The sequence below is a fragment of the Gymnoscopelus braueri genome, assembly GCF_963280865.1.
Source record: "Gymnoscopelus braueri genome assembly, contig: SCAFFOLD_92, whole genome shotgun sequence".
NCBI classification, from domain to species: Eukaryota; Metazoa; Chordata; class Actinopteri; order Myctophiformes; family Myctophidae; genus Gymnoscopelus; species Gymnoscopelus braueri.
Window position 1 is genome coordinate 204,803 of NW_027660415.1, and position 63,268 is coordinate 268,070.

General features: G+C 41.0%; 4 protein-coding genes across 10 annotated transcripts in view; 1 reads left to right on the forward strand and 3 right to left on the reverse strand.

The window, feature by feature from the left end:
* Window positions 1-4,802, reverse strand: part of LOC308081579 (NACHT, LRR and PYD domains-containing protein 3-like) — a 176,156-nt gene extending 171,354 nt beyond the window's left edge. For all 7 annotated transcript variants that reach the window (XM_080457941.1, XM_080457942.1, XM_080457943.1 and 4 more), the window contains exon 1: window positions 4,679-4,802. The gene's annotated coding sequence lies outside the window, so the exon portion shown is untranslated. The remainder of the gene's footprint in view (window positions 1-4,678) is intronic.
* A 16,546-nt stretch (window positions 4,803-21,348) lies between these two features.
* Window positions 21,349-25,311, reverse strand: LOC308081576 (thioredoxin-like). Its single transcript, XM_080457938.1, has 5 exons — window positions 25,233-25,311; window positions 23,937-24,041; window positions 23,247-23,312; window positions 22,755-22,820; window positions 21,349-21,669 (listed from the first exon to the last, which is right to left on the reverse strand). The coding sequence occupies exons 1-5, from the start codon at window positions 25,254-25,256 to the stop codon at window positions 21,604-21,606; spliced, it is 327 nt and encodes a 108-aa protein (XP_080314064.1). The 5' UTR covers window positions 25,257-25,311; the 3' UTR covers window positions 21,349-21,603.
* A 7,981-nt stretch (window positions 25,312-33,292) lies between these two features.
* Window positions 33,293-38,016, reverse strand: LOC308081577 (thioredoxin-like). Its single transcript, XM_080457939.1, has 5 exons — window positions 37,948-38,016; window positions 36,633-36,737; window positions 34,993-35,058; window positions 34,500-34,565; window positions 33,293-33,401 (listed from the first exon to the last, which is right to left on the reverse strand). The coding sequence occupies exons 1-5, from the start codon at window positions 37,969-37,971 to the stop codon at window positions 33,336-33,338; spliced, it is 327 nt and encodes a 108-aa protein (XP_080314065.1). The 5' UTR covers window positions 37,972-38,016; the 3' UTR covers window positions 33,293-33,335.
* Window positions 38,017-52,276: 14,260 nt separating this feature from the next.
* LOC308081580 (thioredoxin-like) lies at window positions 52,277-56,148 on the forward strand. Its single transcript, XM_080457947.1, has 5 exons — window positions 52,277-52,308; window positions 53,473-53,577; window positions 54,202-54,267; window positions 54,683-54,748; window positions 55,834-56,148. Exons 1-5 carry the CDS (start codon window positions 52,285-52,287, stop codon window positions 55,897-55,899), a joined length of 327 nt encoding a protein of 108 aa, XP_080314073.1. The 5' UTR covers window positions 52,277-52,284; the 3' UTR covers window positions 55,900-56,148.
* The last annotated feature ends 7,120 nt before the right edge of the window (window positions 56,149-63,268 follow it).

A 63,268-nucleotide genomic window follows, 5' to 3' on the forward strand; every position in this document is an offset into this window, starting at 1 on the left:
TTTTTACTTTGAAATGTAGTGACATTTAGTGAAATATGTTCATTTACTAACATAAAAGTATGTAATCCCAGACAAAAAATCTGCTTGCATTGAAAACACATCGTTACAATTGACCCCGGTCACTGTGTTACAATTGCCCCCGATGGGGCAACCATGATAAAATCCCATATTCTATCTAGAAACACCTATACTAGCATAGGCTGCTGATGTTAATTTGTGACCAATAACAAAGAGATACAATTGATCTAAGTTTAAATTAGCTGACATCTTATCTTTAGACAGCAGAAGGAAAATACCGTACACTCAAAAATCTAAGTTTACACCTCAAAATCAGTTTTTTATTGAAAACTTCTGCTGAGATGAAATGATCATTCGATCCTTCCATAGGCAGAGAGAGGACCCTACTGAGCATGTGCACAAGAAGTCTCACTCCTCTAGCTTGTTTCTAATTAGAATTATTGAGTGTGTTACTTTTGCCCCTTGTTACTTTTGTCCCCGTTCTCCCCTATATTTAAAAGCAATTACTTTTTTTACTCTTACTTGATTAACCTTTTGACTGAGCTACTTTTACTAGTGGAGTAAATTTGACCAGGATCTGTACTCTTACTCAAGTACTGGGGTTGAGTACTTCGTCCACCTCTGCTTATAGGGAGTGAGAAATACCAAAAACACAGAACAGCAATTGGCAATTAAATGAACTCATAACAAGCTAGCAACAGGCCTATGAGTTAACTACACAATTACTGAAGGTTTTACCGTCAACTTGACATTAATTTCCGGGCGGCAATTCTTTCACAAACTCTTTTAAAATAAGCTTGCATGAAACAAACACCCCTCCCCCTCTACAGCAAGGGTTCCCAAACATTTCAGGCTGTGACCCCCCAAAATAATCATATTTTAACTGGGGACCCCCCATCCTGACAAGCATTTGGAATTGTAGGAGTTGAGGCATTACATTTTGTTTGACTCAGTTCCACAGTCAGATAAATGTAAAAATAGACGAACAATCAATTCAACTTAAATTCAACTTAATTCAACTTAAATTCAATAAAAATACATGTTTAAAAGGATCTCTGGCTAATATAAGCTGTATATGACATTATACATTATAATTGCACCCTATGACTAATATTTAAAATTAAAAACACCTTAACTATTATAATTGGGGGTCGTCACTTCATGCCGCTCTGCGAGATTCTACATTTTTAAACATTTTTGAAAAATATCGAAAATGTTTGGACATTTCAGATGTTCTCATCTGGGGATCCCTGTCACAAAACATTTTCAGATGGGGGTCCATGGCCATATAAATTGGGCTGTCCTTGACATGAAAATAAATTGAGAACTACTAATTTAGAAGGCATTTGTAGAATCAGCCTCAGGTTCTGATGGGTTAAAAGGATCCCTGGCTAATAAGCCTTATATCCCTTAATACATTATAACTGCCCCATGTAACTAGATTTTTTTATTAAAAACACCTTAAATATTGTATTTATTTTAGAGTGTCCCGTCACAAGTTGATGATGTCATTTGTCCATGTGTGGTCCAGCCCTATGGAATTAAGGAATGCATGTGCTAATAAAAAACAACTTTATTCTTCATACGGTTAATATGAGCATCAAAGCAATATTTTAAATAGTTTTTATTAACACATGCATTCCATAAATTCCATATTGGATACTGCTACTCCAATCCTGCTGATTGCAAGGTGTCAAAAGTTCTGTAGAGCAGTGGTTTCCAAACTGGGGGTCGGGATCCCCAGAGGGATCCCCAAATTATTTTGGAAATATTGTACAAATGGCCGATCTACAAGCTCATAACGCCTTGCAAGGTGTTGCAGTTCAGCTAAATGTAATGCCCAGGTTAGCTAAATGTAATGCCTCAACTCCTACAATTCTGTAGAGGAGGAGGGGTGTTTGTTTCATGCAAGCTTATTTTAAAAGAGTTTGTGTATGAATTGTCACCCGGGAATCCATGTCAAGTTCATGGTAAAACCTTCAGTAATTGTGTAGTTAACTCATACATGTAGGCCTGGTGTTAGCTTGTTATGAGTTAATTTAATTGCCAAATTACTGTTCTGTGTTTTTGGTATGTCTCACTCCCTATAAGAAGGAGCCTGCAGGTGACGAGTGTCAGTTAGACTTGGGTTGACGCCAAGGTATTGTAACAGCCTGAGGGAGAGCTGCCAGGTCCCTTTACAGTAAGGGTATATATAGCCTGCTACAGCTTCTCGTCAGTTTAGGTGTTGTTAGTGTTGCCTTCAAGTGTGTTCATATCTAGTAAACGGTTATTTTGGCCCAGTCTTATCTTTAATTTTTGTTGTCTTTGCTGAGGCCTTGTACTGTATTATAAACTGCACTGGACTGCTGCTGTTTCGGAAGGTGAGTAAAACCCCAAAAAGTGAATTATTGGATTCTCTAAGTCTATTTTGTGCAGCCTTGACCATCCGGCCAACCTTTACATTCTTCCTTGGCCTACTGGGAGATCTTGTGTGTATTGTGTTTCTCTGTAAGGACAGATCTACTGATGGGCCAACACTGATCCTCTGTATGGTTCATTAGAGGTTGTCCACTGGTTTGTCAGCTTAGTTCAGGCACCTGTAATAGTTCTATAGCACTATTTGACAACGGTGCTATATGGCACCTTTAAGATAGGTGCTATAGCAAAAAAAGAGCTTCACTTATGAATGCAAGCCAAATAACGACTTTTAATGCTATTTAGCAGTAGCACCACTTTTCTGTAGTGTGTAGAGGCTGACCTCACATTCTATCACATCTTGAGTGTTCTCCTATAGACCCAGCACCAGTCACATGGCACCACATCTGAGCTAATGAATATTGATGATAGCAGTGACTCACACACACACACACAAACACACGCACGCACGCACGCGCACGCGCACGCGCACACACACACACACACACACACACACACACACACACACACACACACACACACACACACACACACACACACACACACACACACACACACACACACACACACACACACACTCCACCCTGTCAGGAGAAACACAGCGACCCATATTTTTTACAATTATGACCAAAGAAAAGTGAAAAGAAGTCTATCACTCATCTAGAAAGTCAATATAGTCACACAGCTGATAATGAAAAATTATTGGTCATTTAAGGTTTTTATACACAACAAAACAACGATATGTCTATACCAGCCGGGAAAATGAAAAATTACTCCAATGACCACCATTGATTTTTTTTCTCAGCGTACATGATTTACAACAATATTATCCTAACACCCAATAATGTACTTACATAATAACTTAAATAATATTATAAATCAAAACATCACCAGCCACGTTGGCCGGCTGCCTTGCTCCACGATATTATTATAATTATTGGTAGCCCATATTATTTTATATTAAATAAAGTAAACACCAAATTACAATACAAACATTTTCAACCATTAAAATATTTAAAAAAATGTATGAGCATACACTGACTGGCGATTGTGGTGAAACAATTCAGTGTTTTTTTGACAGCCAGGCCAGCTGCCTTCCTGCGCTGCACCTCTCAATAAATACAAACACACACACACACACACACACACACACACACACACACACACACACACACACACACACACACACACACACACACACACACACACACACACACACACACACACACACACACACACACACACACAGGGTCTGTTTCCTGATATGCGCTTCGTTAAACTTAAACATTAAACTGCCCCGTTGTAACTACCATCGTCAATGTAGTAGGTGCAGTGGATGCATTTGCAATTTCTGTGGACTATGTAGCTCGCATACAAGAAGGCACTTCTCACCGGTGGAATCTACCAACAGCCGACGCTACCTGACGGCCCCTCCTTCCCGTGAACAGCTACCGGGAAGAGAGGCAATAGACCCGGCGGCCTTCCAGCGGTATGTCCGTCCGCTGTCGGAATAGCAACGGGTGGACCTCCAGGCCCATGAGAACAACTACAGAGGGCGCTTTAACACCAAGCAGCAGTGCAAGACTAAGCAGTTTGTTTCCTCTGGTGATTCAGCCAAGGACATTAAACCCACGGACTGGTTGTTGGAGGGTTTCGAACAACTTGGGATGCCCAAAGACGATGCAGATAGGCTGGCAAAGTATTGTGCCGTCTCTGCTGCCATATGTGACGGAGCCGCCGCTATACTTGGAGTGCTGAGTGACATGCATGTTGTATCATGAGGACGTGTCCATGAGTTTGTGAATGTAACCTTTACTGCACCTAAAATATTTGTGTCCCTGTATGCTTTCCCTGTGTGTGGACATAAATACATTGTTAAACTGTGTGTGTGTGTGTGTGTGTGTGTGTGTGTTGTGTGTGTGTGTGTGTGTGTGTGTGTGTGTGTGTGTGTGTGTGTGTGTGTGCGTGTGTGCGTGCGTGCGTGTGTGTATGTGTGTGTGTTACTTTTTAGCGTCCCAGATACATACATTTTAATATGTTCTGTTATATTGTGTTGCACAGCTGTGCAGGGCAACGACACTCTCTTCGTGTCGTGTCTCACAGCCATGTCAATAACCACCATATCACTTCCTCTCATGTCTTATTGCTTAAAGGTACATTACATGTATATTACATTATCACAGTGTCTGACTGTACAAAACATGTATAAAGATAGAAGCATTTAGAATGAATGATGTATTACCTGATCTGTGGGTTGTCTCTTATATTTCAAAGATACTGTCCAGGTCCATCTTCTATAAACTGTCCAGGCTGATGTCTGATCAAACAAATAATAATAATACAAATATTTTAGCTCAAAGGTTCAATCTGTACTCTAGAACAAAGAGACACTGAAGAGGAAAATTACTACTGTTCTTACGAACGACGATCAAACAGGAACTAAAACTTTCAGATCACATGATCTTAGCTTCTAGCGTAGTAGTAGTAGTGTGTGTGTGTGTGTGTGTGTGTGTGTGTGTGTGTGTGTGTGTGTGTGTGTGTGTGTGTGTGTGTGTGTGTGTGTGTGTGTGTGTGTGTGTGTGTGTGTGTGTGCCCGCTGCCTAGTTTGGGAGGACAAAAGCTTAGGGGAGCACACCCTGAGAGAAAAGCAACGTGGCAGCACGCACAGGCGGACCTCGACAGACTGAGGAACTGTCAGCTGCCTGCAGCTGGGGAGGGTGCTGGTCGTCTTGGGCTTCCTGTGCCACTGGAATCCACCCTTCTACAGCCAAGAAGTGTTATTGAGGACTGTGCACCCCCGTGGCAATTTAAAAAATGTTTTGTGCAGGTCTCCACTTTGACCTCGGTGACAGAACACATGGAACCAACACAAAGTCTGGCGGCGCTGGGGTGTTCGGTGACAGGGGCAGGTTTGAATTAACTGGAAGCCTCTAGTTGGACCCCTTGATGTGGCTGTCAGGGCCTACAGCAGGATGGGTCTGTCTGTCAACACCACCAAGACAGAAGTGGTCTGCCAGTGGAGCTCCAGTACCCCACACACCCTGCCTGTCTTCAACATCGACAACAAGCCACTATCAATAACCCTATATTTCAAATACCTGGGCAGTATCCTTTCTGAGGACTGCAGCATCGACTGCGAAATTCAAAACCGGGTCAAGCAGGCGTCGGCTTCCTTTGGGAGACTACGGCGCCGGGTCTTCCAGAACAACAACCTCCACTTGCACACCAAGGTTGCAGTCTACAATGCTGTCTGCATCACCACCCTCCTCTACAGCTGTGAAGCATGGACTACATACAGCCGTCACATCAAGACCCTGGAGCGCTTCCATATTGGATGCCTGCAGCGCATCCTGGGCCTCACCTGGCGTGATCGTGTGCTACATACTGAGATACTGGCGAAAACAAACTGCTGGAGTATCGAGGCTCTGGGCTGGCTTGGACATGTGATCCCGATGCCTCAAGACCGACTGCCCCGCAGAGTGCTGTATGGCCAGATACACCATGGCCGGCGCTTGGCAGGGGGGCGGAAGAAAAGGTATAAAGGTGACTCTCCACCAAAGAGACTACAACAGACTACAACAGACTGGTAGTCTGTTGGCAAAAGTTGGCATTTAGCTCAGCAAAAGCAGGCAATGTGCATATTGTTGTGCTAATGCCTTAAGAGCTGGCAGGCTGGCCTGCAAGATCTGGCCAGTGTTGCCAGGTCTGCTTATTATAAGCGAGTTTGGGCTTTTTTTCCTCTAAGTCGCTTGTAAATGTTCATAGTTGCAGGTTGCTTTTGTTTGAGCTTGTTTCTGAAGTGTAGTTGCTTATTTGGGCTTGCTTTCAATATTGTTTTTGAAAATAGATAATTGATTAGGGCTCAAGTGGTGAAACTGGTCGCCTCTTTTGGGCTTGTTTTCATAGACCTCGTCGCTTGTTTCACTCACAGAATATGGCAACACTGTCGGCTCCGACAAAAACATAAACACAGAGCATTTTTGTGCTGTCGTAACCTACTACTTTGCTTTGGAGTTGATCTATTGGTATAGGAATTGAGAGTTGATATTGAGAATAGGTTAGCTTATCTAGTTCAAATGTGCGACGGGCAAATGTCTCTGGATTATTTAGGCTTGCTTCTGCACCGGTAATAGCAGACGAGAGGTCACTCTACGGAGCCTGTCTGACCAAGTTTAGTTTAGTTTATTTCGATCCACATCAACAGTATCACAAAACATAACACACTGTAATCCAATAATTCGTTCTGGTTGATAGAAAAGGCATAGGCTGAAGCTCAAAGCTTATTTATGCCTAACCTTCATACGTGTTGATTTAAGTTAGTTACAGCATTTATAAAGTTCTTATTGAATGAACACTCAAAATATTTTGTAATTACATTCAAGACTACTTACGTTGTTCGTAATGATCACTCAAAAATATTCAATATTGACACTGTCTCCATACTTAAACACACTATTACACCCAGATATACACCCAAATGTGTGCATATAGCATATACACACATTCTTATATGCATACCGTTATATACAAATGCCAAAACTACCACATCACGACACCATACCCCTCAATCCATCAATTCCCCTGTTAACATGTTATACCGAGGAGGCAACACTCCCTAATACTTACATATTATCAAATATATACAACTGTATTCTTCCTATGGTTAATATGAGTATCAATGCAATATTTTAAATATAGTTTTTAATAGCACATGCATTCCATAAATTCCATAGGGCTGGATCACAGATGGCCAAAATGACATCATCAACTTGCGACAGGAGTTGTCCCTATTGAGTGAAAAGATGAACTATTTAGAAAAAAAATAGTTATAGAGGGCAATTAAAATGCATTAAGCCATATAAGGCTTATTAGCCAGGGATCCTTTTAAACATGTTTATTTATTGAATTGAAGTTGAATAGATGGTGGGTCACCTCTTCCCTCTGTAGTGCTGGCAATCCTGCTGATTGGAAGGTGCCAAGTTCTGCAGAGCCTTCTGTTTGGATCCCCAAATTATTTTGGAAATATTGTGAAAATGGCCGATCTACGAGCTCACAACGTCTTGCAGTGCTGAACTGCAAGGTGTTGCAGTTTAGCTGAATGTAATGCGTAAATGTAATGCCCAGTTTAGCTAAATGTAATGCCTCAACTCCTACAATTACAAGTGTTGGTCAGGGTGGGGGGGGGGGGGGCACAGTTCAAATATGATGATTTTGGGGGGTCACAGCCTGAAAGGTTTGGGAACCCTGGCTGAGGAGGGGTGTTTGTTTCACGCAAGCTTATTTTAAAAGAGTTTGTGTATGAATTGCCACCCATGAATCCATGTCAAGTTGATGGTAAAACCTTCAGTAATTATGTAGTTAACGCATAGGCCTGGTGTTAGCTTGATATGAGTTAGTTTTTAATTGCCAATCGCTGTTCTGTGTTTTTAGTATGTCTCACTCCCTATAAGAAGGAGCCTGCAGGTGACGAGTGTCAGTTAGACTTGGGTTGACCCACAGGTAACAGCCTGAGTGAGAGCTGCCAGGTCCCTTTACAGTAAGGGTATATATAGCCTGCTACAGCTTCTCCTCAGTTTAGGTGTTGTTCCTTAGTGTTGCCTTCAAGTGTGTTTATATTTAGTAAAACAGGTATTTTGGCCCAGTCTTATTTTTCGTTTCTTGTGTTTGCTGAGGCCTTATACTGTATTATAAACTGCACTGGACTGCTGGTGTTTCAGGAGGTGAATAAAACCCCCAAAAGGCAATTATTGGACTCTCTAAGTTTATCTTTTGCAGCCTTGACCATCTGGCCAACCTTTACATTCTTCCGTGGCCTACTAAGAGATGTGTGTATTGTGATTTAGATTGTCTCTGTAAGGACAGATCTACTGATGGGCCAACACTGATCCTCTGTATGGTTCATTAGAGGTTTACACTGGTTTGTCAGCTTAGTTTAGGCACCTAGTTCTATAGCACTATTTGATAACAGTGCTATATGGCACCTTTAACACATTGACTGCCAAGGGGTTTTCTAGAACAGTTTTTCCCACTGCCAAGGTTTTTGACCATTCTGACTTATTTTTGAGGGCCCACAGAAGATTTTGTATTAGGACTATGAAAACATAGAATATCTCAAAAAAAAGCTTAGAATCTCTTCTTTCATCTGAAAAAAAAAGTGAGTTGATACCATGCTTTTTTAGCTAGAGGAGTTTGAATACAGCTTGGTTTTCACCAAAAATAGGCCTTTTTCTTCAGAAGCTGAGATATGAGCGTTTTACTAAATGACACACATTTAGAGGCATAACTTGATTTCAAAAGTGTTTCAAATTTATTTTGCGCCTTCATTGACATCAGTCATGTAAACAATACTTGTTTATAAAAAGAAATAAAATAAAACTGCTTTTGATTGTACATTTATTGCCCTGTTTCGCTCCAAAGTGCTCAATTCAAACAACATTTTTCACATTTTTTTTTTCTCAAAAAAAAAAAAAGAAAAAATCAAAGTTGATGTGCAACATCAATATATTCATCAAGAGCGTCATTTTCCAAACGTTTTGCCCACACAATTCAAAATCTCAATACTACATTCATAGCAGATCTACAAGCTTGCCTTTTTTTCTCTTATGCCATTTATGACATGTTGTGAATCTCTAGGGAGTTCAACATCAATAAATTGGTGCTATTAGAGCAAAATAAATAAATAAAAGTAAAATCTCTGCCTGGCTATAAATCACATGAAGCAGTATGAATAGGCAGGTTGAGGTTGGTAGGTTGAACAAAAAATAGTAGCAGCCGCTTCACAAAGTGCAAGTCATTTCAAACTAAATGTAACATCAAATAATAAATACTAATCATTCAAATCAATAAATTGAGTGCAATTAGTGCAAATAAATAAACAAAAATAAAGTTCTTTTTTTTTGCAGCACCCTGAGCGGATCAGCGTGCGTCTACCCTGAGTTCAACATCAACAAATTGGTGCTATTAGAGCAAAATAAATAAATAAAAGTAAAATCTCTGCCTGGCTATAAATCACATGAAGCAGTATGAATAGGCAGGTTGAGGTTGGTAGGTTGAACAAAATAGTAGCAGCCGCTTCACAAAGTGCAAGTCATTTCAAACTAAATGTAACATCAAATAATAAATACTAATCATTCAAATCAATAAATTGAGTGCAATTAGTGCAAATAAATAAACAAAAATAAAGTTCTTTTTTTTTGCATTACCCTGAGCTGCAGGAGGTGCTGGAGGAGGGAGCAGTGGAGGTGCTGGAGGAGGGAGCAGTGGAGGTGCTGGAGGAGGGAGCAGTTGGTGGAGCGGTTCGTGGAGCTGGTCGTGGAGGTGTGGTACACTACTCTAGTAGTGTACCACAGTGTGGTAACGATGTGTACATTCGTAGTGCAAGGGCACACGACAGGACTTACACTCATAGCTCGTTTCGCTCCGGATGTTTTTCCCGTCCTTGTCCTTCTTCGTCGGTAGCTTCGATCGGGCACAAACCCTACAACGCCTTGTTGGGTACTGCTTAGAAGAACATGCTTTTGGGAAATGGATCAGTTCGTGATCTAGTCTGTCATTCATCCTGGACTCTGGGTCAATGTTTGGTGGCAATGGGTGTCTAACACGTCGGGCATCCCCAGGAGGCGGGGCCTCATTCCTACCCTCCTGAGGACGGGCGGCTCCGGGGCGATCCCCAGGAGGCGGGGCCTCATTCCTACCCTCCTGAGGACGGGCGGCTCCGGGGCGATCCTCAGGAGGCGGGGCCTCATTCCTACCCTCCTGAGGACGGGCGGCGCCCTCTTCCTGCTCAGGGAGTGGGGCCTCAATCCCATCCCCCTGAGGAAGGTCTTCATCCTCTTCCTCGGACCACTCCTCAGGAGGCGGGGCCTCATTCCTACCCTCCTGAGGACGGGCGGCGCCCTCTTCCTGCTCAGGGAGTGGGGCCTCAATCCCATCCCCCTGAGGAAGGTCTTCATCCTCTTCCTCGGACCCCTCCTCAGGAGACGGGGCCTCATTCCTACCCTCCTGAGGAGGGGCCACTCCCCCAAGGTTCCCGAGGGTGGTCCAGGACTTCACTACTGCCAGGATGAACGAGTAGAAGTTCTGAATTTTGCCAGCTGGGTGCCTGGCCTTGTAGAGGATATAGGCGTTGAACTGGGCAATCTGGAGCATATAAAAGAAGAACTTTTTTGTCCACTTCCTGGTTTTCCTGGTGCACATGTAGTAGCTGAGGTTCTGGTCCAGCTTGTCGACCCCGTTCATGTGTTTGTTGTACTCTATAACACACACAGGCTTCTCTTCGATCACCCTCTTCCTCTTCCGTTTCTCCCTCCTGGACACGGGCAGCGTGACATCGGGGTGCAAGGTGGAGATCATCGTGACGATTTTTGTTTTCTTGGCTCGCCATGCCAGTACCATCACGTCCCTGGAGTGGCGAGAGATGGTGGACCCCAGTGGCAGCTTTGCAGGGGTAACATCTGCGATGGCTGCTGGCTGTCCTCGGCGCTTACGAAGGGTCCCGCAGACGTATGTCTTTTTCTCATCCAGGAGCATAATGGCCGTGTCCACCGAGTTGTACAGGTTGTCCATGTAGAGCCTATACCCAAATCCGCCTAACCTGCCTAAGAGTTGCTTTATGGTGGCAGGTAGTGTCTGCTTCATCTTGCAGTATGGCAGCATGTTGTGGAGGTAGCCTGTTGCTGAATCACACAAAATGTACGACCTGATGCCGTACTTGACCGGCTTCTGTGGGGCATAGACCTTGAACTCCAGGCGTCCCCGCCACAACAGCATTCCCTCATCAATACTGATGTCCACGCTCGGCAGGTACATTTCCTGGAAATTGGCCAGCAAGGACTGCAGCACTGGGCGGACTCTCCAGAGTTTGTCCTCGTCTTCGGGCTTTGTTGGTTTAGGGCGGGGGATGGTGTTGTCCACGAAGTGCAGGTTGCTCAAAATGGCCTGGAACCTGTTCCTCGGCATGACTTTACGGAAGACGGTGGCCTCGATGTACTCATCAGTGGACCAGTACATTCCGAGCTCAGGCTTCTGGTTGATTCCGGTGAGCAGAAAGAGCCCCAGGAAGCGCTTGAGCTCGTTTAAATCCACCGGTTCCCACTTATTGGATCTGGCGTACTTCTTGTCACTGCGCGGCTGCTGTAAGGCATAGCGGTTGGTTTGAGTGCAGACTTCCTCCAACACCTCATCCGACACCAGCAGCTCAAAGAAGTCCACGGGCTTATCAGACTGCAGAGCAGCAGCGGCATTCTGAGGACCCGGAGTCCCAGCTGTGAAGGGGATGTCCCGAGGACACCAGCCTGTGGACAACCACACAGGAGGAGGACCCTTGTCCTTCTTGCCCTTGCCACCACCTGTGAATTATAGAAATAGATCATTACCATAAAATACAATCTCTCTCACACACACACACACACACACACACACACACACACACACACACACACACACACACACACACACACACACACACACACACACACACACACACACACACACAATTCTTACCTCCACGACCAGCTCCACGAACCGCTCCACCAACTGCTCCCTCCTCCAGCACCTCCTGCAGCACCTCCTCACCACCACTAGCATGCAACCCTGTGATAACATAAAATATACTTTTATTTAGATATTATGTCCATCTTTAGCAAAGCATTTATCATCCACAGACCACATGCATATATACACTGAATATATAAATATGAGAGAGTACATTTACCATTACCCTGGTTTTAGCATTTTTTCATTCCTGTGCTATAATTGACAATTCACTCACCCCTACTACCGTCATCATCATCATCTACATCCATGGCACCCACCAGTACCTCCTCCTCAGCATCAGAATCTAGAATACAATTTCAAATACTCTGGTGAATATTATGCATTTAGCAAACATTATCCAGACAGAGCGACTGACAAAAGGCACATATGAGATCAAATAGACATGCCTGGTCGACATCAAAGGCTTCAGTTCAGGTCAGAAAAACAACATACAGATCTACAAGTTCAAAGAGCTTGTAGATCTGCTATTTTTATGTGTTATTTTTACACAATAAAAAAAAATCAATAGAGCCTAAACATTGTAATCATCTCATAAGATATATATATATATATATATATATATATCGCGTTTTGAGGCGTTGTGCGAGGCTCGCTCCGTTGTGGTCGCGAACCACAGGTTGAGAACCGCAGACACATACTTTAGACGGGCCTGTCGGGCACTTATGTTGCCAGATTGTGGGAAAGTAATAAGCAACAATATTATGCATTTAGCAAACATCCAGACAGAGCGACTGACAAAAGGCACATATGAGATCAAATAGACATGCCTGATCGACATCAAAGGCTTCAGTTCAGGTCAGAAAAACAACATACAGATCTACAAGTTCAAAGAGCTTGTAGATCTGCTATTTTTATGTGTTATTTTTACACAATAAAAAAAAATCAATAGAGCCTAAAAATTGTAATCATCTCATAAGATAGATGCATATATATATATATATATATATATATATATATATATAGGCAGGCCTATATCGCGTTTTGAGGCGTTGTGCGAGGCTCGCTCCGTTGTGGTCGCGAACCACAGGTTGAGAACCGCAGACACATAGGCTACTCTAAACGGGCCTGTCGTGCACGCGCACTTATGTTGCCAGATTGTGGGAAAGTAATAAGCAACCAGGTCTATGAAAACGAGCCCATAAGAAGCGAATAGCCAGTATAGGCCACATGAGCACTTATAGTGTATAACACACACAGGCTTCTCTTCGATCACCCTCTTCCTCTTCCGTTTCTCCCTCCTGGACACGGGCAGCGTGACATCGGGGTGCAAGGTGGAGATCATCGTGACGATTTTTGTTTTCTTGGCTCGCCATGCCAGTACCATCACGTCCCTGGAGTGGCGAGAGATGGTGGACCCCAGTGGCAGCTTTGCAGGGGTAACATCTGCGATGGCTGCTGGCTGTCCTCGGCGCTTACGAAGGGTCCCGCAGACGTATGTCTTTTTCTCATCCAGGAGCATAATGGCCGTGTCCACCGAGTTGTACAGGTTGTCCATGTAGAGCCTATACCCAAATCCGCCTAACCTGCCTAAGAGTTGCTTTATGGTGGCAGGTAGTGTCTGCTTCATCTTGCAGTATGGCAGCATGTTGTGGAGGTAGCCTGTTGCTGAATCACACAAAATGTACGATGTATAGGCCACATGAGCACTTATCAAAAAAAAAAAAAAAACAACAAAAAAGTGCTCACAATCACCATCATTTTCAAGCAGATTTACAGAAAAACAAGTCCAGTGTGGCTTAGCAGACCTAGACCTAGATACAAGCGTCATGTGAACCATGGCTTAGCAAACCTGGCAACGACGATAGTTTACTTTTCTGCATTGAATCAACTAAACGCACGGTCAGATGAACTAGTAACGAATACAACTCGATCAAATCAACTTGTAACACATAAAACGATAAAAAAAAAATGTATGCTTACCACTGGAAAAAGGACTGTGGCCCCGACTGGGCGCCGGGCCCGGTTCCCAAGCCGAGCCCTCAGAGGCTTCACTACTGCCGTCGCTGTGGCTGTCGGGTTCCTCCGCTCCTGACCCCAACTCGCTCCCCGTAACACTGCCGCCGGGCCGGGCCCGGGCAGGGCTCGCAGGAGGACTTGGGACGGAGATCCGTGGACGAAGGACACGGGTGCTTCGGGTCCTACGGCCGGCGGGCAGGTCCTCGCGGTCCTGGGTGCCGACACTCGGCCCTGGCTGGAGGTCCACAGGAGGACAAACCACTGGAGCTTGCTCTTGGGAGGCTGCTGCAGCAGGCCCCACCAAGAACCTCTCCATGGACAGCTGACCAGGTCCGGCGGTGTTCTTGCGCTTGCGTGAGCACTTTTTCCCTACCATAGCTACCCTCTCACAGTACACTATATCTAATATAAACTTTATCTCCTCTCTATTACCACCTATTTTACTCCTCTTCTCTCCCTGTGACGCCGATCACCTCTCCTATATATCTTCTCCTATTTCTTCCACTCTATATTACCTCCACGCCCTCACTATCTATAATATATATATATATATAAAACTCAGTAGGATTTATATATATCACTCTCACTACACTCAAAATATCAACTCACACACACAAACTCACGTACAAACAATTCACTCTTTCACTCAATATAACTCTCCCACACAAACTCACGTACAATTCACTCGTTCACTCAATATTACTCACGTATCTCACACTCGAATCTCTCGTTCACTCAACTTACGTATCTCACACTCGGATCTCTCGTTCACTCGCAACTCTCTGAACTACTACTGCTACTGCTACTGCTACTGCTACTGCTACTACTAATACTACTACTATACTTCTACTACTACTACTACTACTACTATCACTACTACTATCACTATCACTACTACTGTCACTACTACTATCACTATCACTACTATCAATCTATCTGTCTATATCTCTATCTCTCTCTCTCAATCACGATCGGCTCTTACTACAACTTTTGGAAAATGCACAGAACGAGGGGTGCGCGCAGCACCCCTTTTGTACGTTTCAGATCTCAGGACACCTGTTATTATTGTTATTGTTTTATTGTTATCCACCGTGGCTTTGATCTGAGCAGGTCACAGTAACCTGGATTCTTTATTATTTACAAAACAACAATATTGGCGGCGCGATCAGTCAGTTTATCAAAGGGGTAACATTCTGTGTGTTTGTGTTATGATCTGTCCTGTCTGCAGTGTGTGTGTGGGGGACAGGTTGCGTGCGTGCGGGTGCACATTACGAGTGCGAGCACTGACGTGCACACCCTTCCTTCTCCCACCTGTTAGTTTTCCACCGTGGCTTTGATCTGAGCAGGTCACAGTAACCTGGATCCTTTATTATTTACAAAACAACAATATTGGCGTCGCGATCAGTCAGTTTATCAAAGGGGTAACATCCTGTGTGTTTGTGTTATGATCTGTCCTGTCTGCAGTGTGTGTGTGTGTGGGACAGGTTGCGTGCGTGCGGGTGCACATTACGAGTGCGAGCACTGACGTGCACACCCTTCCTTCCCCCATAGAGCCGTCTGCCGGCTGCTGCTACTCTCAGTGATTACAGGCAGTGCGCGTGCACATTACGAGCGCGGCATGTGATGTGCACACGCTTCCCCAACGAGCCTGCCATGCTGCTTTGATTACTGCAGCGCAGCTGAGGGAGAGAGAGAAAGTGATCGGCTCGGATTAAATTTTAGGTTTGATGGGACCCCTGATCACTGCTTTAGTGAGTTGTAAAACATGTTTTGTGTGATCACATGTTCAGATTTTTTTTTTTTCAACTTCTACGTCATTTTCATGAAAGAGATTAACCCACAATGTGCCTGAGGGGTTAATCTAATGTAAACCATTAAAAAGACCGTAGCCCGTAGGGCTACGGTCTCGGCACTTAACAGTTGGATTTAGCGGCCCGTAGGACTACGGTCTTGGCAGTTAATGTGTTAATGGTAAAGACAGTTAAGTCACATGTATGTGTAATCGATGGAGAATTCTTACGTTCTCAAAGTAGCAGTCATATCCATCTTAGGAGGCGTCTTTCAGGGCCTGGTCCAGTGACGTGACACTTTTGTAGTTGAAGGCTTCATCAAAGCCCAGCTCTTTGAGGAAGGCCACCTTGGCATCGGAGCCTGCGCAGCCCACCACCTTGCAGCCCTTGAGCTTGGCGATCTGGCCAACCACAGAGCCCACTTCCCCAGCTGCTGCGTTCACCAGGAGGGTCTCCCCAGTCTTGAGCCCCAAGATATGCCATACAGAGCAGTTAGACTGAAAGAAAGAGAGAGAGACATTACATTTTATTATACGAAATACAAACAAAAAATGTAGTGTAGCCAGTTAGCAAGTCACAGTTAGCCATCTGTTTCCTTTTTAAGTCTAGCCCTCAAAGTATGATATCTGTAGAGCCAAGAGGGTGTGTTCATCCAGGCCTAAAATTACTTTATTTTAAGGCCATGAAAACATGATAACTAATTTACTTTGGAAAACATCTGGAGCCCAGGTGTTTATTTTGTCAGAGGAAGATGAAACATCCAGTCATATGACAAAGTTCAGATAAAACCAAAAACAACATCAACCAAACAACTTAACTACCATTGAAGTTGTTCAACAACGTGATTCTGACTAATTTACCGATTCAACTGACCTCGGTTTCTACACAAAACAACAGCTGCTAGTGACTTCCAGATGATATGTTTAAATAAAGCCTAGTGAGAATTCAAGATGTTCTTGTTTCCTTCCTTTCCTCTCCTAACCTGTATTGATATACTGCAATTGATTGTTGAAAACTAAAATCAAAACTAAATCGATTAGAATGAACTTAAGCTCTACACTGTACATCAAGTTGAGACAGACCCTGATGAAGACCTGCTAGGTCGATACTCGTCATATTTTGTTGCCTTGCTCTAAATAAATCTATATATTTTTTCACTTATGAAGGAGTGCCTTGGAATTATTTTCTATGCAAGTCTGCAGTTCACACCTTTTTGGCAAGCAGTACTTCTTTGGAAACCGCTTTTTTGTTAATACTGTATGTTCCTACCTGTGTCACCAAAGAGCACCTATCTATCAGAGCCACTGAATGATCCCTGCGGCGCTTCTTTATTTCTCTTTTCAAACTGTACATCAAGTGTTGCACAACAATATTGGAAATAACTGATCTGCAGGCTCACAACATGCCCAAAATAGGGATGGTGTTTATCTAAATTAGTTCTCAGTTATTTTCCAAAAATAGATCATTTTATTAAAAGTGATTGTTTTTATAATTGATTAAATCATGTACTACATATTTTTATGATGCACAGACAAATTACAGTAGATGAAGGATTAATCATAAAGCTTGAAATAGCATATTGGTCCTCATTTCACAGACTGACAGCAGTGTGACTCAACACCAAGACACAGAACCAAGAGTATTACAGCAATAGTTCCTTGGTAATTGGAAAAACCCAAGTCTGTTTACTGGTTCTTTCCACAAGGCTGGGGTTTCAAAACAACAGTTAGGTAATAATTACATGAATTTAATCAGCACTGGAGGTCTCGGTGAACAAATCACAGAGGGAACAATGGTAGCCGTATAGTATACGGATAGTGTCAGTGTGGTACAATGTGCATGATTGATTTTCAAGTGTCACATCACATGCTATACTTAACAGCGTCTTTATTCTGGTACTCTACATTGAGCATGACTCCTCCTCACTTTGATCTGCCTCTTACCTTCAGTACTTGCTCATCTCTCCACTTTATTGACTCACACTCTCCTCTGGAGATAGAATCATTATGGATGTGAATGCAACAAGCAATGTCTCGTGCATGCTAGCCTAATTATGGGCTGCCCCTGCAGCTGCTATGGCAACCCCTGTTAGATAATCTCCTGCTCTTTCTTGAGACACGTCAGAACACAATGGTAGCTATGGTGCTAATGTGTTGCATTTTGATATGCATTTGCATCAATTGCATGTTGTTTCACTGCCCTCTATTATCTCTGTGGCGTAATCCTTTCAGAATGTCTTTGAGGTACTAATGGAAACTCAAATTTGAATGTGTTGGCGTCACTGGGCATGAACCTCCCTGTCTTCGAGATGCAGTTTACCTTCACAAACAGCTCATGCAGAACCTCGCTCGGCAGTGCACCTTTCTTCATTAGTATAGTATATTATGCAGAGGTAGAGTTAACACTAGCTGTTCTAGCCGTTCAGCAGAAGGGTGTGGTTAGTTGACCAACCCCATATCTTAAGTTAGAGCATTTTGAACTGGTCCAGTGACAAACATACAAAATCATGCTGGATCGTGACAAGTATGAGAATTCTGATAACTGCTAGTACCTTGTATGACCGCCTCTATATGAATCTCTGAATTAGTACTAGAGACAAAAGACTGAAAAAATTACCTCAGTACATGACATGAGTACTGTTGTACAGGGGTGTCCTGCGACCCACCTCTCCACGCGGCCGACGGGGTGGTGCCGGTGGCCTGTGTTCCTGTTCGGGGACGTGGCGGTGTACTTGTGTTTTGCCGGCTACGCCATGGAGGGCACCGCCAGGAGCAGGTGTCTGGAGAAGAGCAGATGGACGCCCCATGCCTGCAGAGGTAGAGAGCGCAACGGACAAGGAACTCCTCTCCTTTCCTCTTTCCTGTCTATGTTGTGAAATAGTTTGTGGTTTCCTTGGGAAATTATAACGAAGAATGAAAGAACGAGAGAGAGAGAAATGAGTCACGATGGTTTTCTGTTTACACTGGTCTCTCGTTTCTTTCTTCCTATCATAGCAATCTGCATCCTGCCATGCTTGAACGGAGGGCGCTGTGTGGCACCTTACCAGTGAGAGTGTCCCACGGGCTGGACGGGAACGCGATGTCACAGTGGTGAGTGTGTGTATGTGTGATGCATACATGTGTGACTTTGGCTGTTAGCTGAGCTACATGTATACACGTACAGCTGAACAAAAATGGCTGGGAAAAAAAGAAAATTGTTCAGTTGTAAATCAGTGTGTCAATCAAGTGTCAAAAGAGTAAATGTGGTAAAGATTAGAGTTTAGTACACATTTTACCTTGTACCCCTTCTCTTCCTTAGAATATTGTAGGAGAGTGTAACAAATATGTAAGGAGGCAGAGGTCATTCCACAGCTGGGGAGCAAGGAGGAGTGTTGACCAGGGTGTCATTGGGAAGAAAGGGACAGACGTCTTGAGTTATCTGATTTTAGTGAGCGAGAAGGGGTGTAGGGGTTGATCATATCCTCGAGGTGGGGGTGTCGTGTCCTTGATTGCCTTGTTGGTCATCACAATTGTGGGATATTAGACTTTCAGGCCATCAGGCTGAGGCTGTGAGCCACTCTGCTACACAAGGAGGGAGTTGCAGTATTGAAACAAGGAGATGACTGAGGCTTGGATAAGGAGCTGGGTAGACTCCTTGGTGAGGAAGGCTCTGATCTGAGTTGGTGTACACTACTGTGTCATCTTGTTGCCGTAGAAATACAGCTTGTCAGGACAGCTTTGTTTTGTCAGGAGGTCAATACTGAAACAAATACACTTATAGTAGTAGAACATCATTCAAGTCTGAGAAGCCTTTAAAGGGAAACACCATAATTGTACTGTAGTTAAATGAGAACATGTTCATTCCTGTGGCCATTAATATGTTCACAGCTGTATGCTCATCACCGTGTATGAATGGAGGGCGGTGCATCAGGCCGAATAGATGTCACTGCAGTCAAGGGTGGACCGGCCATGATTGCTCGAGGTAACACGCATGCACAGCACTAATTCAGTTTACTTCCTTGTCTTCCCTCCTCACAGTGTACAGAACTTGTGTGAAGTGGATTAACTTGGAAATATGCCATTTAGCATTTTGTATACGTAGATAGATATCGATGAGTAGACATATAGTCCCAACATTCAGAGTGAAGCTCACTTGAGCCAAGTTAAATGTTTACTGGCATTTCGCATCGTCTCTCCCCCACCCACAGGAAGAGGAGATCTGGATACTATCATTTCTAAGATGCCACTCAGCACTCTAGTCCTATGAAGTGACATTTTGTATAAATACAGTCACAATTGTAAACCATTCATTCTCATCTCCCGAAGAAGCAAAACAAGAACCATTTTGTAAAATAAAGCTGTATTTTTTCATATAGAAAATTCCACAGTATTAAATATATGCTGCTATATACTTGTATGATGTGTAAAAACTGTTGATGTGATTGTCCAGTGTATATGTGTAAACTATTATTACTATTATATTACTACTAGGATGGCAACTATTATATACATTTTTATTTAAGCATAAAATATCTTGAAAAAGCTTCTTTACTGATAAATGTAAAACAAAATAACACCTGTAGTTTCAACAGGTGTCAAAAAGAATGACACTTAGGATTGTTAATGAAATGCTCCCTCTCCCATTTTCGTGTTCTCGGAATGTTATGAATATCTTTTGTGGTCAGGTTGGTAGTTTATTATAGATTACTTTTGTTTTCTGTTTTGTCAGATTCATGAGTGTGTTTGCTAGTTTCAGTTTTTATGGTTTAGGGCGTGGTCGTACCAAAGTTTAATTCTACCTACTGTATATGAGGGCGGATTCTGCCAATGCTTTTCAATGCGAACCGAGCGGTTTGTTGCCATTTGCGGATATCTGCAAAGATCCGCCCTCATAGGTAGAATTAAACTTTGGTGTGACCACGCCCTTAAAGATGTTAAGCCCTAGTTTGTTTTTATTAGTTTCAGTATTATTAGTATTACATTATAATACAGGAGGTATTTGTCAGAGGGAAGATTTAAGAAGTTCACAATAGGTAAATGTCTCAGTCATGTAGACATCCCAGTTTCACTTAACATAGGCACCAATGCCTCCATGCTTGTGTTGCCAAAGTTGTCCAAATTGACAAAGACTAAAACTATAGTTTAAGGGTAAAATAGCAGAAATAAAACTACAGAGATTTGTCATTTTAGTTAGTTTTGTATTCTTTCTAAAGTCTATTTTAATTTTGTATTCGAGTACACTAATCAATGCTACAGTAGGGTGCAGCACCCTCTGACCAGTCAGAATCCTATTTACAAGTGGTGAGTGCTGAGGAGTCTTTGGCTTTTCCAGTTTCCAGTACAGCACGTTCAAGATGAACTTGTGCCAAAAAGAGATGCCAGGAGCATATGGCTACAGTCCTAATACTCTGACTGATAGTAAAATTGAATAATTGATAACATTTCCTGCCCTCTTGTTTCAGAGAAATGATAATTGGGGTCTGGTGGGGATAGGCTGTGCATAGTCACTGTGACATCAGTAAAGCACTCCTCGATGTCTACATTATCCTTTAGCACCAAACATGTTTTATATTGGTGTCAGCTTAAATGAACCGAATTAACATAATTCACACATGAAAAGCAAAAGCATTAGGTCCGTTACTTATTTTCATTTATTAAATCCACCAAATGAGGATGACATACAGAGGAAAAATCCCATCATCAATCCTCTCTGAGAGGGGGGGGGGGGTGACATGCAGCCAACCATTCAGACAAAAAATTGTTGTTTTTAATGAAACCATAACCAATGTTCACATGGTGCACATACAGGAAAACAAAAATGTTTGGCTCCCGTTGGCTCCCGTCCTTCTACAGTTGAGGTGCATTGGGATGGGTGGAAGGGCTTTCTCTCATGAACGTAGAGCTGTCACTTTCTCCACCAGCTTGTCATAATTGGCCCCAGAGAACTCCTCAACCTAAAAAGAAAATGCATTAAGTCAGGGGTCTTCAACAGGGGGTCCTCAGAGTTACTACAGGGGGCTCGGCAAATCTTTGTGTGATAGGATCATCCTTTTTACATGAACCACTTGAACCCTAGCATCCCTATACTGAGGGGAACTACACGCTCACACGATCTACAGGCTCACAAGAGCTTGTAGATCAGCTATTTACGGCAAATACGTTTGGTGTAGAGGGAAAAAGGAGCAAACCAAGTACAGAGCCAAAGGTCAAGTTTACTAAGTACTGAGGGTTTAAGTGGTATGTCTGAAATAAACGAACAAATAAAAGGAACATTAATTTACACAACACTGATAAAAGTATATGAAGCTATCTATGAAATCTATGAAAAGGTTTAGTCTGTATCACAATTGTATACAATGTAGTAGGGGGTCCCTGCTTCATCTCTCTCTCAGCTAAGGGGTCCTTGGCCTGAAAAGGACCCCCACCGCTTTGACGGTCTTGGGTCACCCTTGTACAGTGTCCCTCTTATTATACGCCTACTTTATTCTAATGCAAAATGATGCTTTTATTAGCCAAAGATTACCTGCTTCCACAGCAATGCAAACAAAGAGAGCACGCCTTGATTGACCAAATAAGAATTGAGTATTCAACAAAGCTGTATAACAGTTAAACGAAAACACATTTAATACTGATGTTTTCTTCCAGTCTCCACTGCTCAAATAACTGATGATTATTCCTTAAGTCACGCGTAGCCAGACAACTATTCCTCAATCTCCGAATACGAGTCTGGAACTACCGAGAACGGAAGCTGTCATCTGCTCGTCAACTCCGTTCACAAAAATACAATTTTAAAATAACTCTACATTTTATATTGCAATTTCAATTTTTGCTATGTATGCTTCAATTATTTAAATTTATATGAGAACGAATCGTGACAAAACGGAAGCGGGAGGAGGCGTCACATCCACTTTATCCTTTGATCATTTTCAGAGCTTCCGTGCTCCAGACTGTATGTACTGCACTGTGAAATTGTGGGAGGCAACAGTCTGGCTTGCGAGACTAGTTATTCCTGAACACATACTTCAACTAAATAGCTTACCATCTTTCCATTCTTGTAGAACTGGAATGTGGGCATGCACTTGACTTTACATTCTGCTGACACGTCCTGAGAAGGGAGAAGAGAGAGACGGTGAAAATGCTTGTCAGACATTAAAACGACCAAGACCTTTCACCTTGGAAGCATGGCCAGTATAGAGTTCTTAGATCTTAGTTGCATTCGCTGTTGCGTTCACTTGCACATGTTCCGCTTGTTGATGACAGGAGTATCAACGTAGACGATGGTTGCCATAGCAGCATTATACACAATGTCATCGGAACCACAACCACACGGTTTGGTGAGATAATTAAAGAGGAAAATAAGCATGTCACTGTGAGGAGCAAGAAATCGATATTTTCTCTTGTTGTGCTGCGCCCATACACCCACAGAAAATAAACTAAAACTAAACTAGATGTTGAGCAACTGCACAGCCTATTTCTTGCCTTAATGTTGCCAGAAACTGGTGGGCTGTATAGGTAAAACACACTGACTTACCGCTGCCACATCCACATCGACCTTCAGGAAGACTACATTCTTGTTCTCTGCTTTTTCTGCCAATTCCTATGGGAGAATAGATTACATCAGCATGGAATTGGTTGATGATATACAGAAGATTTTTTATCTGACCCAGTAAAAAAAAAAAGAGGCATGTAGACCTGATGGCAAAACAGTATAGCATTTATATATGTAAATATTTTAGTAACAAATTCAAACAATTCCCTGGTTAAATAATGTCAAGGGATTCTCTCTAAAGAGGTTTTCATTTAAAGTAGGCATCGTCTGGATTTCCCAGACTGTTTATTACAAAGTTTTATGGATTTTCAAGTCTTGATGGAGTGAACTCAAAAGAGAAGTAGTAATGAAAATATGGAACAACAGCTACAGTATCTGAGCCCAAGCTGGTTCTGTCTTCTTTGGCTCAATTCCAGTCCAGTCTACATCCTAAACCACTTTCAACCTGGCGTCCACATTTTGGGCGAATACATCATAGGCAAAATCTTTCAAAAATAGAGAAATAGCAGATCTACCAGCTCACAACATATTGCACAGTGACAAGCTTGTAGATTTGCTATTTTCATGCAACACAGTTGTATGAAGAAGTCTAAAAACAGGGCTTAAGTGATTAAGTCTATCTATGCTATCGATGAGCTCCAACTCTGCGATCACAATCATCTGATCTCTCACCTTGAAGCGAGGGGCAATCTGTTTGCAGGGGCCACACCATGTGGCTGTAAAGTCCACCACCACTAGCTTGTCCCCAGCTTCCACCAGGATGGCACGGAAAGAGTCCTAGAGAATGTCAAACATTATTATACTATGGGTGACAGACAGATCATCAATTCACCTATAGGCATACATTCCCACTCAAATCCACATTGTCCACTTTATATTTGTGACATTTACACACCTTCTTTCTGGCTCATACAAGTTTGCAAACCATTCTTTGTCTGGCATAAATATGGAACATGAAATGAAGATGTATTCATTGTTAAAAACTTAAACATTGTGTTTAGAACACAATTGCTGTATTACTTATTTTGTGATTAACATTGATATAACCTACAGTTTACATGCTGTCTATTTACAGTACTACCATGTCAATGGTGACAAATGTCACAATATTATGTCATGGTCTCAAGGCATGCTGATGGCAATTAGCATACAGTAGATGGCCTGTGACTTTGACCAGTTTTACTTTCATAACCTTTGCATCATGCATGTCACACAAACAGAATTCAATGCGTTTTGTTGATATAAAAAACTTTTTTTCATATACAGTCCTATCCACAAATCCACCATTTAACGTCCACAATCCACATTATCAAAACCATTGGTGTTGTGTGCCGCATTCTGTTTGTGTGAAATGCATGATGCAAAGGTTTTGAAAGTGAAACTGGTCAAAGTCACTGGCCACCTACTGTACTTGCACACGTCAACACAAGCACACAGTACAAGCACTAGATTGTATTCAGTTTTACAGTGGAACTTAATTTTAGACCACATTGTGATTAGACTAAATGGTGATACTTGTAACCATTGATGTGATATGAATTGATGGTGCATAAATGAACTGTATTAGAAATAATAATCTAAAAACAATCTAGCAAGAGACAAGTGTAGTGCACTGTATTTATGATCTAAATGCAGGCTGAATTATTCTGTTGAAACTAAAAGCCCCTGCAGACCCCTATACAATCTTAGAAAAGTGTGACAGGATTGCAAGCTAGGATGACAGCCGAAGAAGACAAGACATTGATTTTAACATGAATATAAAATGTAAGGCAATCATGTACAGAACATTTACACACGCTACGCCTGTGATATCATAACTAAAACACACACTCAACTCTGGAAATAGAAACAAATGAACAAATTGGCGCTTATATATCCTAAACAATAGCACTGCCTGAGCCTGAACCAAAACGTCTTACTGGATGTGACATTACGAAATATGAACATAAACAATAGCTAAACACTCACCAGGTCTTTAACTTCACGAACCATGGTGACTGATGACGGTATTTCTCTGGATGATGATGATCAGACTACTGGCTGGGACTAGAGGTAGAGTGATCCTGTCTGTCTGCCTGTGTTGCTTTATGACACTTACTACAGAACCTCCCCTTTGAGGAAACACCACAGCATGCACTTTGATCATTGGCAGCTCGCCAATCACCATGAAATCAATCACCAATCAATGATCACAATGATCAACATTTGTTTGATCAACCAATCGCCATACGACCATGCTTGTAAAAAAAACAAAAACAGATTTCATTTTCCAGATACATGAAGAGATGAAGATGAATCGGATGTTTCAGCTCTTAACCACTTAAACCCATATGGGTAACCGGAGTCCCTCAGGGCTCAATACTAACTTTCAAAGCTTTAGCTGAAAATAGCCGATCGACAAGCTCACAAATGAACGCAGAGCTTGTCGATCTGCTATTTTCAGTGAAAGCTTTCCCCAAAATACGATGCTGGGGTTTAAGTGGTTAATGAATATAAATGTAATTGTATTCTATTATAAAGTGCAGTTTGCATCATGGATGTGAGTGTGTGTTAGGAGCCGTGCGGCGGGGAGGCTCTTCCTCATTCTAGTCACTATGACTTGACACATTCCTCTGGTCCACTGTTAGAGACTGAATTATGAATGAAGCTGCATAATGTCCAATGGCAATGAAAGTATTTGTAGTATTATTTAGTCCCACATTACGTTAACGTTTTCCTGAATTTGAACTGTAGCCAATGTCTTGAGCTCATCAAACACATCTCACATTCTCCTTGACAATAGAGTAGCAGTAGCAACATCCTCAACCATGGAAACAAGACCACAGCCTTATGAAATTATAATCAGTGTATAAAAATAGCCTATTTTTTCCTGATCAAACAAAAACCTCCAGTAGGCAACCCCTTTATGTTTGAGATAAAAAAAAAGGGTTTTCTCCTTTTCCCAGAATGATAATTCACAAACATATACAAATGAAGCTCTACACAAAGTTATACAGTTAGTATTAACTTGTTCTCTAGTCTAGAACCAGTGGGGCTGATGAGAGGCCAAGATACAATGTAAGTGTTAGAAGTTTATTTGAATGACATGAGACAGACAGGAGAAGTTGTATGAAAAACAAAGTTCTTTTTTTTTTTAATAGAAAGGCACTCAGTAAACTTTCATATTTGACTCAACTGGATGAATAGTAAGTGGTCCAGTAATTAGATGTATGAGAAAACAAGTGTGCTACAAAGTACAGTAACTAAGATAGTAGGTAGGTAGACCTTAAACCTAGCAACTATCACAAACATTACATGGTATAACAAATATAAGTCAACAGAGTTAACATTTGTTACCTTGACAAAAACACATAATACTGTTTATTTGGTGTAGTGAGAGTTTACCCACTTTCTACCAGGTGTCCTTATGTTGGGAATGTGTTATAAGTGAAAACATTGTTTAAAGCTCACAATGCAATCCAAAACTGCTCCTCTTTTATTACTATTTTAAAAACATTTTAAAATAGTGAAAATAGCAGATTTACAAGCTCACCGCGCTTTGCGATGCGTTGTGAGATGTAGATCGGCCGTTTTCACTACTTTTGTGAAATGCTCTTGTATGATGAAGTAGGGCAGGGATGGGTAGCATTTATTTCCAGAGGGCCATACTGACTTCAATAAAAATGAGTGAAGGGCCACAAATTGTACGATTGAATTGAAACTTGAAACACAAGGCGCTGAATGATGTTAAAACTGCATGAATTTGGTAGACATGCCAGACTACTTTAGAATAAGGTCCTTGCTTTCACAACAAGAATTTTCAGTTACAAAATGTTGATTTTTGTATCACTCTGGTGTACTCTGTACGAGGTTACAATGAAAAGATTACACAAAACAATCCACGTCAATGCTGTATCTCATCTTATCTGATATGCACCACTCCATAGGTCACTGATAAAACACATTGCATTCACATTGCATTCATTATATATGGACACACGGCAGACTGTTTCACTGTTACATTATAAACATAAAACATTAGTTTTACATACGGATGGAGGAATTCATTTGTCTCAAAACCATTAACATATGGCAGCCTTCTAAAATGTAGATTTATAGATTAGGGGGGCAGTTTCTTTTTTTTTTTTAATGACTTGGCAGGCTGGATTGAGGTGGTCAAAGGGCCGGGTCCGGCCCCCGGGCCGTATGTTGCCCATGTGTGAAGGAGGGCGTTAGTTTACGAAAACACATAAAAAGTTGAAATATGGAGATACAAGATTTCTGCCCGACAGCAACAATATAATAGGGCTTAAAGGAGAATACCGGACAAATTAAGTGTTGTCTTTGATGTCTCGTTACTCACCTATTGACGTGAAAAGTGGCGTTCTTTTTTTCCATCGATTCCCCTGTCGAACCTGGCAACACGAGTTGCCAGGTTCTGGAAAGAAACAAGCATCCAGTGTTAAATCGTTCGGCAGTAGCGCTAGCCTCTCAGGCTAGCTACTCTCATGTTTGACTATCATAAGACTCCACAATGACTAGCAGTAGAGAAAAAAACAACTTTGCATCGGTTATAATAGACGAATCTCCCTAACCCACGCGCTCCCATTATGACAACGGAGGGGGTTTAAAAAATGACGACAGGGGAATCGATGGAAAAAAAGAACGCCACTTTTCACGTCAATAGGTGAGTAACGAGACATCAAAGACAACACTTAATTTGTCCGGTATTCTCCTTTAAGTGGTTAAAGGTGTGTTAATGTGGGTGTCAGAATCTTCAGTAAGTACTACAATATTGTTTTTGAAAGTGTCTTGATCCTTGGTGGGATTAGACTTTGACAATGGCCTTGCCAATGTTTTCTCTTTTTTACTAGCAATCCCATGAAAGCAGCTGGCATGTTTTCAAATCCATCTGTGCTCCCTCTACGTTTTTCATCTGTGGTAATCTCTCAAGAACAGATTCTGCTCTGCGTTGGAATCTGTCGGGGAGGTAAGTCATAACGTGTACGCACTGACCTACAAGTGGGCATGCCTTCAGATCAGGAAGAAGGCCACGCTTTACCCAATCAAATGTAGTGGGCGGGATTCAAGTGTCCGCCGATCCTTCCCCACTGGAAACCAACCGAAACTACTTTAACAATAGCGTCCGTGGAGCAGACAAAACCACGGAAAGATATTCACATTTTAACTTACTCTTTCATCATAGAAACAAGTGGGCTTATAACCAAAACGATCCATGTTCTCTGGGAGAAGTGGTGTAAGTGTTCCGTGTAGAAATATTGTTAGTGGGAATGAAAACATAGTCGCACCACCGGAAGTGAAAAGCTGAAGGCTCACCAAAGAGCACCTATCTATCAGAGCCAATGAATGATCCCTGCAGCGCTTCTTTATTTCTCTTTTTAAACTGTACATCAACTGTTGCACAACAATATTGGAAATAACTGATCTGCAGGCTCATAACATGCCCAAAATAGGGACGGTGGTTAACTAAATTACATTTCAGTTATTTCCCGAAAATAGATCATTCTATTAAAAGTGATTGTTTTCATAATTTATTAAATCATGTACCACATATTTTTTATGATGCACAGACAAATTACAGTAGATGAAGGATTAATCATAAAGCTTGAAATAGCATATTGATCCACATTCCACAGACTGACAGCAGTGTGACTCAACACCAAGACACATGAACCAAGAGTATTACAGCAATAGAACTGGGTAATCAGAAAAACCCAAGTCTGTGGGGTTTCAAAACAACAGTTAGGTAATAATTACATGAATTTAATCAGCACTGGAGGCCTCTGTGAACAAATCACAGAGGGAACAATGGTAGCCCTATAGTATACGGATAGTGTCAGTGTGGTACAATGTGCATGATTGATTTTCAAGTGTCACATCACATGCTATACTTAACAGCGTCTTTATTCTGGTACTCTGCACTGAGCATGACTCCTCACTTTGATCTGCCTCTTACCTTCAGTACTTGCTCATCTCTCCACTTTATTGACTTCACTCTCCTCTGGAGATATAATCATTATGGATGTGAATGCAACAAGCAATGTCTCGTGCATGCTAGCCTAATTATGGGCTGCCCCTGCAGCTGCTATGGCAACCCTAGCTGTTAGATAATCTCCTGCTCTTTCTTGAGACACGTCAGAACACAAAGATAGCTATGGTGCTGCTGTTTTGCTCACTGTGTTGCATTGTGATATGCATTTGCATGTTGTTTCTCTGCCCTCTCTTATCTCTGTGTGGCGTAATCCTTTCAGAATGTCGTTGAGGTACTAAAGGAAACTCAAATTTCAATGTGTTGGCGTCACTGGGCATGAACCTCACTGTCTTCATGAGCACGGCGAAATATGAGAAATATATGAGATGCAGTTTACCTTCACAAACAGCTCATGCAGAACCTCGCTCGGCAGTGCACCTTTCTTCATTAGTATAGTATATTATGCAGAGGTAGAGTTAACACATGTTCTAGCCGTTCAGCAGAAGGGTGTGGTTAGTTGACAAACCCCATATCTTAAGTTAGAGCATTTTGAACTGGTCCAGTGACAAACATGCAAAATCATGCTGGATCGTGTAAAGTATGAGAATTTCTGATAACTACTAGTACCTTGTATGACCGCCTCTATATGAATCTCTGAATTAGTACTAGAGACAAAAGACTGAAAGAATGACCTCAGTACATGACCATGAGAGATTTAGCTAGTATCATGGCTTGTTCCATTTGGGCTGTCGTACAGGGGTGTCCTGCGGCCCACCTCTCCACGTGGCCAACGGGGTGATGTGGGGGACCGTGTTCCAGTTCGGGGACGTGACGGTGTACTTGTGTTTTGCCGGCTACGCCATGGAGGGCACCGGCAGGAGCAGGTGTCTGTAGAGAGCGCAACGGACCCGGACGAGGGTCCGGGTCCGGGGCTTCGCGGGGCTCTCCGCTCTGAACACAACACATATACTGTACGATCTACTGTACCCTCCCGTATCATTGGTCTTTACTTTGAGCTGCTTCCGTACGTCCGTCATATTCTGTGTCGAGGGAATCATTCAGGGCCTTCCTGTCTGCACCTCACCTACAACCAATGTTCTCTGTTCCTTCAGCTTCCCTTGGACACCTGCAGCACTTGCAATGCATTTACATCAGCCTTAATTGTTTGATATTATCTATGGATGCTAATCTGGAAGTGGTGGTTGATACATTATGATCTATGTCCAGATATGAGAGAGATAGTTTAACCCACAACTGCCTTCTCTTCTGTGACTGATGCCTATTACCCTTGCATTCTTCCTCTTCCTATGCACTTCCTCTTGCTGTGTATTTCCCATTCTTGTGCACTACCTCTTCCTTTGCAGACCTTTCCTGTCCTGTCCTCTGACTAGCACCTTCCTCACCTGGCATTGAAATGTGACATACTCCTTCACTCTAGGGCCACATACAGTACACAGGGATATCTGTACCAATTAAGGAGGCACTGTTCCGAGGAAATATCTCAGATGGAGATGTGAGCTACTGGATTTCTGTATCCAGGGACTTACACGAAATGTTCTTTTCTATTCCAGCATGACAGCGCAAGGCCGAGGTTTACCGTAATCACTGCATGAAGTCCAAGATACTTGGCTGAGAATGAACAATAACATGCAACATATTTCCCCTCTCACCAAATATAAAACATATATAATTATTTGCGCGACATTGTTTTGAATGTAAATTATGTCTGCTGTGTGTATTTTTCTCTTTCCAGCTGTGTTTTGTGTCGGAACGGTGGTGTGTGACAAAGGCCCAGAAGGTTGGATGGGACGGTTATGTTAGGAGCTTAAGTGTTAGGGGGGGGCATATGTGGAGGGGGAGGCATATGAAAATGTTGGGAGGTTTAAAACCAGGCCTGCCACAGCATTCTGGTTCTGTTGAAGAAGTTTAAGCATGGTGGGAGACCCCCCAAGCCAAAGGGAATTCCCTATAGCTTGGGGGGATATTAGACTTTCAGGCCATCAGGCTGAGGCTGTGAGCCACTCTGCTACACAAGGAGGGAGTTACAGTAGTGAAACAAGGAGATGACTGAGGCTTGGATAAGGAGCTGGGTAGATTCCTTGGTGAGGAAGGCTCTGATCTGAGTTGGTGTACACTACTGTGTCATCTTGTTGCCATAGAAATACAGCTTGTCAGGACAGCTATTGTTTTGTCAGGAGGTCAATACTGAAACAAATACACTCATAGTAGTTGAAAATCATTCAAGTTTAAGAAGCCTTTAAAGGGAAACACCATAATTGTACTGTATTTAAATGAGAACATGTTCATTCCTGTGGCCGAAATGTTGTATAAATACAGTCACAATTGTGAACATTCATTCTCATCTCCCGAATAAGCAAAGTAAGAACCATTTTGTAAAATAAAGCTGTATTTTTTCAAATAGAAAATTCCACAGTATTAAATATATGCTGCTATATACTTGTATGATGTGCATATGTATATGTCCAGTGTATATGTGTAAACTATTTGCACATTTTTATTAAAGCATAAGATATCTTGAAAAAGCTTCTTTACTGATAAATGTAAAACAAAATCACACCCGTGGTTTCAGCAGGTGCCAAAATAATTACACTTAGGCTTGTTAATGAAATGCTCCCTCTCCCATTTTTGTGTTCTCACAATGTTATGAATATTATTTGTGGTCATGATACCTGTTGGTAGTTTATTATAGATTATTTTTGTTTTCTGTTTTGTTAGATTCGTGAGTGTGTTCGCTAGTTTAAGTTTCTATGGTTTAGGGCGCAGTAACACCTACCTAGGAGGACGGATTCTGCCAATGCTTTTCAATGGGAACCGAGCGGTTTGTTGCCATTTGTGGATTTCTGCAACAACAAAAAAAACGCTCTACTCCATTGAAAAGCATTGGCAGAATCTGCCCTCATAGGTAGAATTAAACTTTGGTGAGACCTCGCCCTTAAAGATGTTAAGTCCTAGCTTTGTTTTCATTTGTTTCAGTATTAGTTTTTATAATATAGGAGGTATTTGTCAGAGGGAAGATTTAAGAAGTTCACAATAGGTACATGTCTCAGTCATGTAGACATCCCAGTTTCACTTAACATAGCACCAATGCTTGTGTTGCCAAAGTTGACCAAATTGACAAAGACTAAAACTATAGTATAATAAGGGTAAAATAGCAGAAATAAATCTACAGAGATAAGTTATTTTAGTTAGTTTTGTATATTTTCTATTCTTTCTAAAGTCTATATGTATTTTTTATTGGAGTAAACAAATCAATGCTACAGTAGGTTGCGGCACCCTCTGACCAGTCAGAATCCTATTTACAAGTGGTGAGTGCAGAGGAGTCATTGGCTTTTCTAGTTTCCAGTACAGCACGTTCAAGATGAACTTGTGCCAAAAAGAGAAGCCAGGAGCATATGGCTACAGTCCTAATACTCAGACTGAAAGGAAAATGGAATAATTGATAACTTTTCCTGCCCTCTTGTTTCAGAGAAATGATAATTGGGGTCTGGTGGGGATAGGCTGTGCATAGTCACTGTGCCATCAGTAAAGCACTCCTCGATGTCTACATTATCCTTTAGCACCAAACATGTTTTATATTGGTGTTCACTTGTTGGCGTGTTGTTTAGCCCACATGGCATACGAGCTCTGCCATGCAGATAGGCATTCATATTGTACTAACTAAACATTAAATAAAAATGTCATTCATAATGCAAGCTGCAGTGCCAGCTTAAATGAACCGAATTAACATAATTCACACATGAAAAGCAAAAGCATTAGGTCCGTTACTTATTTTCATTTATTAAATCCACCAAATGAGGATGACATACAGAGGAAAAATCCCATCATCAATCCTCTCTGAGACATAAAACAGGACTAAAATGTTTTCCCTCCATTCAAATGGGACAGCAGAGTGACAGGAACCTGAGGGCAGAGGGGGGGTGACATGCAGCCAACCATTCAGACTAAAAATTGTTGTTTATAATGAAACCATAACCAATGTTCACATGGTGCACATACAGGAAAACAAACAATGTTTGGCTCCCGTTGGCTCCCGTTCTTCTACAGTTGAGGTGCATTGGGATGGGTGGAAGGGCTTTCTCTCATGAACGTAGAGCTGTCACTTTCTCCACCAGCTTGTCATAATTGGCCCCAGAGAACTCCTCAACCTAAAAAGAAAATAATGCATTAAGTCAGGGGTCTTCAACAGGGGGTCCTCAGAGTTACTACAGGGGGCTCGGCAAATCTTTGTGTGATAGGATCATCCTTTTTACATGAACCACTTGAACCCTAGCATCCCTATACTGAGGGGAACTACACGCTCACACGATCTACAGGCTCACAAGAGCTTGTAGATCAGCTATTTACGGCAAATACGTTTGGTGTAGAGGGAAAAAGGAGCAAACCAAGTACAGAGCCAAAGGTCAAGTTTACTAAGTACTGAGGGTTTAAGTGGTATGTCTGAAATAAACGAACAAATAAAAGGAACATTAATTTACACAACACTGATAAAAGTATATGAAGCTATCTATGAAAAGGTTTAGTCTGTATCACAATTGTATACAGTGTAGTAGGGGGTCCCTGCTTCATCTCTCTCTCAGCTAAGGGGTCCTTGGCCTGAAAAGGACCCCCACCGCTTAGACGGTCTTGGGTCACCCTTGTACAGTATCCCTCTTATTATACGTCTACTTTATTCTAATGCAAAATGATGCTTTTATTAGCCAAAGATTACCTGCTTCCACAGCAATGCAAACAAAGAGAGCACGCCTTGATTGACCAAATAAGAATAGAGTATTTAACAAAGCTGTATAACAGTTAAACGAAAAAGGAAAACACATTTAATACTGATGTTTTCTTCCAGTCTCCACTGCTCAAATAACTGATGATTATTCCTTAAGTCACGCGTAGCCAGACAACTATTCCTCAATCTCCGAATACGAGTCTGGAACTACCGAGAACGGAAGCTGTCATCTGCTCGTCAACTCCGTTCACAAAAATACAATTTTAAAATAACTCTACATTTTATATTGCAATTTCAATTTTTGATAAGCAGCAAGCTATGTATGCTTCAATTATTTAAATTTATATGAGAACGAATCGTGACGAAACGGAAGCGGGAGGAGGCGTCACATCCACTTTATCCTTTGATCATTTTCAGAGCTTCCGTGCTCCAGACTGTATGTACTGCACTGTGAAATTGTGGGAGGCAACAGTCTGGCTTGCGAGACTACTTATTCCTGAACACATACTTCAACTAAATAGCTTACCATCTTTCCATTCTTGTAGAACTGGAATGTGGGCATACACTTGACTTTACATTCTGCTGACACGTCCTGAGAAAGGAGAAGAGAGAGACGGTGAAAATGCTTGTCAGACATTAAAACGACCAAGACCTTTCACCTTGGAAGCTTGGCCAGTATAGAGTTCTTAGATCTTAGTTGCATTCGCTGTTGCGTTCACTTGCACATGTTCCGCTTGTTGATGACAGGAGTATCAACGTAGACGATGGTTGCCATAGCAGCATTATACACAATGTCAATCGGAACCACAACCACACGGTTTGGTGAGATAATTAAAGAGGAAAATAAGCATGTCACTGTGAGGAGCAAGAAATCGATATTTTCTCTTGTTGTGCTGCGCCCATACACCCACAGAAAATAAACTAAAACTAAACTAGATGTTGAGCAACTGCTCAGCCTATTTCTTGCCTTATTGTTGCCAGAAACTGGTGGGCTGTATAGGTAAAACACACTGACTTACCGCTGCCACATCCACATCGACCTTCAGGAAGACTACGTTCTTGTTCTCTGCTTTTTCTGCCAATTCCTATGGGAGAATTGATTGAATATTTTTATTAGGCAAAAAATGTAAAACAGCACAGTTACATTTAAAATACTTTGTCTAACAGGTCCGTTCATAAAGGTCCTTGCGGACGTGTTTCCAATGAGGGCCTTGGTATTTAATTCATAGGCATATATAGTGGCACCACAGTTCAAATATCATTACAAAATAAACAGCCAAAAAAATATATATAACACTATGTACAACAAAAAAATAAAAAAGAGGGGGAAAAAAAATATGTACAAGAACAGGGGGGGGGGGAGGGTCTGCTGTCTAACGGGAAAATGGTACTACCGCCACCTTTGGCCTCCTGAAAGGTGATTTTTTAAGGCTCTTTTAAATGAGCCCAGCGAACTGCATTTTTTGAGGGATGGAGTTAGACTATTCCAATCCTGGGTGGCAGTGCTGTAGAAGGAGAATTTGCCCATGTTTGATTTATGGGTGGGTGGTACCAAATTGTTGTTAACGCTCCCTCTGGTATTGTGACTGTGGGTGTCGCTAACCTTTTGGAGGTATTTACTCAGATATGCGGGAATAGGGGGCATATCGGGCATTTACAATTTGCATTTACAATTTTGAAGGCCAGTCCCATTTTTAGTTGTTTAACCCTGTCTTCCACCCTGAGCCAGCCTAGGCTGGCAAAATGGGTGGGAGAAAGGTGGGTCATGGGCCCCAATCCGAGGAGTAGCCGAATCATTTTGTTTTGGGAGGTTTGAAGCTTAGTCTTCAGTGACACTGAGGTGTTGGAGTACCAGGAGGTGCAAGCATAGTCAAAAAGTGGTTGAATCAGGGCCCCAGAGAGGGTCCTGAGGGCCTGAGGGTTGACAAAAGAGGAAACTCTGCCCATAAATTTGGTTCTCTGGTTTACTCTTTTGACCACCTTTGTAGCCATGCTTTCACCTGTCAGGTATTTGTCAAGAACACAACCCAAATAGGTAAAGAATAGATTACATCAGCATGGAATTGGTTGATGATATACTGTAGATGTTTGATCTGACCCCGTAAAAAAATAAAGAGGCATGTAGACCTGATGGCAAAACAGTATAGCATTTATATATGTAAATATTTTAGTAACAATTAGCAAACAATTCCCTGGTTAAATAATGTCAAGGGATTCTCTCTACAGAGGTTTTCATTTAAAGTAGGCATCGTCTGGATTTCCCAGACTGTTTATTACAAAGTTTTATGGATTTTCAAGTCTTGATGGAGTGAACTCAAAAGAGAAGTCATAATGAAAATATGGAACAACAGCTAGGTATCTGAGCCCAAGCTGGTTCTGTCTTCTTTGGCTCAATTCCAGTCCAGTCTACATCCTAAAAAACACTTTCAACCTGGCGTCCACATTTTGGGTGAATACAACATAGGCAAAATCTTTCAAAAATAGAGAAATAGCTGATCTACCAGCTCACAACATATTGCATAGTGACAAGCTATTGGCTATGGCTATTTTCATGCAACACAGTTGTATGAAGAAGTCTAAAAACAGGGCTTAAGTGATTAAGTCTATCTATGCTATCGATGAGCTCCAACTCTGCGATCACAATCATCTGATCTCTCACCTTGAAGCGAGGGGCAATCTGTTTGCAGGGGCCACACCATGTGGCTGTAAAGTCCACCACCACTAGCTTGTCCCCAGCTTCCACCAGGATGGCACGGAAAGAGTCCTAGAGAATGTCAAACATTATTATACTATGGGTGACAGACAGATCATCAATTCACCTATAGGCATACATTCCCACTCAAATCCACATTGTCCACTTTATATTTGTGACATTTACACACCTTCTTTCTGGCTCATACAAGTTTGCAAACCATTCTTTGTCTGGCATAAATATGGAACATGAAATGAAGATGTATTCATTGTTAAAAACTTAAACATTGTGTTTAGAACACAATTGCTGTATTACTTATTTTGTGATTAACATTGATATAACCTACAGTTTACATGCTGTCTATTTACAGTACTACCATGTCAATGGTGACAAATGTCACAATATTATGTCATGGTCTCAAGGCATGCTGATGGCAATTAGCATACAGTAGATGGCCTGTGACTTTGACCAGTTTTACTTTCATAACCTTTGCATCATGCATGTCACACAAACAGAATTCAATGCGTTTTGTTGATATAAAAAACCTTTTTTCATATAGAGTCCTATCCACAAATCCACCATTTAACGTCCACAATCCACATTATCAAAACCATTGGTGTTGTGTGCCGCATTCTGTTTGTGTGACATGCATGATGCAAAGGTTTTGAAAGTGAAACTGGTCAAAGTCACTGGCCACCTACTGTACTTGCACACGTCAACACAAGCACACAGTACAAGCACTAGATTGTATTCAGTTTTACAGTGGAACTTAATTTTAGACCACATTGTGATTAGACTAAATGGTGATACTTGTAACCATTGATGTGATATGAATTGATGGTGCATAAATGAACTGTACTGTAGCAGAACTTGGGGGAAATAATAATCTAAAAACAATCAAGCAAGAGACAAGTGTAGTGCACTGTATTTGATCTAAATGCAGGCTGAATTATTCTGTTGAAACTAAAAGCCCCTGCAGACCCCTATACAATCTTAGAAAAGTGTGACAGGATTGCAAGCTAGGATGACAGCCGAAGAAGACAAGACATTGATTTTAACATGAATATAAAATGTAAGGCAATCATGTACAGAACATTTACACACGCTACGCCTGTGATATCATAACTATAACACACACTCAACTCTGGAAATTGAAACAAATGAACAAATTGGCGCTTATATATCCTAAACAATAGCACTGCCTGAGCCTGAACCAAAACGTCTTACTGGATGTGACAGTGACATTACGAAATATGAACACAAGCAATAGCTAAACACTCACCAGGTCTTTAACTTCACGAACCATGGTGACTGATGACGGTATTTCTCTGGATGATGATGATCAGACTACTGGCTGGGACTAGAGGTAGAGTGATCCTGTCTGTCTGCCTGTGTTGCTTTATGACACTTACTACAGAACCTCCCCTTTGAGGAAACACCACAGCATGCACTTTGATCATTGGCAGCTCGCCAATCACCATGAAATCAATCACCAATCAATGATCACAATGATCAACATTTGTTTGATCAACCAATCGCCATACGACCATGCTTGTAAAAAAAACAAAAACAGATTTCATTTTCCAGATACATGAAGAGATGAAGATGAATCGGATGTTTCAGCTCTTAACCACTTAAACCCATATGGGTAACCGGAGTCCCTCAGGGCTCAATACTAACTTTCAAAGCTTTAGCTGAAAATAGCCGATCGACAAGCTCACAAATGAACGCAGAGCTTGTCGATCTGCTATTTTCAGTGAAAGCTTTCCCCAAAATACGATGCTGGGTTTTAATAAAAATAAAACCTCCAGTAGGCAACCCCTTTATGTTTGAGATAAAAAAAGGTTTTTCTCCTTTTCCCAGAATGATAATTCACAAACATATACAAATGAAGCTCTACACAAAGTTATACAGTTAGTATTAACTTGTTCTCTAGTCTAGAACCAGTGGGGCTGATGAGAGGCCAAGATACAATGTAAGTGTTAGAAGTTTATTTGAATGACATGAGACAGACAGGAGAAGTTGTATGAAAAACAAAGTTCAATTTTTTTTATAGAAAGGCACTCAGTAAACTTTCATATTTGACTCAACTGGATGAATAGTAAGTGGTCCAGTAATTAGATTTATGAGAAAACAAGTGTGCTACAAAGTACAGTAACTAAGATAGTAAGTAGGTAGACCTTAAACCTAGCAACTATCACAAACATTACATGGTATAACAAATATAAGTCAACAGAGTTAAAATTTGTTACCTTGACAAAAACACATAATACTGTTTATTTGGTGTACTGAGAGTTTACCCACTTTCTACCAGGTGCCCTTATGTTGGGCATGTGTTATAAGTGAAAACATTGTTTAAAGCTCACAGCGCATTTCATTGCGAGGCATTGTGAGCTTATAGGTCGGCTATTTTGGCTATTCATCATACAACGAAGTATATCGTGTCTGTCGGGTGGAAACCATGTACTGTATCCAAAACTGTTCCTCTTTTATTACTATTTTAAAAACATTTTAAAATAGTGAAAATAGCAGATCTACAAGCTCACCGCGCTTTGCGATGCGTTGTGAGATGTAGATCGCTATTTTCACTCTTGTATGATGAAGTAGGGCAGGGGTGGGCAGCATTTATTTCCAGAGGGCCATACTGACTTCAATAAAATGAGTAAAGGCCCACACATTGTACAATTGAATTGAAACTGAAACACATGGTGCTGAATGATGTTAAAACAACAAGAATTTTCAGTTACAAAATGTTGATCTTTTTTTTTTTGTATCACTCTGGTGTACTCTGTACGAGGTTACAATGAAAAGATTACGTAAAACAATCCACGTCAATGCCGTATCTCATCTTATCTGATATGCACCACTCCATAGGTCACTGATAAAACACATTGCATTCACATTGCATTCATTATGGTCTCACAGAAGACTGTTTCACTGTTACATTATAAACATAAAACATTAGTGTTACATACGGATGGAGGAATTCATTTGTCTCAAAACCATTAACATATGGCAGCCTTCTAAAATGTAGATTTATTTTTTTGGGGGGGGGCTTTTTTTTATTTTGTATTACTTGGCAGGCTGGATTGAGATGGTCAAAGGGCCGGGTCCGGCCCCGGGCCGTATGTTGCCCATGTGTGAAGTAGGAAGTTAATTTACGGAAAAACATAAAAAGTTGAAATATGGAGATACAAGATTTCGGCCCGACAGCAACGATATAATAGGGCTTAAGTGGTTAAAGGTGTGTTAATGTGGGTGTCAGAATCTTCAGTAAGTACTACAATATTGTTTAGCCAACACTGACTCAGTTCTGTAATGTTTTAAGGTATACTGAGAAAATGCAAACATTTGCAAAAAATAAAAAATAAAGCCATTAACAGAAAAAGAGTATGTTTATGTCAGATATTATGGCCACAGCATGTATTGAAACTTCCTTTAAGGCTCATATGATTACTGTATTTTAGGTTATCCAATATTCAAACAACTGCAGTAGAAGACCAAGATCATTTCCTCCATAGCGCCCACATTGTGGAACAAGCTGCCACCCCATGTTAGAGTGTCTCAAACCCTGCCTGTGTTTAAATCACGTTTGAAAACTCACTTGTTCTCCTTGGCGTTTGAAAATTCAGATTGAGAAGCTGCTGCTTCCCCAGGCATTGTGTCAATCGTTGTCTTGTTCATTGTGTGTGTTTCCCTTGTTTATTTTAGTATTTTACTGAGTGTACAGCACTTTGGTTCAACACTGTTGTTTTTAAATGTGCTCTATAAATAAAGTGGATTGGATTGGATTGGAAGACCAAATGTCTCGAGCTTAAAACCATAAAAAGGCACAAAAAGCGTACACATTATATGAGGGAGTACTTTTCAATTTCACATATTGAGACTAGTTTAAAACAATGATACAACAATAAAAACACAAACAATCCAAATGAAATAGAAAAACAAGAATTTGGGATGAATGTGTGTGTGTGTGTGTGTGTGTGTGTGTGTGTGTGTGTGTGTGTGTGTGTGTGTGTGTGTGTGTGTGTGTGTGTGTGTGTGTGTGTGTGTGTGTTTGTTGGGGGGGGGGGGTACAGGACAGGATGTAATGAGCAACAGATTCATTATTCATTATTATTATTTAATTTGGTCATGTTGACATCAGATTGTTAATAATTTAGGGCTTTTCACTGTCATGTTGGATTACAATAAATATAATATAATATTGTTTCTTTCAGGCAGAAGTCTTGTATCTCCATACAGTATCACAACTGTTAGATTTGTTAGATGTTTTGCCCCATTTCCTTTACACCATGTTGTAGGACTCAGTGTTCCACAAAAGTAGCAAAAATAGCCGACCTACGACAAATCAAGATGTGGCCTGATGTGAGCTTGTAGATGGTATTTTATTAGTTTTCATTTATTTTATTTTAGACATTATAACATGTGTACAATGTTTTGTCTACAATGACATTCTCAGAATAGGGATGCCAGGTTGAATAAGGTTAACTCTGTCTGTGAGTTTTGTAAATATTCAACCAAAATATTAACAAGAGCTTATGACTAAATAATAATGCTGAATCCATTGAAAAGTAACAGTTTTTGACATGCAAGGTTTTTGCATGTGTTTCTTAAGAATGGCATTTCATCCAAATGATTTCCCAAAAACTACAGATAGTGCTGTATCTTTACCTGTATGAGTACTCATGTGCTTCTTTAGAATTCCACTGAAGCTTTTTTTCACTAACTGTACAAGTGAAGGGCTTTTCACCTGTATGAGTCCTCATGTGTGTTTTCAGATGATGCATTCGAGCAAAACCTTTGACACAAACTGTACAAGTAAAAGGCTTCTCCCCTGTATGACATCTCATGTGTGTCTTCAGATTACCCATTTAAGCAAAGCTTATTTCACAAACCGTACAAGTAAAGGGCTTTCCCCCTGTGTGTATCCTCATGTGTTGTTTTAGATTACTTGTTTGACCAAAGCCTTTTTCACACTCTGTACAATTGAAGCCTTTCTTCCCTGTGTGAATCCTCATGGGTAGAGTTTGTTTTGGTGATTGCAGGTCCTGGGACAGCTTGCTGTTGAAAGACAATCTTTGTCCTTCCACATTTATTGTCTCGTGTGATTTCAGTGTGTTTAAAGCTGACTGATCTTCTCTGGTCTCCTTCCACACATCACTGTCTTCAGTGTCAGATTCAGAACAGTGTGAAGAGAGGAGCTGGCCATCACTAGTTGGCTGTGATGCTCCACTGTACTCTACATCAGTTTGTGTTTGCATGTGTTCAGTTGAGGTGCTGGCTAGAGGCTCTGTCTCTCTGTTTACATCATCATCTTCATGTTTCACTGCTAGTAATGTCAACATTGACCCAGCAGCCTCCTCTGGTCTTTGAAGTAGCTCCTGCTGTTTCTCTTTAATCTGCGGAGGCTCTGGTTCCTCCTGAACCAGACTAAGATTCCTCTCCTGCTGTTTAACGGAAACCTCTTCTTTACACACAGGGAGGTGCAGAAAGTCTAGAGAAAAGAAAATGAGAGTAAACCACTGAATGTTTTCACTTAAACATTTTGTTTCCTAATACGTTGGTTCTACAGCTGGCATTCCTTTAGTCAAAGGTTTGATTCTAGTGCGAGTTGTGATACCAATGTTATAGTGTACAGACCATAAGCCAGGGGGGCCAAACAAAGTTTGGTCACGAATTGATTGGGCAAAATTCTACTTCATGTGACCACTTGTGCATGCGTCAATGAACACATGCTGTGGGAGTACACATGCAAAACAGCCCAACAAAACTCAGAACAATTCTGGGGCAGTGAAATATACCGTCCCAGGAATTGTTCTATTCAATTAGTTGTATGAGTGAGTGACCAATAAAGCGTCTTTGAACATTAACTCACAGAAACATCCGTTTGTAAATAGATACTTGATCCTCATTAGATCGGTCAATGATGATCACACAGTGCAATTTAAATAACGTTGTTGCACCAGCAGAGTTTTCTGAACAGCTGTCATTACCACTGCTGTGAATAAGCTATGTATAGCTCTTGTACCATTAATGAATCACATACACATCAATCTCAATGCTGTGATATTGTGTCCATGTTGTAATTATTCCCATAAGCAACACACACAGACTGCAAAGAGCAGATTATTATTTCAGATACATTATTTTTATTTGTATTACTACGAAGTTGGAGAACACATTGTTCCTTGTGTCTAATGAGGTAATTAATTGGAGCCCTAGTGGTCTTCGGTACAGGGTATGAGTTACAGTAGGTACTCATACACAGTGGATGGATATCTGCCATCGATTCTCATCTAAATACACACAACAGGCTGCCAGTGAGGGATAGAGAGAGAGGCCAGAGAGCAGCATCAAAGTGGTTGCTGTACACAAACAGTGTAGCGGATAACAAATGATCATTAGTTATTTACCCCCAAAACATACATTGAACCCCGTTGGTGGCAGGCCTGTTCCATGAAAGTCGACGAATCGACTAGTCAGTCGTGACCACCTCAGTCGACACAAATTATTTGATTCGAGCCGTAAGTGTTTTTTTGTTAATTATTTTTATAGCGTCAGTTACTAGTGTAGGAGCTCAGATGTGTCATGTACTTCTAATTTAGTCCATCTACTTCCTGTAAGTAGACTTAAAAATAAAACCAGTTGACTGAGTTAACATTTGTTGAAATCCGCCGTTTTGAGAGGAAATATTTATTCTGTTGCTGCTATGACGCTTTTCATATGTAAAAAAGACATCACGTGGATTAAAAAAGTAAACATTTGGCAAAAGTTAATATTTATGATATTAAAACCATGCTCCTGTGACTTAAACAATGTACAACGTTTGGAAGAGTGTTAAACTCTTTGAACCTCCACAGCATTAGGTGACTGGTGTTAATTATCTCATGCTGGCTAAAGTAGCTGCGGTAAAGAATAAAAAATTAACCTGAAGCCAAACCGGACGCCAAACGCAACCGGAGCGAGATGGGCTCAAGTGACTTGGATGACTCATCGTGTGGCATTCGTGAGTCTCTGACTAACATTAATCATCAACTCAAGAAGCTTGATCTTCTTGAACAGATGATAACTGATGTAAAAGAATTAAAAGCGTCTGTTGAATACAACAACCATCTCATTGAAGTGCTAAAGGCCGACAACGCCTCACTCAGGATTGATGTCAACAACCTCCAGCGTCTGACAGGTGAATTACAAAATGAGAACGCCAACATGGCTAATAACATTCTCGATTTACAATGCAGAAGCATGAGGGACAATATCATAGTACACGGACTTCCAGAGGGTCAAAATGAAACTCACCAGAAACCAGAAGAACTTTTGAAAAGATTCCTGCAGGACAACTTGAAAATGAAGACGGATGAAGTCGAGGCTATTCGGTTCTCCAGAGTCCATCGTCTGGGGAAAGCCAGAACCAACCAACAGAGACCCCGTCCTATCATCGCTAAAGTCACCGACTCCAAGATGAAGTCCGCTGTCATGTCCAGGGGCAGAGAGCTGAAGAACTCAAACTACTCCATCAGCGATCAATTTCCAGCAGAGATCATGAGTAGAAGGAGAATGCTCTACCCGATCATGGCGGAAGCGAGAAAAAGCAACAAAAAAGCTCGTCTTTCCATTGACAAACTTTACATCGATGGTAAATTGTATAGGAATCCTCGTGTCACGTATTGGCTAAGTGGTGGAGATGAAGTAATCTTTCATGATGCTCAGGAAGATATACCAAGTCAACGGCAGGCTTCCTCGGCTGCTGTAAACAATGAAGCATGATGATGATGTAGCAGTGCGTTGAATCTGCAGCATGCTTCCACAAGCCGCTGTAAACATTGACGCATGATGATGACGTCATCAGAGCGTTGTCATTGCCATGACTACCTGGGACTGAATTCTGTGACACTGCAGATGGCTGCAGATAAGTTACTCAAGTCTTACTTTTGCCGACATCTTCATCTTTCTTTCTTTCTTTCTTTTCTCCTTTTCTTTTCCTTTCATTTGCTTTTCATATCCTCAGCATTATGTTATTGTGTGTGTGTATGTATATATATGTATACATATATGTGTATATATATATATATATATTCTTCTTTTTCTGTTTTTATTTTGCATCTCATCCTATTTTTGCCTCTCTTAGGCTATGTCTGATGTATGTTTCGATCTCTCTCTCTCTCTCTCTCTCTCTCTCTCTCTCTCTCTCTCTCTGTGTATGTATGTATATATATATATGTGTTTATGCATGTATGTGTCTATATGTATGTATATATATTTTTGTATATTATTGATTTTTATTTTTATTTTCTCATTTTTGGCTAGGGAAATGTGGTCAACTCTAGGCTACTCACCTAAATCCTTGGGCCTATGGGGTTAAGGTTAAATGGGCTGGGTGGTTTTCTAGCTGTTTTTTGTTGTTGTCTATGTGTGTGTTCTGTTGTTCGTCTTGTCTTGTCTGTACATGTATGTTCTTTGTATTCGCTTAACACATTGTTTTGGATCTATGCTGTTTATTGTGTCAGAGACGGTATTCTCTTAAATATTAAGAATCAAGATGGATAATACGAAAGGACTTAAAATAGTACATCTGAATATAAGGAGCCTCAAACACAAAATCGACTTACTTCGGCCGTGGGTTGAACAACACAAACCCAAAATAATTACACTATCAGAAACCTGGCTTAATAATAAAATATCTAATAATGAAATTAAACTAACCAACTATGTAATATACAGAGCTGACAGAGCTACGAGGTGTGGTTGTGTAGTGACATATGTTTCAGCAGATCTTGCTTCTGAATTAATTGTGCCTACAGTTGAACCTGTTCATTTCGAAAGCATTTTTGTGAAAGTAATTCTACATGAAAACAAGTATATAATAATTGGAAACATCTATAGACCTCCTTCATCACCTGTTGACTCTTTCAATTGTATAGTCTCCACTATTAACTCTATTAGTGATAAAAATGAACTTGTACTTTTAGGTGACTTTAACCGAGATTGGTTGGACAAAGCTTCTAAGAATGCTAAAAACATTATTGGGAACTTGAACCTAACTCAGTTAATTAATGAGCCCACTCGGGTCACACCCACATGCCAATCCCTGCTAGATTGGATTTTGGTCTCACATCCAAATCGGATTATTAAATCAGGTATCATGTCTGATTGCTTTAGCGATCACTGCATGGTATACTGCATCTGGAAAATTAGATTACCCAAACTTCCCCCAAAATTAATCAAAATTAGGCAAGATAAGAAAATTAATATTGATGAATTCATTAATGATTTAATTTCAGTTAATTGGGACCGATACCAAATAATCTCAAATGTTCACGATGCATGGAGCTTCTTATATTCTGAACTCACTCGAATTATCGACAAGCATGCTCCCTTCAAAACCATTAAGGTAAAGGGTAACCACCTTCCATGGATCACAACTGAGCTAACAAGTACTTTCAGGCAGAGGGACAAGGCATGGGCTTTATACCGTAAGACAAAGGATCCTGCAAACTGGGAAAAATACAGACAGTTAAGAAATAAAAGTAAAATAATGACTAGGAATGCAAAATCGAACTATTATACAGAATCTCTTAATCATGATTTCAAAAATCCTAAACAATTCTGGAAAAAAATAAAAACAATAACTAATTCATCTGATAAAAATGCTCACTGCAATCAATTAAAAGTTAATAACACCTTAATACATAATCCTCTTTTAGTAGCGCAAGCTTTTAACAATCACTTCTCTTCAGTCTGTACTCCCACAATGCACGATCCTTATGTTATCTTTAATAGTGCACCACCTTGCCATAGCTCCTTCTCCTTCATGAAAATCTCACCTGTTGATGTTCTTAAAGCCATTAATGATCTCAAAGTGTGTAGTGGCCCTGGCTTAGCTATAGAAAGCAAATTTCTTAAACTAGCTCCACACATCCTTATGTACCCTCTCTGTGATCTTTTTAATCTGTCTCTATCAACTCATGAAATACCATCGATCTGGAAGTGTTCACGAATCACTCCTCTGCACAAAGCGGGCAATGCACTTGATCCCAATAATTACAGACCAATCTCAATTATCTGTTCCATAGCAAAAATTTTCGAAAAACTAATTTACAACCAATTGTCTAAATATCTTAGCAACAATAATATTTTATCACCTTTTCAATCTGGTTTTCGCTCCAATCATTCTACAACTACTGCTCTATTAAAATTAACAAACGATATTTTTTCTGCATCTGGTAATAATAATCTGACAGGCTCAATTTTTATTGATTTAACAAAAGCATTTGATCTGGTCGACCACTACCTTCTATTAGACAAACTGTACTCTATTGGTCTCTCACGCAATGCCCTACTTTGGTTCAATTCCTATCTTCACAACAGAAAACAGTGTGTTGTTATACAGGACAATAAATCTGGTTTAGCAGTGCAGGAACGAGGTGTACCGCAAGGTTCAACCTTAGGCCCACTCTTGTTTTCTATTTTTATCAATCTCCCCTAAATTTTTTTGGGTTGTAATGTGCAACTCTATGCAGATGACACAGTAATATATACATCACAAACTACCATATCACAAATCCAGTCAACATTACAATCAAATTTCAATCATCTAGAATTATGGCTCTCGGCAAATAAATTACTCATCAACAAAACAAAAACAAACACTATGCTTTTTGGAACTAAACAGAATCTTATAAAAACCATAAATCAATCATATAATATCACTTGTCTTGACGGTACGCAACTGCATAGAGTTGATCACATTAAATATCTGGGCCTATGGCTTGATTCTGAACTTACATTCAAATGTCACATTGACAACATTGTTAGAAAAATAGATTTTAGTACTGGTGTTCTCTACCGGAACAGAAAATGTTTTACACTTACAGTTAGAAAAAAACTTGCACTTCAACTCATACTTCCTATTATGGATTATGCTGATGTAGTCTATCAGACTGCATCTAAAATAACCTTCTTCCACTTAATACAATATACAACCGTTTATGTAGATTTGTTCTTGGCTGTCCTTATATGACTCATCATTGTACCATGTATGAAAACCTTAACTTGCCATCTCCCACAGTAAGACGACAGCAGCATTGGTTACAGTTCATTTTTAAATGTATCTACTTTAATTACCCACAGTATCTCAAACAGTATATGAATCATTTTACCTCTAGACACCAACTGAGACATTGTGCACAAGTTTACTTTGATGTTCCACGTGTATTTAATTCGGTTTCCAAAAAATCCTTTAGGTTTAAAGCTCCTTCTGACTGGAACAACCTACCTGTTCATATTCGGTCAATATCATCTCCTCAATTGTTTAAAACTGCGCTGTCCTCTCACCTTGAGACTACCTGCTCATGTTTTCACTAATTATCAGTAACAGATCTATGACACAATAATTCATTCATGTACTGTATGTGCTTTGTGTATTGTTGTTGTGTTATTGTTGTATGTTTTGTCTTGTTTTCCCCCCTTGATTGATGTTGTTTTGTCCTGTTTATTTATGTTTTGTTTTGTTCTGTTTCCTAAATGTATTAGTATGTATTCTGTAACTGCGGAGCCCCTTGAAAACGAGATGGTTCATCTCAAGGGGTTAGTCCGAATAAAGAATTTCAATAAAGAGACGTCCACACACATGCAGTAGCTCTGATAAAAAGTTGACATTTCAGATTTCTCTTATTTATTTTGTCTTGCACCAGCGACTACTGGATCTGCAACATAGCTATTTGATACAGTACCGTAGTGCTCCGAACTGTATGTAGTCCTACACAGTGACTGTTGTCATTTAAAATAAGCATTCTGCCGTCATGTAGTTAACGGATTCATTGCTTTTAAATGTTAAAAAAATATTGATATGGCTCTGTTGCACTTCACTAATACCTGCATTCCTCCATCCTTATGTACTTAAATGTTTTATGTTTATAATGTAACAGTGAAACAGTCTGCCGTGAGTCCATATATAATGAATGCATTGTGAATGCAACGTGTTTTATCAGTGACCTATGGAGTGGTGCATATCAGATAAGATGAGATACGACATTGACGTGGATTGTTTTATGTAATCTTTTCATTGTAACCTCGTACAGAGTACACCAGAGTGATACAAAAAGAAAGATCAACATTTTGTTGTGAAAGCAAGGACCTTATTCTAAAGTAGTCTGGCATGTCTACCAAATTCATGCAGTTTTAACATCATTCAGCGCCTTGTGTTTCAAGTTTCAATTCAATTGTACAATGTGTGGTCCTTCACTCATTTTATTGAAGTCAGTATGGCCCTCTGGAAATAAATGCTGCCCACCCCTGCCCTACTTCATCATACAAGAGTATTTCACAAAAGTAGTGAAAATAGCCGATCTACATCTCACAACGCATCGCGAAGCATTGTGAGCTTGTAGATCGGCTATTTTCACTATTTTAAAATGTTTTTAAAATAGTAATAAAACAGTTTTGGACATACATGGTTTCCACCCGACAGAGACGATATACTTCGTTGTATGATGAATAGCCAAAATAGCCGATCTACGAGCTCACAATGCCTCGCAATGAAATGCATTGTGAGCTTTAAACAACGTTTTCACTTATAACACATGCCCAAAATAAGGACACCAGGTAGAAGTGGGTCAACTCTCAGTACACCAAATAAACAGTATTATGTGTTTTTGTCAAGGTAACAAATGTTAACTCTGTTGACTTATATTTGTTATACCATGAAATGTTTGTGATAGTTGCTAGGTTTAAGGTCTACCTACCTACTATTAGTTACTTAGTTACGGTACTTTGTAGCACACTTAAACCCCAGCATCGTATTGTGGGGAAAGCTTTCACTGAAAATAGCAGATCGACAAGCTCGGCATTAATTTGTGAGCTTGTCGATCTGCTATTTTCAGTTAAAGCTTTGAAAGTTAGTATTGAGCCCTGAGGGACTCCGGTTACCCATAGGGGTTTAAGTGGTTAAGAGCTGAAACATCCGATATTCTCTTCATCGATATGTATCTGGAAAATGAAATCCTTTTTGTTTTATTGTTTTTTAACAAGCATGGTTGTATGGCGATTGGTTGATCAAACAAAGGTTGATCATTGTGATAATTGATTGGTGATTGATTGCATGGTGATTTGACGAGCTGCCAATGATCAAAGTGCATGCTGTGGTGTTTCCTCAAAGGGGAGGTTCTGTAGTAAGTGCCATAAAGCAACACAGGCGAGCACAACATCACAAAATTAATCACGGAAATCAAGTCCGATCTGAATCGGTGGGACTCTCTCCCCATTTCCTTAGCAGGCAGAATCCATTCCGTCAAAATGAACATCTTACCAAGGTTTTTGTTTCTTTTCCAATCCCTCCCAGTTTTCTTACCTAAATCATTTTTTCATACATTAGACAAAACAATTTCAACATTTATCTGGGCGGGCAAGAGTCCAAGGGCGCGTAGAGCCCTTCTCCAGAAGAGCAAAAGCGAGGGTGGTCTGGCTTTGCCCAATTTCCAAAATTACTACTGGGCAGCTAACCTCCAGAGAATTCATAATTGGCATAATTCCCCCTCCCTTAACTGGTGCATAATGAAGAGCCACTCTGCATACCCATCTTCTTTGATGGCGCTCGTCTGTGCCCCTCTCATCTCTCGTTGCCCTGACTATGTAAGAAACCCAGTTGTACTCGCTACTCTTAAAATCTGGAATCAGTTCAGAAAACACTTCGGGCTCCAGACCGCCTCGTCTTACAGCCCGATTTGCAACAACCATCTGTTCAAACCTTCCAGCTCAGACGCAGCCTTCAACCTATGGAGAGAGAGAGGTTTGACCCATTTCTTAGACCTATACTCATTTGCCTCCTTTGAAGCTCTCCGCACCAAGTTTAATTTACCACACTCCCACCTGTTCCGCTACTTCCAGGCTCGTGACTACGCCCGCACCCACTTTACACCCTTTCCCCAGTCCCCAATAGGCTCAGCGGTTAGTAAAATACTTTCTCTCCCAAAAGCTCAAGGCGGGATCTCGTCCCTATACGACATCATATCATCACTGAAAGTGTTATTGCTCGCGGGGGTCAGAGGTAAATGGGAAACGGAGCTTGAGTCTGACCTGGCAGATGCCCAGTGGGAAGAGGCAGTCTTCAGGGTCAATAACACATCATCTTGTGCCCGCTTAAGCCTAATCCAGTTCAAAATTCTGCACAGGGTTCATTTCACAAAAGCCAAACTTAGTAACCTTTTCCCAGGAACGAGCGATGCCTGTGACAGGTGCGGCCTGTCACCTGCCAATCACACCCACATGTTCTTCTCCTGTCCCAAGCTGGCCGATTTCTGGTCCAATTTCTTCTAGGCAAAGTGCTAAATATCAACCTTGACCCATGCCCCTTGGTAGCCATTTTTGGGGTGCCCCACACACTAGCTGATCTCTCCAGGAAGGAACGTGACGTCCTAGCCTTTGCCTCACTCATTGCCCGTAGGCGTATCCTCCTGCATTGGAAAGGCCCAAACCCACCATCCACCATTTCCTGGCTCAAGGACTTAATGTAATTTCTATCATCAGAAAAGGTCAAATACTCTCTAAGAGGCTCAAATGAGGCGCAGTTTACGGAGCTAGTTCAGGCCAGGCAACTCAAGGGATTGGGCTAACCGATCAGGTGACTAAGTCACATGCACTCTTCTCCTGGTCGGTGGGTTATAAGTAATGCTCTGCCTACCTGTTCAGTCTGGTTGCGCTCTTCTGCTGCTCTGACGTGCGACGCTGCTGCTGCTGCTGCCGAGATCCTGCCGGATCTGCTGCCCTTGCTTGCTACGTATGCTGCTGACCATGAATAGTCTCATCCCACCGCCTCCCCGGCATCCACCTGTAGGTTCTGTTTCTAGGTCCCCGTGGGGGTCTTTATTCATTCCCTGTAAATGCTATTTGGCATGTAACATTTATTAAAATGTTATTCTTACAGGGAGTGAATGGATTCAGAGGCCTGACGCCAAACTATGCTTCCTTATGCTTGCTATATCCATGCTCAAGCTTGCTCAATAAATATATATTCTAATCCAATCCAAGAGTTGTCTGACTGAACTGCCACTTTTTATGATAGATGGCAACCACTTATTTAATTCATTAACACCCTCACGTCCCTTGACCCAGACTGATCCTAAAGAAAAGAAATACTCCTTCTCTGAGGTGAGCACCTCTGACACTACGTCAACCCCGCCTCATTGTATCCCGGTTGTAGATATATGTAGGTATGTATGTATAAGTATTCACACGTGCTTACGTATATGTATATGCATATGCCTATCTACTTCTGTTTTGTTTGAGTAAACCCCTGTCCTGTCCTGTCCTGTCCTGTTCTGTTTTGTTTTGTTTTGTTTAGCTGTTTTTGTTTTGGTTAGTCTCTTGTTGCCCTTTGTCAACTCTCAGTCTTGTCTGTGTCCTGTCTTGTCCCATAAAAGTAAAAAAGAAACATGGTGATATGTTGATACCGTTAACCATTTTATTTTCTTCTTTCTCTGTACCACCTGTTTCACCAATAAAAGATATTAAAAAAATAAAAAAATAAAGCAACACAGGCAGACAGACAGGATCACTCTACCTCTAGTCCAAGCCAGCAGTCTGATCATCATCATCCAGAGAAATACCGTCATCAGTCACCATGGTTCGTGAAGTTAAAGACCTGGTGAGTGTTTAGCTATTGTTTATGTTCATATTTTCGTAATGTCGTTTTCACATCCAGTAAGACGTTTTGGTTTAGGCTCTGGCAGTGCTATTGTTTAGGATATATCGGCGCCAATTTGTTCATCCATCCAGCCGGGAAAATGTATGTTTCTATTTCTAGAGTTGAGTGTGTGTTATAGTTATGATATCACAGGCGTAGCGTGTGTAAATGTTCTGTACATGATTGCCTTACATTTTATATTCATGTTAAAATCAATGTCATGTCTTCTTCGGCTCTCATCCTAGCTTGCAATCCTGTCACACTTTTCTAAGATTGTATAGGGGTCTGCAGGGGCTTTTAGTTTCAACAGAATAATTCAGCCTGCATTTAGATAATAAATACAGTGCACTACACTTGTCTCTTGCTAGATTGTTTTTAGATTATTAAGGTCTAATACAGTTCATTTATGCACCATCAATGGTTACAAGTATCACTATTCAAGTCTAATCACAATGTGGTCTAAAATATGTTCCACTGTAAAACAGAATACAATCTAGTGCTTGTACTGAGTGCTTGTATTGGCGTGTGCAAGTACAGTAGGTGGCCAGTGACTTTGACCATTTTCACTTTCAAAACCGTTGCATCATGCATGTCACACAAACAGAATGCGGCACACAACACCAATGGTTTTGATACTGTGGATTGTAGACGTTAAATGGTGGATTTGTGGATAGGACTCTATATGAACAAACTTGTTATGTACACAAAACATCAATTCACCTATAGGCATACATTTCCACTCAAATTCACATTGTCCACTTTATATTTGTGACATTTACACACCTTCTTTCTGGCTCATACACGTTTGCAAACAATTCTTTGTCTGGCATAAATATGGAACATGAAATGAAGATGTATTCATTGTATTAAAAACTTAAACACAATTGCTGTATTACTTATTTTGTGATTAACATTGATACAACCTACAGTTTACATGCTGTCTATTTACAGTACTACCATGTCAATGGTGACAAATGTCACAATATTATGTCACTTGGTCTCAAGGCAGGCCTGTGACTTTGACCAGTTTCACTTTCAAAACCTTTGCAACATGCATGTCACACAAACAGAATGCAATGTGATCTGTCTGTCACCCATAGTATAATAATGTTTGACATTCTCTAGGACTCTTTCCGTGCCATCCTGGTGGAAGCTGGGGACAAGCTAGTGGTGGTGGACTTTACAGCCACATGGTGTGGCCCCTGCAAACAGATTGCCCCTCGCTTCAAGGTGAGAGATCAGATGATTGTGATTGCAGAGTTGGAGCTCATCGATAGCATAGACAGACTTAATCACTTAAGCCCTGTTTTTAGACTTCTTCATACAACTGTGTTGCATGAAAATAGCCATAGCCAATTAGCTTGTCACTGAGCAATATGTTGTGAGCTGGTAGATGTGCTATTTCTCTATTTTTGAAAGATTTTGCCTATGTTATATTCGCCCAAAATGTGGACGCCAGGTTGAAAGTGGTTTAGGATGTAGACTGGACTGGAATTGAGTCAAAGAAGACAGAACCAGCGTGGGCTCAGATACTGTAGCTGTTGTTCCATATTTTCATTATTACTTCTCTTTTGAGTTCACTCCATCAAGACTTGAAAATCCATAACACTTTGTAATAAACAGTCTGGGAAATCCAGACGATGCCTACTTTAAATGAAAACCTCTGTAGAGAGAATCCCTTGACATTATTTAACCAGGGAATTGTTTGAATTTGTTACTAACATATTTATATATATAAATGATATACTGTTTTGCCATCAGGTCTACATGTCTCTTTTTTTTTACTGGGTCAGTTCAAACATCTACAGTATATCATCAACCAATTCCATGCTGATGTAATCTATTCTCCCATAGGAATTGGCAGAAAAAGCAGAGAACAAGAACGTAGTCTTCCTGAAGGTCAATGTGGATGTGGCAGCGGTAAGTCAGTGTGTTTTACCTATACAGACCACCAGTTTCTGGCAACATTAAGGCAAGAAATAGGCTGTGCAGTTTCTCAACATGAATTCATTTACAACATCTAGTTTAGTTTTAGTTTCTTTTCTATGGGTGTATGGGCGCAGCACAACAAGAGAAAATATTGATTTCTTGCTACTCACGGTGACATGCTTATTTTCCTCTTTTATTATCTCACCAAACCGTGTGGTTGTGGATTGACATTGTGTATAATGCTGCTATGGCAACCATCGTCTACGTTGATACTCCTGTCATCAACAAGCGGAAAATGTAGAAGTGAACGCAACAGCGAATGCAACATCTAAGAACTCAATACAAGGTCTTGGTCGTTTTAATGTCTGACAAGCATTTTCACCGTCTCTCTCTTCTCCCTTCTCAGGACGTGTCAGCAGAATGTAAAGTCAAGTGTATGCCCACATTCCAGTTCTACAAGAATGGAAAGATGGTAAGCTATTTAGTTGAAGTATGTGTTCAGGAATAACTAATCTCGCAAGCCAGACTGTTGCCTCCCACAATTTTACAGTACAGTATATACAGTCTGGAGCACGGAAGCTCTGAAAATGATCAGAGGATAAAGCGGATGTGACGCCTCCTCCGGCTTCCGTTTCGTCTTTAAAGTTGCGCAAATTCGTTCTCATATAAATCAAAATAATTGAAGCATCTATAGCTTGCTGCTTATCAGAAATTTTTATTATAATATAATATGTAGAGATATTTTGAATTTATATTTTTGTGAACGGCTTTTAGGATGTGTAGTTCCAGACTCTATATAGTATTCGGAGATTGTGGAATAGTTGTCTGGCTACGCGCGACTTAAGGAATAATCATCAGTTATTTGAGCAGTGGAGACTCGAAGAAAACATCAGTATTAAATGTGTAACAAGGCAGGCTTTTTTTCCCTTTTTCGTTTAACTGTTATACAGCTTTGTTGAATACTTTATTCTTATTTGATCAATCAAGAGATGCTCTCTCTGTTTGCATTGCTGTGGAAGCAGATGCTGTTTGGATAATAAAAGCTTATTTTTTTTTAGGTGTATAATAAGAGGGATACTGTACAATGAGGTGGTCATTATTGGAACAAAAACCCAGACCCAGGGTGACCCAAGACCGTCAAAGCGGAGGTCCAGGGTCAAACTGTATTATCACTTAATGCAGGGGCCTTCAACGTTGTTCAGGCCAAGGACCCCTTAGCTGAGAGAGAGATGAAGCAGGGACCCCTTAATACATTGTATACAATTGTAGACATTTAACCACTTAAATCCTCAGTGCTTAGTAAACTTGACCTTTGGCTCTGTACTTGGTTTGCTCCTTTTTCCCTCTACACCAAACGTATTTGCTGTAAATAGCTGATCTACAAGCACCTGTGAGCTTGTAGATCGTGTGAGTGTGTAGTTCCCCTCAGTATGCTAGGGTTCAAGTGGTTCATGTAAAAAGGATGATCCTATCACACAAAGATTTGCCGAGCCCCCTGTAGTAACTCTGAGGACCCCCTGTTGAAGACCCCTGCCTTAATGCATATTTTCTTTTTAGGTTGAGGAGTTCTCTGGGGTCAATTATGGCAAGCTGGTGGAGAAAGTGACAGCTCTACGGTCATGAGAGAAAGCCCTTCCACCCATCCCAATGCACCTCCCATCCCAATGCACCTCAACTGTAGAAAAGAACGGGAGCCAACACTCTTCCCACAGAACCCCTGGAGACGTTCCATGGCAATAATCCTCTGAACCCCATCATGATGTCTTAAATATTTCTAAAACTTCATTGTTTGTTTTTCTGTATGTGCACCATGTGAACATTGGTTATGGTTTCATTAAAAACAACAATTTTTAGTCTGAATGGGTGGCTGCATGTCATTGATTGATTGATTGAAAATTTTATTTGGCAAAAAACAACACAGTTACATTTATAATACTTTTGTCTAAAAGGTCCGACCAAAAAAGTCCTATCGGACTTGTTTCCGTTGGGGTCCTTGAATTAATTTCATGGACATACAGTAGCAACCAAACAGTTCAAATCAACATAAAAAACAGAGAAAAAATACCACTATGTACAAAAAAAGCATCATGAAAAAAAAATATATATATATACCCAAAAAAATGGGAGGGGGGTCATCTGTCTACAGGGAAACTGGTACTACCTCCTCTTATGGCCTCCAGAAAGATGAGTTTTTAGGGCTGTTTTGAATGAGCCCAACGAACTGCAATTTTTGAGGGATGGGGTTAGGCTATTCCATACCTTGGTGGCCGTGCTGTAGAAGGAGAATTTGCCCATGTTTGTTTTATGGGTGGGCGGTACCAGATTGTTGTTTACGCTCCCTCTAGTTTCGTGACTGTGGGTGTCACTAACTTTTTGGAGGTATTTTGACAGATAACCGGGTATAGGGGGCATTTCGGGCAAATCTGCATTTACAATTTTGAAGACCAGTCCCATTTTTTGTTGTTTAACCCTGTCTTCCACCCTGAGCCAGCCTAGGCTGGCAAAGTGAGTGGGAGAGAGGTGGGTCATGGGCCCCAGTCCGAGAAGTAGTCGAATCAGTTTGTTTTGGGAGGTTTGAAGCTTAGTCTTCAGTGACACTGAGGTGTTGGAGTACCAAGAGGAGCAAGCATAGTCAAAAAGGGGCTGAATCAGGGCCCCTGAGAGGGTCCTGAGGGCCTGAGGGTTGACAAAAGAGGAAACTCTGCCCATAAATCTGGTTCTCTGGTTTACTCTTTTGACCACCTTTGTTGCCATGCTTTCTCCTGTCAGGTATTTGTCAAGAATACATCCCAAATAGGTAGTCTCTTCTTTGCTAGAGATGATTGTGTCATCGACTTTGACCTTGAAGTCATTAACCTTCATCTTACTGAGGGAATGTTTGGTCCCAAAGAGAATGGATTCAGTTTTCCCAAGGTGTAGTGACAGTTTGTTATCGGTAAGCCAGGTACGGATTTTGGAAAGTTCGGAGCTGAGAGCATCCTCAACTTGCAACTTGTCCTCACCCGAGATCAGGAGTGCCGAGTCATCAGCGAGTCATCCCTCCCTCTCTGCCCTCAGGTTCCTGTCACTCTGCTGTCCCATTTGAATGGAGGGAAAAAAATATTGATGATAGGATTTTTCTGTATGTCATCCTCATTTGGTGGATTTAATAAATGAAAATAAGTAACGGACCTAATGCTTTTGCTTTTCATGTGTAAATTATGTTAATTTGGTTCATTTAAGCTGGCACTGCAGCTTGCATTATGAACGAAATATTAATTTAATGTTTAGTTCGTACAATATGAATGCCTATCTGCATGGCAGAGCTCGTATGCCATGTGGGCTAAACAACACGCCAACAAGTGAACACCAATATAATAGTTAGGGAATTTTAGCAAAATATTTGGACCATCTGTGAAAAAATGTACTACCAATAGCTTTCTTCACCAATGTGTTCTTATAGGTGTCTAGAATCACCTCTCAATTAGTGCAAACCCAAATCCTCGTGGAAAATCCTGGAGAGCCAATCAAAGTTAAGGAGCCCAGAGGGCTTGGGTGAAAAATATGAAAAGAAATAAAAGTCTTGTGAGGTGTCTAACTAGGGGTTTTCAGGGGTGCTGAATCCATTCCAACCATTATTTTTGAGTAAAAATGTCTCCCTGGCCATCTAATATTGGTATATTGGTTATTGTTAGTGTATAATCAGTGTATAATCAATGGTAGGGGATTGGGGTGTTGTTGAATTGATTCTATTCTGAAAAATAAAATAAGAAAATATTGCTAAACACTTGATAAGAGTGTACACCTACTGTGCACATGCTCAGTGGGATACACTGTCTGCATGTGGGGAAGGAGCGGGAGTGTTGCATCCTGGCAAATATGTCTGGACGATTTTAAGGTACGGTAGTTTATCTACTTTTTGGCATTTATTTTCCTCTGCTGGCAAAACTTTTGATTACTGTGAATTTAAATGTCAAATTTCTCTAGCCTATTGCTTACATTGAACAATCATTAGTTAAACAATCATGACACTTGTCTTTTAGTAGACAACATGGAAGAGGATTCTGTACTTGTGGCTTAAGGTGCTTCATCTGTGGTGGTCCTGAGACTGAGATTCAAAAGCTCTCAAAAGTCACCCAAAAAGGCTATGCACAGATGTTGTCTTATTCTGAGAGTGTGGATGATGCAGCATTAATCAGAAGACTACATGAGGACTGGAAAAACTGAGATGACCCCAAACTAAGATACCATTTGGAATGCAAAACCGAGCTATACAGTCGTGCAAGTGGTATATCCACTGGAAATCGTACGTTTTTTTCAATGTGATGAAAGTTGCCACTTGCAGATTTCAATCCTATTCTATGTTGTGAGTGACATCATAATTTAATAAAAACTTTAAACATAATCTATTCTTTAGAGCAAGATGAGCAAGACCAACGGCCAGACAGGAAGAAAAGACGCAGGGCATTGTCTGTGTAAAGTAGTTCAAGTGCTAGCTGGCACACTTGATCTACCATAATACTTGCATCATTTGCAATGAAGGTATCAATGCTGGCACATTGAAAATAAACCCTGGTAAGTCTTTTGTATGTAAGATTCAATTGATAATTGTTTTTCTTGCTCCTCATTGTAGGCTTCCACTCAAAGTAGAATAATTTAATCATGCACATACTGTATGTGGCTACCTTTTATCCAGACAGATCTCGGCAGTTGTATCGTGCACCTGATAATGTCTACCAGGACCAACTGAAAGGAGTTTGATGCAGAGAGCAAAGCGACGAGGTGATGACTGGGGACTTGAAGTTGCTGGCTGGGCAATGGGGTTCAGATCAGATGGGATTGGGATTTGGGAGCACCACTGTTCCCGAGTCCTGCCTTTAAAACCTCTGTCTTCAGCAACAGCTTATCTGACAGCTTTAGTTGATTTTATTTTATTTTGGTAAAAGAAATGCAAGTAATCACAATATATTTTAAACCCAGGATATACACATCTAAGCGTGATGAAACACTTATTTCCAATGTGGCCCTGCAACACAGTTGTGTCCCTTGGTTAATCTCTACACTCAATACCCCCCACTACCTGTACCACACACCCACACAGATAGAGAGAGAGTGCACCAACACTCACAACAGACCATCGCCCATCTCACCTCACTCCAACTCCACTGTAGAATGCTTATCCATGGCTGTGTCTGGGTGATGTCATTGCACGTTTAAAGTCTCATTCCATTTTTATTTGTTTTGTCTTCTATGTTTGTGATTGTGTCAAAGAAAAACAAGTCCCATTCCTTTGCAAACTTCCTAAATGTTTAACAGTCAAACTGGAACCCACAGTGTGTAATCACTGTGAATGCTCGCCCCAAAACACACTCGCCCCCATTTTCTTTCACGGAACGCTCGCCCCCAGTGGCAGAACACTCGCCCCGTTGGTGTGGAAAGCTCGCCCCTAGCGAGCCGGACCCCTCGGCCCGCTTGGTGAGAACAGACTACAGTCCCTTATATTAAGTCAGGAAGTAGTTAGCGCCCCCCCTCTATTCCCATAAATCTGCCTGCTGGTGACATATAAAGATAGTCAGCTTGATTTCTGTTCAATGTCTTCTTGTGCCCTCTGCTGGTTGAAACATGCGCAAACAGCTACCCATTCGGTTAAGGATTCTCAAACCTTTTCATACCAGGATCCCATTTTTGGTGGCAAATTTATAGCAACCCCACCTTGTTTTAATGAGCAATTTCAATGTTGAAGTGAAGCCTATCCAAAAAAATAAGCATTCATGGACTTGAAAGTGTTTCTGTACACAGTTGTACTTGTAAAAAGTATATGGCTTTTATCTATTGCCAGAAACGTAATAATAATAAAAAAAAAAGAGACAGAAAATGCATTCAAATGTTATTGTTTTTTAAAACAAATACTTATTTGGGAAAGACACATTTTTATTTTTTCAGTTGTCGATGTTCGACCCCACCAGTCACCTTCCCGCGACCCCAAGTGGGTGGTGTGAGCTTGTAGATCTGCTATTTTCAAAATATTTTTTACACTTTCAGTTTTATACAGTTGAAAAGTTGTGAAATATTGGATATTCTGCATAATGAGTACTTTCTACTTTTGGTACTGTAAGTACATTTTGATACCAATGCTGTATTTTCAGATACAGAGTATTTCTACATTGCAGTATTGATACTTTTACAAAATGTGAGTACTTTTTCCACCACTGATAGTGGCACAGCTGCGCCCGGGTGGGTCTGGGGGGGTCAGTGATATTGTTGGTGTCACAGCATTCTACCTGGTGGGACGGTGATATTGATGATGTCACAGTCACGGTCTGAGTCAGGGCAGAATGTAGGACCCAAGTACAGGAGAGACAGAGGCTGAACCGGTCGGTTTAAAGGGTTTATTAACTCAAAAGGTGGGAATACAGACTAGAAGGAACTGACACCAAGACATACTACAGTACATGTAACATTAGGCAAGGTTACAGGGCAAACACAGGGTTAAATAGACAGGGAAATAATAAGACACAGGTGAACTCAACAGACAATCAACACTGGGATAGGCTGGGGGACTAAGAGGACACAGGAGGAGAACATGACTACCGGTAATCATACGGGAGGTGAGACACGACAGGTAACAGTAACTAAGCATACACACACACGCGTGCGCGTCCACACACACACGCGTGCGTGCGTGTGTGTGGGGGGACTCTGTGCACCACCGGGCTGTGTCTTTCATCATTATTGAGAGCATATATTGAGAGGATATTATGGGGAACAAAGCCTTTCTGGCCAAAACGATCCCGACATTCCCACCGGTGCTTTGATGACTCCATTACCTGTCAAAAGAGTAAACGGGAAAAAAATGTTATTTCACTGAATATGTTTTATTAAAGTACACTATATCTAAAAAAGGAAAATAGTATTGATAACTAATGCTATGAGTGAGATCTATACCTCCAGGGTTTCTCCTTGCAGCACTGAAAGTTCACTGCTGTTCCTGGCCACATGGTGTTCCTGGCAAAAGTAGTGTTGATGGACGGCATTCTGTGGCTGCCACCCATCCAGGAACACGGGTGTGTATGGAGGAACAGACACTGAGCTGGCAAACGGAGCAGAAGTGATGCATTTAGAAATCACCAACCTTTACCCTCCGCTCAAATGATACTCTCAGGTACTCTGGGTTATTAACCAGAATAGACAGGAAAAGATTATAATTATTCTAGATTTATTTATTTTTTAAATAAATAACTAAATATATTAGTCTGATTACCCACTTAACCCTTTAGGCCCTATTATACGTGTTGTACATTGGCGGTGTAAAAGAAAATAGCAAAAATAACCTATCCTATCTTTTAGATCTTGTAGATCTGCTAACCCTTACAATTAAAAAAAGTACAATTGTTGCATTAATCGTAATCAAGGCAAAAGTTAGAAATAATCATGAAATTGATTGAAGTCATAAAGCCCAGCCCTACTCTCAGTCTTTGATCGATATATACTTTTCCGTACGACCTTATAGCTTAATCAATCACGCACGCACGCACGCACACACACACACACACACACACACCAATGTTCAGTCCAGTTGGGCCCTAGGGACGTCCAGAGTTCCTTTTCTTCTTCGGTCAAATGCTCCTGAAGCAGGAATACGGCACCCTGGGTCAGAGCCGGGCTAACCACCGTTGCCCCCCACTCTGGTCCACGTGTCGTTTTCACCAGCTGTGAATGGGATGGTAGAGCTTTATAGAGTCTTGAGGCAAGGCAAGGCAATTGTATTTGTATAGCACATTTCAACAACAAGGCAATTCAATGTGCTTTACACAGAACATCAAGCAAAGGAAACACAATTATACATTTATAATTATTAGCAGGCATAAAACAAAAGAAGAAGTAAAAATGAATAGATACAGTTACAGTGCAGAAGAGAACATGACACTGAACACGACAGAGTCGCATGACAGTGTCTGTCGTACAACAAAGTATAAATTAGGCAGAAGTGACCGGCAGACACACAGACAGACAGAGAGAGACAGACACGGACGAGCAGACTACTAGACAAAAGGAGATCACCGAGACTCACCAGTTCGAGGGCGTCAAAGACATGATGTAGCAACTCTGGTGAGTTAGGCTCTGAAATGGAAGACTTGAGAAGGTCCTAAAAAAACAAAACAAAACAAAAACTAAACAAAAAGACAATCCACAAAATAATTATTTTCATCTTTCATGATTGTTTGATCCTAATTTACTTGAATGACATAAGCAAATTGTATTTCCTGTACAGCTGCCTTCATACAAAATGTAAAAAATAAAAGTGAGGAGAAATTGACAGTAGGAGAAAAATAAATGTCATCTCTGAGGAGTGACTCATCTCTGCTCACCAGAAGGTTGAGGGAGTATTTCATTTTCTGAAAGATGTTCACAAAGTCCTCCTCCGATGGAGGGCTTGGCTTCAGCGTCAACAAATCAACTGCATAAAAGGAAAGATGAACCGCTATTGTTATAATCAATGCAGCTTTGATTTTGATGATTTATTTTAAAACAATGCAATGCAAGTGAGCCGAATTAAGTAGTAGTTGTCTCGGACATATTCCAAAAATCACACACACACACACACACACACACACCACACACACACACACACACACACACACACACACACACACACACACACACACACACACACACACACACACACACACACACTACACTAAATATTTATTTATGTCCACATAAACAAGAAGTACAAGAATGCCTTGTACAAAGGATATAAACACTGCCAGTGCAGTCAGATAATAGAAAAAACAGCCAGTTACAAAGTGCATAAGGCAGAACATTGTTACATACAATAATGTTGGCATACAACAATCATGGGTAAAGGGAACAACGCCTCCTCCAAATTGAGCAGCTTCCTATAATAGTTGATATTGAGCAGTACCTTGCTAAATTGTTTGGCCCTCCTCTTTTGGAGAGGCCGGCCATTTGAAGGCCCCTCACAACCAACTTGTGCACGTGTCCTAGGCAA

Bases quoted from the DNA above. Each gene is read 5' to 3' on its own strand.
- LOC308081576 (XM_080457938.1), bottom strand. From the start codon at position 25,256: ATGGTTCGTGAAGTTAAAGACCTG. The intron at 24,042-25,232 runs GTGAGTGTTTAG...GACATTCTCTAG, and splicing joins TTCGTGAAGTTAAAGACCTG to GACTCTTTCCGTGCCATCCT. The intron at 21,670-22,754 runs GTAAGCTATTTA...TTTTCTTTTTAG, and splicing joins TCTACAAGAATGGAAAGATG to GTTGAGGAGTTCTCTGGGGC.
- LOC308081577 (XM_080457939.1), bottom strand. From the start codon at position 37,971: ATGGTTCGTGAAGTTAAAGACCTG. The intron at 36,738-37,947 runs GTGAGTGTTTAG...GACATTCTCTAG, and splicing joins TTCGTGAAGTTAAAGACCTG to GACTCTTTCCGTGCCATCCT. The intron at 33,402-34,499 runs GTAAGCTATTTA...TTTTCTTTTTAG, and splicing joins TCTACAAGAATGGAAAGATG to GTTGAGGAGTTCTCTGGGGC.
- LOC308081580 (XM_080457947.1), top strand. From the start codon at position 52,285: ATGGTTCGTGAAGTTAAAGACCTG. The intron at 52,309-53,472 runs GTGAGTGTTTAG...GACATTCTCTAG, and splicing joins TTCGTGAAGTTAAAGACCTG to GACTCTTTCCGTGCCATCCT. The intron at 53,578-54,201 runs GTGAGAGATCAG...ATTCTCCCATAG, and splicing joins AGATTGCCCCTCGCTTCAAG to GAATTGGCAGAAAAAGCAGA.